Raw genomic sequence first — 72089 nt, forward strand, 5'->3', positions numbered from 1 at the left:
CTTTAACTTTATGTTGCTTAATGATTTTCTTGTTTCATTCAGTTCCTGTAAAACAGCCAAACGGTCTTTTACTTCAAACTGCTTTGTTTCTTTTTGTACCACTGACATCTGACTATCGAGGTCCTGAACGTTCATTCTAATTCCGAACAATAGTTCGTATGGGCTGAAACCTTTCAGAGAATTTCTTGGCATGTTGTTAAGACTAGTCTGGACACTTATTAAATGTTTGACCCACCCAGCGCCTGAACCTAATACCTTCGCTGTTATAGATTGCTTTATGTCCCGGTTTTTTCTTTCTATCACACTTGTGCGACGGACAAGAATACCGCAACCCAATTCCCATGCTAGCCATTGCCTCCTTATAGGCTCGAGAGCTGAAAGCAGGACCCTGGTCAGAATGGAACGTGGTAATTGCATATGTGCCGATATGGACTCGCTAATCTTTTTATAACAGTTCTAGGCGTCAGCCGAGTGCTGGAGGCCTCATTTTTTAAGTGTATTTCGTCTTAAACGTTGTACACTGGGACGCGCTTCTCTTCTTTGATTGCGCAGATAGACCGCCTTATGCTGTCTAGAAGGGATCCTGAAACTACCCTGGCCTGTTCATTACTGCGATCTCTGTTGCAGTCTTCACAATTTTGAGCAAAACATTGAATATCTATACTCATTCCTGGCCACCAGTACTCTGATTGCAATTCTTTCAGAGAGGCTTTGATTGTTTGGTGTTTCAGACCCAACCCCATGTGTGCTTCCAGTAAGAGGAAGCCCCTCCTGCTCCTGTTTGGAATTACTCTATCCCCCACTCCAGGGATTCGAGCAAAAGGAACGGAGTTTGCATCGATTATGTATGCATAATTGAGTGGATAGTTTACGGGTAGTGCTGCACAGTCGCCTTTTACGGTCGTTTTTACTGCCAGCATGGTTTCCCCGTCTATGTACTTATCTGTACGCTTTTTTGTGGCTACGGAAGCCGGGTTAGTTTCTTCCGCGGTGGCTGTTTTAGCCAATGAATTCCCTGCAACGTGAACGCCATCACGTTGAAGACTCTGTGCGTGAATCACGTGAGTCTTTTGTAGTTCTTTGTGTAAAAGAGCTACTTCGTTCCAGAGCTTTTTATGCTTTATTGTGGCACCTGTGTCATCTTTGTAGTCGTTTTCGATCCAACTCTGCAGTTTGTTGTTGAAAGAATTGACGCAAAAATGAGAATCGCACACGATAAGTGTGGGGAATTCGCGTTCTGCATTTTCGAGCGCCATCTTTAAAGATCTGATCTCAGTTCTTTGAACAGAACAGTACTTTACTGATTCAGTTTTCGTTACTTTCGGTCTGAATTTACCGCACAGCCAACGACCTTTAACGATCGCACATGCTGCATTGTAGGATTTACTCTCTACATTAAAATGCTGTACAAAGCTATCTGTATAGATTATACAGGCGTATTGTGGGAGAGGCATAATTTCGATTGGCAGAGGATATTCTTCTTCATACTCTAAATCATTCAGTTCTTCGTATTGTGGGGCGAAGTAGTATTTCACATCTTCCGCTCCTAGAGAATCTATGCACTGTATCCATTTTGGATTCAGTGACACTGTAGGCAGGTTTACTGGGCTGAATAGTGCTTCGAAGGCGGATTCCGCTGTAAGGATATTAATCCGTTTGCCGTGTGCCAGTTCTCTTTCATTTGCTAATGCGATTTGCACTGCGTTCACAGTTCTTTCTGTGCGACTGAATGTTTTTTCTGCTTGTGTGTACAAGTGAGATTTTATTGAAATTGGTACCTTTTCTCCCTCATTAGAGGTTAGGTACGTGAATCCGCATCTTCCTGGGATGACTCGGATTACAAGATCACGTGTGTTGTCACGTGTATCTAATTTAGTTTTTGCTAACATGTCTGTTTGCAGTGATCTCAAAATTTCTGTGTGTTTTTGAGTCCAATTGATTTGTTTTAAATCAGGTTTAATTAGTTCGTAGAGAGGTTTAACCCTCTCTGCGTAATTTAGAATGTAAGTTCTTCCGAAATTCAGAAAACCTAGTATTGATTGTAAATTCTTCAGCGTTTTTGGAGCTTGGAGTACAGCGCACTTCTCTAAGAAGTTGTCCGCTAGGCTTTTCCCTTCACTTGATAATTCGTACCCTAAAAATAGTACTGTCAGATGGGCAATTCGGGACTTTTTAAAGTTGAATTTGTAACCCTCTGCTGCGAACCCAAGTATAATGGTGTTCACTCTTTTCAAGTGAGTATCCAAGTCGTCATCTGTGAGATAAATATCATCTACGTAAGATAATGCTTCATCATCATAGATTTGTAGTAACTCTGTTACCCTAGCTGAGAATAGTCCTGGGCTGTTCTTGAACCCCTGTGGGAGTCGACAGAATTTTTTCTGTGACCCAAATGCGGAGAAAGCGGTCAAGTATCTGCTTTCTGGTGCAATGTTTTGACAAAAGAAACCATTAGAAATGTCTAATGTCGTTTTATATTTTTTCCTAACTATATTATTCATTAGGGCTGCACTATGCGAGTTTTGTACTGCAAAAGTTTTGCAACATGTATTAAGGTGTCTGTAGTCCAAAACTAGACGATATGAATTGTCTGGCTTGGAGACGGGAAACAAAGGATTGTTCATTTGAGAGGTGCATGTTTCAATCACCCCCTGGTATTCAAGTTGATCTAAGATCTCCCTGACCTGTTTTTTAGCTTCTTGCTTTATGGGATACTGCCGTTGGGCAGTTGGTTCACTTTTTAGTTGGATTTTGTGAGGTGGTGAATCCTCATCCCATCCTACATGATTTTTATACAATGCAGGTGCCTGGGCTACTGCCCATTTCCTTGCATATGTATATTTTTTATGAATCGGAATGTGATTCTAGAAGGACAGGCATAATCACCTCTTCGCCACGAGGGCACTCCCTGACAAACTCCGGGGGCCAATCTTTTTCAGCTAACAGAATATCATAGCCTTTTGAGAGCTTATCCCAAAATAGACCCTTAATTTTCCTAGTCTTATCACCCTCCATACGCAATGTTATTTCGTATATTTTATGGGGCTCGCTAAGTCTGGCGTCGGCAGTTTCAACCTGAATGTATTCATTCGTGTCCACTGTCTCCAGATGACTCATCAAGTTCTTGCGCGCTATACTGATCTCTGCTGCACTGTCCAACATTGTCAATGCCCACTCCCTGTTTTTCAACTGTGTCCTCAGTATTCTCGGCATGGTTGATTATTCTAATACTGGCTACCTTCTTTTTCTGAAATTGAGATTTCTTATTTTGAGCAGGTTCCTTGTCTTTGGACTTGGTGTGCTCTCCTGGGTCTGACCGTCCTCTTCTTTCCGAATTCTGTGGAGAAGATCGAGAGGGACGTGTATCAATGCTTTGATATCTATCAGGTCTTTTTATATTATCCCTATTTCTAAGGTTATATCTTTTCTCAGAGGGCTCCCTCTGGGGAGACTGGCGTTCTCGAGTCGGAGTTCTTTCCCTCCGTCGAGGAGACCTTCCTCTGGGCTGGAAAACTTTTTCCTTGGGAGTGGATTGTTTATTCCCATCCCAGCTCTTTTTAGGAGTGTTTAAATTATTTTTAATAAATAATTTTTCAGGATTTTCGAGCAGTTGGGGCTTAACTGGTTTTCCACCCAAGCTGTCTCTACCTAATTCTTCATAGCATTTTTCTATGATTTTTGCAAGCTCAACAGGATCTTTTATATCTGTTTCCCTCAACTTCTGGCGAATCGCCACAGATGCTGCTTCTCCCTTTACATTGGCTAATAATATAGCCGTGACCTGCTTGAAGTCTTTCAGTAATTTCATACCTAGATTTAAAGCTGGCTCTGGACCGAATTCATTTTGAATCTGTTTTAGCACGTCTGGTATTACCGCCATAGACGGAACACCGTGTGTTTTTGTGTAAATGGAAGCAAAGACTGTACCCCAAGTGTCGCAGTCCTCTATGTGTGGTGCGATTCCCATAGGAAGGCAGATGGTCAAGATTCTGTGTTTCTCAATAGGGGTAGTATCAGGAAATACTGCCTCTATTTGAGTGATTTTCTGGGCTAACCAGAAAGGAATTTGTTCCCGTTTTACGGGTGTTTTACCAAGACATGACTGTATGTTCTGTGGTGTAATTTTATTTGTGTTCCCCTGATGAGGGGTCAGCTGTGGTGTATTAACAGCTGGCTGGACTGTTGCAGTCCGTATTACATATTGGACTAATTGCCTATGTATTTTTATTAATGTGTTTAGCTGTGCTAACAGCTCTTCCTTAGACATTTTTGCAATGTCAGGATGTGGTGTGTAGCTGGCTAGAACCGGCCACGTGGCTCCTGGTCTACCTAGTGGACCGAGCCTAGTTATGTGATCATTGTGTTTTAGGGCGCCATTAAACCAGAGCAGGTGCTCTTGAAATTTAAGTGGGATTTCAATCTCCTCGAAAGGAGCGTACTCTCCCGGAGGTTCCTCTATTTTGTAATAGTGAAACTCTTGTGTTATAGCGTTTACCGCTGGAAAGTTTATCCATGAATAGAATACCTCTGTCTGCCGATACTCGTGAGCCTCTATCACGAAAATTACTGTACCACCTTGAGGTGGCAGTCCGTTATCTATAAGTTTTAAAGTTATAGATCTTCTTAACTGGACCGGGATGATGATAGCATCCGGGTCTGCTTGTTCGGGACCTTGCTGAGTCGCATCTACTGCGGCCCCAGAGGTTCCGTTTTCTACTGACATTTCAAAAAATGCAGGTTTTTGCAGAGTAGGTCTCCAAGGAGACAAAGATTAGATGCACAATATTTTGGAACACTGTATCCTTCAACGTTGAATAAACCGGAGCTTTACATAGGAATCTCTTCCTACTAAGGTCGGGCGGATTTTAACCTTTCACCCACTCCAGACGTCTATTGGAGTATTTACGGGTGAAAGGGGTGTGAAATATGCACGACTGAGTTACTCTACAAGTCTTACGTTAGTTTATCGCCTTACCAAACGTTGGGCGCCATGTAGTGTAGTTCCTAGTTTCCCACTAGGCCCTGCGCATTGGAATAACATAAACAGTAGTATCGACGTGGAACTGGCTATATTCCAGGCCTCCACTGACTATGCTAAACTTAATTGGGTTGTGTTACCAACTAGCTCAGAGGTCACTGGAAACTTTCTTCTCTGCATAGGAAGTGATCAGCTTCCTTGGCACAGACAAGAAGGGATTCAGTTTTCCAACAACCGTGCAACATGACAACTTTGCTCCTCAGATCAAGAGTCGATCTCTAGGGTCGTGTGAAACAATAGACATAGATTTCACTCAGTCAGTCTGGTGCAGTTTACTTTCACAATATGTAGAGAATAGAGAGACGGGCGTGTATCAATAAAGGGTAACATTTATTGAACAGTCTTTCTTCTCGTACAAGAGAAATGTATTGCCACAATTGCAATAACTATTATTATAAGAAGTACGTACAGTAAGATAAGAATTGCGAAATAGAACTGTAAAAGCTTTGATATGGTTTCTTAGCCATACAATGGTTTAAAAGTAATAAAACATATATACAGTCATATATACATTAGGCTAACATACTCAACTGGTGCTTCTAACTAAGCCTACCCCGGTGTGCCTGACCTAAGCCTAACACGTGGAAAGGGGAGTAAGTAAGTAGCTTAAGTTAAGTTGGTTTTGCCAAGGTTTGTTTCAAGAATTCTCTTCTAAGGGTTTAGTCAACACCATACCTCTGAATAGAATGATGGAGGATTGGTATCTCCTTCAGGGTTCTCTCTCGATATCCCAGTCACCCGCGAGGGTAAACCGGAAGCGCCGGGACTGGATTTCTCTGCACGAGAAAGGCAGCGGCTTCTCTCAGCGCGTCGGGAGGAAGGAGGGGTGACAGCGTCCGCGGGCAGCTGGGCTGGATGTCTTCGCAGAGGACGGCTGCACGGCTCCTCAAGCGTACTGAACCACAGTTCGCGCTGTAGCGGCGATAATGGTAATCAGTAGCTTCACCACCACAGGATAGCAGGCTGCAGCGACAGAGTGCTAGTTTTTACCAACACTGGTCATGCAGGCAGCTGGCATCAGCAACAGTAGCTCTCGCTCTCTGTTCACAACAGCTCACATTGCTTAAGGCAACGTTGGTAATATTTATACCTGACAGGTGCCGGGTTTGACGCAAGTTTGCTGGACATAAGACGTCAATAAAAGATGTCACTAGGAAGTGGCAGCTATCAGTTGCTCATTAGAGTTCTATTACTAATCAAAACATAGCAAGCGGGGATTTCCAGGTTTGCTAAGTTTTTATCTTGTTGAAGAACTCGGAGTGTTATCTAGGAATATCAGATAGTGACTGCTGCTCTGTCATTGCACTAATTGGTCGCAAAGGAAGTAGCAGAGAGTCATGCTGGAATGTGGCTCTGTGGCTCTGCTCGTGTGAGGCCAGAGATGACTTTTCAGAAAATCGCACTTGAACGGTTATGCCAATATAGGGAATAAAGGGCTTTATAGCCGAATAGGGGCATAAGGTCACAGTATCGATCAGGAACCTAGATAAGCACATGACAACCAAAACTGTGTGCAACACCGAAAGCGTACTGACTATCTGTGTACACATTCACTCTCTTTCCCTTTGACAACACACACGCTCTAGTCAAGGCTATCAATTCAGCTGCTTGGGCTGAATTATGTCCAATACGTGCAGTCTCAACAATTGTGCATAAGGTGGTAACAACATAGGCAGAAGTAGTTTCTCCATTTGGAAGCTTGAAACAAGAACCGTCCACCCATAGGATACAGTCATCAATCCTACCCTTTGTTTCTTCTTCGGTTAGAAGAAAACAATCATGCTTTTCCTGATCATCTTTCTCGTCTGGGAGCGGCAACAATGTAGCTCAATTTAACGTATTTCATCTTTTGATATGTACATGGCTCGTTAAAAGTGTCAGCTCGTAACCAGACAAACGAGCACTCGTGAGATGCTGCGTCTTGGTTCTATTCAGCAAGGTATCCACTGCATATGGAACCATAACAATGAGTGTGTTATCCAACACTAATCCGACAGACTGTCTAATAGAAATTGCGGCAGCTGCCGTAGCTCTGAGACAACTTGGCAAAGCTTTAGCTACTGGGTCTAATGTAGAGGAGAAATAAGCACATGGCCTCTGCTCATCTCCAAATTGTTGTGTCAAAAATGACAACACGCCACCTTATTTCTCGTGAACATACAAGGTAATAGACTTACTATATTCTGGGGTACCCAACAATGGAGCAGAACACAGGGCAGTACGTAAGTCAACAAAACTTTTCTGACAATCATTCGTCCAAGGGAGCGGATGGGGCGTTTCTTTCAACGTTAGTGCCATTAATGGTTTCGCCAAAAGTGAAAAATTGGGAATCCATTATCTACAGTAGGAAGTGATACCCAAAAAGGCACGCACTTCTCTCTGTGTCGTAGGTACAGACATCTGTGAAATAGCATGAATACGTTCTGGAGTCAATCGCCTTCCCTCCTTCGACAAGAGATGACCTAAATAGGTCACTTCTTGGCAGGCATATTGCAGCTTAGAGGGTGACACCTTATGATTCAAAGCAGACAAATGATGCAACAACGCAATAGTCACACTCTTACACACATCTTCCGTATCAGCAGCCACCAGCAGATCATCCACATACTGAATAAGCGTAGCACCAGGAGGCAAAGAGAAAGCTTCAAGTTGAGACTTAAGAGCTTTGCTATAGATGGAGGGACTCTCACAATAGCCTTGAGGAGCTCTTTTAAATCTGAAACTTCGGCCACCTAGAGAGAAACCAAAGATATCCCTACTTTCTTCAGCAATGGGAATACTAAAGAAAGCTTTCTTGAGGTCTATCACTGAAAACCAAGTCGCCGAAGCAGGGATCATCGTCAATAAGGCTGTAATGTCCGGGACAACAGGGAACTGCGCCACCACTATTTTATTGACTTCTCTCAGGTCAATAACAAATCAATAGACAGGAGGCTGTGAAGGATCCGTTCTCTTAAGGAGCGGAAGAACAGGACTGCTACAAACATTGCCTCTGGTCTCTTCGACCACACCTTTTTGAATAAAATCATCAACAATAGCCAACAGTGCTCTCTCTCCATCACTAGAAATACGATATTGAGGAAGGCGTGGCATTCTGACATTCTCTTTTACTGTGACAACATACGGTGGGCTCACAAGACGACCCACGTCATTCGGGCCCGTGGCCCAAAGACTTTCAGGGAGAGAAAGCAACTCGGGTTGAAACTGGTCTCGGGACAAATACATGGAAGACGTCAATTTCTTTCCCAATGTAAGATGCACACCAGAAGGAGAAAAATACAATGTTGCATGCAGTCTTTTCAACAGATCTAGACCCAGCAAATTCTCACCACAACCAGTTGTCAGGATAAGTGAAGCATCCAAATCATAAGGACAAATCGAGACAGGCAAAGGGCAAGAAACCGGATTACGGACTCAGGCGCCAGAAAATCCCACAGAGGTATTCATTAAGCCAGACAAAGGAGCCCCAGGGAGTTTAGAATGAATGATAGAACTTCTCATCGCACCAGTATCCAAAAGAAATGGTTCTGAAACACCCATAGTATTGACAGTAACATACGGCCCATTTTGATCTACTGGAATCAACACTACTCCCTTACTTCGTCCATGGCTGTCCTATTCAATCTAAAAATCGTCAGCCCTATCTTCAACGTGATAATCATCCTTGTAATACTGTGTGGACGGAACTGTCTGTTGGTCAAAGTGATTCGAGGTGGATGGAGGAAAAAAACGCTTCTCTTGAGAGGACGCACCTCGTCCTCTACCTCTAGTTCCTGTCCGAAAATTACCACGACCTCGGGAAGCGGACAGACCATTATTACGCTGTAATAAAACCGGACAACTATTCTTGAAATGTCCTACTTCCTTACAATATGCACATTGATTAGGACCTAACGAAGGTCGGGGCGTAAAATACTCGGGCTTCTGCAACAATCTCTGAAACTGCGGAGGCTGCTGAAACTGGGAAGGTTGCTGATGCTGATTCGAGCGAGGCGGATACGCCTGCTGCAAAAGAACCTTTGTTTTTAAATCTCTGTTCTTTTTCTCTTGTTTCTCCTTCTCCTCCTTATCCCTATTCTCATAATACTGTGCAGTGGCCAATATTTTAGCAGGGGAAGAGACAGCCCATGCGCTTTCAGAACTCTTTAATTTATTGCGCGGACGAACTCGCCCCACTGAGGACCCCGCCCAGCAGACCCGGCAGCAAGAAGGCCCCATGGTTCACCGACGAACTCAAGAGCACCAAGAAGAACTGCCGAGCCCTCGAGAAAGCCTGGAGAAGGGAACCAACACCGTACAACATGACCACCCTCAAGCTTGCCACCCGGAAACACCACCAACTGATCCGGGCCACCAAGAAAACTGCATTCAAGGACCGGCTGGACATCAACGCACGCAATTGCAAGGAACTCTTCAACATCGTGAAAGAGCTCTCCAACCCCAACGCCGGAAACAACGACATCACCCCATCGCAAGACCTCTGCAATTCCCTCGCCTCCTACTTCCACAACAAGATCGCGGACATACACAACAGCTTCAGCACTCAACCGACGCACGCCATGACCGAACCACCGCCCCCCACCACCACCATCCGCGCCTGGACTCAGATCAGCACCGAAGACACCGTCCGCATGATGAACTCCATCCACTCCGGATCTCCGACCGACCCCTGCCCTCACCACGTCTTCAACAAAGCCGATGCTGTCATCGCACCCTACCTGCGGGACATCATCAACACCTCCTTCGACACCGCCACCTTCCCGGAGAGTTGGAAGCACGGCGAACTCAGCGCCCTACTAAAGAAACCTACAGCGGACCCCACCGAACTCAAGAATTACCGCCCCATCTCCCTCCTCCCGTTCCCAGCCAAAGTCATCGAGAAGACCGTCAACAAACACCTGGCCACCTTCCTCGAGACGAACGGATCCCTCGACCCCTCACAGTCTGGCTTCTGAGCCAACCACAGCACCGAGACCGCCCTCATCGCTGCCACCGATGACATCCGAGCCCTGATGGACAACGAAGAAACAGTGGCCCTCATCCTCCTAGACCTCTCCGCGGCATTCGACACTGTCTGCCACCGCACCCTAGTGAAGCGCCTCAGCAACGTCGGAATCCAGGAGAAGGCTCTGGAATGGATCATCTCCTTCCTCGACGGAAGAACACAGAGAGTCCGTCTACCACCGTACAAGTCAGAGGCCACCGAAGTCATCTGCGGCGTCCCTCAAGGATCCTCGCTGAGCCCCACCCTCTTCAACGTCTACCTGAGCCCCCTCGCGGCCATCGCACGCCAACACAACCTCAACATCATCTCCTACACTGACGACACCCAGCTGATCCTCTCCCTGACCAACGACCCCGCCGCCGCCAGAGCCAACCTTCACGAAGGGATGAAAGACGTAGCCGAGTGGATGACGACCAGCCGCCTGAAACTGAACTCAGACAAGACAGAAGTCCTCATCCTGGGTTCCTCGCCTTCCGCCTGGGATGACTCCTGGTGGCCCCCCACCCTGGGCACCGCACCCAAACCGACAGACCACACACGCAACCTGGGCTTCATCTTGGACTCCTCCCTCACCATGACCAGACAAGTCAACGCCGTCTCCTCGTCATGCTTCAACATCCTGCGCATGCTACGGAAGATCTTCCGGTGGATCCCCACCGAGACCAGGAAGACGGTCACCCAGGCCCTCGTCACCAGCCGACTGGACTACGGCAACGCCCTCTACGCCGGAACCACCGCCAAGCTCCAGAAGAGACTCCAGCGGATCCAGAACGCCTCAGCCAGACTCATCCTCGACATCCCACGACACAGCCACATCTCCGGACATCTGAGAGACCTGCACTGGCTCCCCGTCAACAAAAGAATCACCTTCCGTCTCCTCACCCACGCACACAAAGCCCTACACGATCAAGGCCCGAGCTACCTCAACAACCGCATCAACTTCTACGCTCCCAAACGCCATCTCCGATCAGCCAGTCACGCCCTCGCCGCCGTCCCCCGCATCCAAAGAACGACAACAGGAGGAAGGTCCTTCTCCTACCTGGCCGCCAGGACCTGGAACTCCCTCCCGACCGACCTGCGCCTGACCCAAGACCACCTCTCTTTCAGGAAGAAGCTCAAGACCTGGCTGTTCGAGCAGTAGCAGCACCCCCCCCCCCCCCCCCCCCAAGAGCCTTGAGACCCTCCGGGTAAGTAGTGCGCTCTATAAATGTCTTTGATTGATTGATTGATTGATTGATTCATCAAGTCAATTATTCTACCTGGAAGAGCCGTAATCAAATACTCGGGTTTCGCACTACCCACCTGATCAGCATCCGCAGCTCTGATAGCAGCCCAATCGCCACCTAATTCAGCCACATGATTTTCCTTACAAATCCGTGCCCATATACCTTGCGGAACAACATTTCCAAATAGCATATCAATGTCGGCCAAAGTCATAATACAGGCGTCAACTGTTTGGGACAATTCTTTGTACTATCCAGCAGGATTTTTACGAGGGTCTGGAAGAGTTTGCTTAAGCGCCAATACTTCAGACCTTTTCCAGGGTTCGTGGACCCATATACACTGGAAATGAGCAGGGACTTGAGGTGGACCAATCACCTATTCTCTCCATACGGGAGGAACTTCACGCAATGGATAATTCTTACTACCTTGTTCATTGGCGGGTTTAGTCTCGGAAAAGGACAGGGACAAAAACATTGTTCGAAACGCAATGAGTCTATTCACTGCCTCGTGAACTCGATGTCCTACAATAAAACCTTTATCAAAATCAGCTTGTAATTTCAGTAGTTCCGAAGGAACTGTATCTGACTCCATATCTTCCCAACCTCTAATAAGAGTTTGACACCTAACATTGAAAACATATCTCTGCGTGGGCACTACCCATTGATCGAAGCAACTCATGATATCTTCGGTACTATATTCTAGTCCATGCTCAATCCATTTACGAGCGAGAGAACCCAAAACTACTTTCTCGTCCGTAAGAGGAAGTTGATAACGAGATTGTCATTTAGAGAAAGCTGGAGACAGATTTAAAGACCCAAGAAGAGGAAAAAAGAAACTTGAAACAGCATCTGCTATCCTCCTCTGTGAAGTAGGAGAATCCCTCAAGAGGATGGGAGGCATTACAATTGTAGAAGACAACGGAGACTGAAACATAGCAGGCTGAAGAGTAAGAGCGGGAGAAGGTGGGGGCTGAATCACCGACTGTGAGGATGGAACAGAAGCAGGCAAAGAAGCATTAATAGGCTGAGCCGGTTGCTGGACAATCGGCAGTTGAGCAGCCACTTGTTGAGCAACGGGAGGGGGTAACGGAGGTGCGTTAGCATTTTGGACATAAGGCGGAGGGGAATTCAATAAACAAGACATTAGGGCATCTTCTTCTAATTCCTTATTTTTATCTGAAGAGGAAGTAGGCAGCATCGGATAGCATCTATCTATCGCCATACGATGTTGTCTCTCTAGTACCTCATTCGCACTATCTACTTTGTTATCTTTAAACTGCTGGGCAGCCTGTAAAATCGACATGTCTTGTGCTTTCTTATCCTTTTTTGCTTGTTTGGTTTCTTTCTGTTTGGCTTCTTTACGCCAAAGGCGAAAGGAGTCAAACATGGCCGACCGGGCTTTTCTTTTAAACAAAATCGTTTCCACATTGTCTAGTATAGCGGGGTCAAAGCTACCATTCTGGGGCCATCTCAAAACTCCACTATTTTTGGTATATCGGACCCATGTCTCGTTAAAGGTGATGGGACCAATACCGTGTTTCGAAAAGAGCTCATAAGTGGGAGTTCCAACTGGAGGGATCAGACATGATTCCTCCAACTGGGAATCCCTCGTGCAACCTAAACAACAAAATCTCTTAAACTTACTTAGCCCAGGCATCGTCACTTCTCTAGACTGATCTCAAACAACAAGGGGTATAGATCAGTGAAACAGTACAATCGTACTTACCCCTTGGCTTCAGCTATTGCAATACCTGAAAAAAACCCAAAAACAAAACAAAACAAAGGTCTGTGGGAGCGACCCACCAAATACTTAACTAAGGATCGTTCTACACCAGCGAAGGTCCGTCTATCGTCTCGCTTTCCCGAACATCATCAGAAGGGTCCAAGGCAGGGCGACAGTCAGGGCAGCAGTTGTCAGCAGCCGTCGGAGAGGAGTAGCCGAGCTGTCAAAGACCTTCGGTCCACTTCCGACATACAGGGGTCGATCACGTGGGGCGCTTCCTCCGGAATTTTCTTGCGGGGCTCCTCACGACCCTCAGGCTCAACCGCTATGTTATGTTAAGTTATGTTATGTTAAGGGAATTTTGTATAGCGCACTGTCACCGGAGGTATCATGGCGCTGAAAGGGTGCTGAGGAAACAGAGGGATTTTAGCGGGATTGTGGGAAAAGCCAGGTTTTTAATGATTTGCGAAATTGAATCAGAGTACCGGAAATCCTAACTGAGAGGGGGAGAGAGTTCCAAAGTTTGGGGCCGAGAAAGGCAAATCTTCGACCCCCAGATCTACAGAGTTTGAAGGGAGGGACCACCAGAAGATGTAAGTGAAGTGATCTAAGGTTACGTGAGGGACAGTAGGGGCAGATCAGGGATTTCAGAAAGGCGGGACAGGAACCAGAGAGAGATTTGAAAATAAGACAGCCAACCTTGAAGGCAGCCCTTAGGCTAACCGGGAGCCAGTGTAGCTTGATAAGGAGGGGTTTGGCGGACTGCCACTTCGGAATCCCGAGGGCCAGTCTCGCCGCCTGGTTTTGGATGACTTGCAACCTATTGATGGAGCATTTGGGCAAGCCGTAATAGATGGAATTTGAAAAATCCAGGCGGGAGAGAACAAGGGCCATGATGACTTGAAGCAAGGCATCGGGAGTAAGAAGGTAGGCCACCTTCCTGATCCTACGCAGTTGGAACATGCAGGAGGAAACCACTGTCCCCACCTGCGGCCCCAGAGAGAGCCCAGCGTCAATAGTGACCCCGAGGCTTTTCACCGAGGTTACCGGGGTGGGAGGAGAGCCAAGCTCTGTCGGCCAGAAATATGGACCCCAGTGGACGGCGCTCCTACCCGGCAGGAGGAGCTCCGTCTTACCGGGGTTCAATTTCAGCTGGTTCTGACACATCCACTGAAAGATATGGGACATGACTGCCTGAAAAGTAGGAATAGAAGAAGGAGAGTTTAGAGAGAAAATGAGTTGTAGGTCGTCCGCGTAATTGAAGACGCGGACGTCCCACTGCCTCAGAGAAGAGAGAAGAGGGCGAAGATAGAGATTGAAAAGAAGAGGGGATAGAGAGGAGCCCTGAGGGACCCCACAAGACAGATGTTCCCTAGGGGCCCTAAATGTACCTAGGCTGAGGGACTGGGATCTCTCCATAAGGAAAGATTTCACCCAGGCCAGCGCCAGGCCCTGGATGCCGGCCTGTTCGACACGGTGGAGGAGGATGTTATGGTCCACCGTGTCGAAAGCGGCCGACAGATCTAGTAAAACCAGGGCCTGGGAGGTACCCTTGTCAGCTCCGTCTCTCAAGGTATCTAGGACAGCCAGGATCACAGCCTCCGTAGAATGACCAGGGCGGAAGCCGGCCTGGTTGGCCTCGAGAAAGATGGAACTCTCGATGAACCCCGAGAGACAGGCAGTGACATGGGCCTCCAAGATTTTTGAGAAAAAAGGTAAGAGAGAGATAGGACGATAGTTTGCCGGGACGGCAGGGTCGGCTCCAGGCTTCTTCAACAGAGGCACTAGAACGGCCTCCTTGAAGGAGCTGGGTACCGTCCCGGAAAGAAGAGAAGAATTTAGCAGAGGAAGGATACAGTCGGGTAGAGAATGGCAGATGTCGCAAAGTATGGAAGGTGGACAGTGGTCGTCAGGGGAGCCAGACTTGATCCGGGCCGCCAGGTTGGCTAAAGATATAGCGTCTAGTGGGGGAAGCTGGGTGATAGAGAAAGCATTATGAGGGAACAGCATCCAATGAGGTGACCGGGATAGTGCCCTTAATCAAAACAATCTTCTGTAAGAAAAAGGTGCTAAGTGCATTGCAAGATTCCTGGGTAGGGGCCTGGGACAAAAGCGTTCTGGCGTCAGACGTGAACTCGTCCAGAACTCTAAAAATCTCCTTCGACTTACAGGGAGCTGACAGGATACGCTCGGAGACATAGGTTTTCTTGGCTGCAGAGATAGCAGATTTGTACCTATTACGAGCTGCCACATAGATATCTCTACTTGACGGGCAGTAGTCTCTTCTCCATCTGCGTTCGAATTGACGAAGTTCTAACTGTACAGTTTTGAGGAGTGGAGTAAACCATTTATGAGAATGGTTATAACGAGAGCGAGGGAACTTGATTAGTGGGGCAAAGATATCGCTGGCTGATATGAGCCAGTTAGAGACTTGCCCATCTAGCTCATTAATGTCAGAGTCATTGGGGGGAGGCGGACGTGTGTGAGACAGATGAGTTAGCAGTTTGGAAGAGTCGACGGCCTTCCACTTACGAGCCATGCCACCCTCCCGCGAAGGGATCCTGACCTGACCAGCCATCGAGATGGTGGTATCGATAAGGCGGTGGTCCGACCACACGCAAGGTGTAATAAGCGGGTGGGAGGGCTTCACCCCATAGACCCAGATATGATCAAGTATATGGCCACCACTATGGGTGGGGGAGGTGACTAACTGGCTGAAGTTCAGGCTCGAGAGACCTTCAAACAATTCGAGGGCGTGGGGGCCAGCGTCCCTGTGCTGAAACCAATAATTAAAGTCCCCAGCAATAACTATGCGAGGAGAAGAGGTAGCAATGCTAGCAAGCTGCTCAATAAACAGTGCGGGGAAAGAGGGCATGGATTGTGGGGGATGGTAAAGTACCATAAAGGTAACAGCGCCCACCTCAGTTCCAACCGCTACCACTGAAGTCGCCCCACGTTGGGCGCCACTTGGAGAACCGCAGCCTTAAGACCCGGCGGCGCAGGGTACGCCTGAAATCCCCGGTATTCACCTACCTTGTCAAAAACAGAGACACGGACTCCTCGTCTGGCGTAGAAGATGGTATTCATTAGCTGCAGCTATTACAGTGGTCTTAGAAGTCATCAGTACAACGAGGTTCGAAAGAGACTGCCACTTAACTCCGTGGTGCACAGGTTTATATACAATACAATACAATGAAAAATGCAATCACACAAGAGCATGAGCTATAGGCAATGTTTTAAGACTAAGGCAACTCAAGTTCCAGGTTCCGTTTCTCACTCGACCCCTTAGGTAAATTACAAATGAATCCACACAATTCGATTTACAAGTAGAGAAAGCACAGCTGTGTGTTGTAGAAGGACAGTCAAGAAACAGGAGAAGGCATGAGACATGTAGCGAAGGACAGCAGATAAGATAACTTAAAGGAAACAATGGTGTGAACCAACATGTAGTCCAGACGGGGATTAATCAGCTCAGACAGGAATTAGTGTACTCGGCCAGACCCTGACACTCGTTAGTAAACATAAGCAAAGAAGCCACCTGACACGCAAAGGCAGAAACGACAAAGACATTGCGTTCGCCGAGCTGCCTGAGTGAGGGCAACATAAAATGGCAGCGATCACAAAATGGAGGCTGAGCACGAACAAATTCGTAATTTACAGAACCTCAGAAGTGGGCCGCGTGGCTCCCCTCCCGTGGCAAACTTCAGCCCCAAGACCCCATCCCCTGGGGCCTTACTTTTTTTTGAGGGAGGGGTGCTGCGTGGCCCCCCTCCTGGGCCACTTCTGGCCCCAGGGACCCCATCCCCCGGGGCCTGGCCCTCCTTGTTGGGGGCCGTGGGGGGTCCCCAAGCCCCCCATGGTCCCTGCCGGCTCCCGGCATCCTGCCGGAGCCGGCATTGCTTTTCTGTATGGGGAGCAGCTAACATGCTGCTCCCCGTACAGAAAAGCAATCAGCTTTGATTTTTGAAAGAGAAAGCAGGTTTCCTGCTCTCTCTTTTAAAAATCAAAGCAGTTTGCTGTGGTAGGGCGGGCTCCAGCCCTACCACAGCAAACAGCAGTGTCCCGGGGATAGGCACCCCGGGCCACTGCAGGAGCCGGCCCTGGGGGGTGGGAGTCCCCAGGGACATCAAGGGATCCAGGAGGGGGGCCGCACGGATGCCCCCCATCATTACTGTCTTTTCCCTGGGCGGTGGTGGTCCCCGGGGCTGCGTGGGGTCCGTGTGCCCCCGCTACAATAATAACTTTGCCCCGGGGGTGACGTTACCCGGGGCAGTGTGGGTGGGGATTGGGCCCCCCCACACTTTTTTTAAATATGCCCCCAGGATTTGGTCCCCCCAGGGGCTAATTTAAAAAAAATAACACTGGGTTTTTATTTATTGAAAAAAATAATTTTTTTTGGCCTTGGGACAAGATGGCTGCCAATACTTCCTGGTTTGGAGTATTGACAGACAGTTGACATTCAATCAGCATGCAGCTCATGCTGGGGAAGGTACAGTGTACAGTAAGCTTACAGTAAGCTTACCGTAACACCTCCAATATATACTTTTGATTTTACTTATGATTTTCTCAGGAACTACTGAACGGATTTACACCATTTAACAAAAAGGCCCATCTGCGAACAGAACTCTACCTTTTTGCCAAGTTTGGTGTAATTCCGTTCAGCCGTTCGAGCTGTAGCCCCGACTAAAGATCCTACGGAAAATTGCATGGGGAAAACACGTTTTGGGACCCCCTTTTTTCTCAGCCCCCGCTTCATGATTCACCCCCAAACTTTCAGGGAAGGAGCGGAGTGGAGCAGGCCATTTTCTTGGAGAAATTCGCTAAGATTCGTCCACTGGCGCTAAAGTTATCCCAAACAGAATGTTGCGGATTTCCTATGGTAACTAGGTTTTAAGTATAACTACCTACTGGCAACCAATATCATCAGAAACTTTAAGCATTTTGAGACATGCATGTTGATATTGTTATGCATTGTTAATTTTCCATGTGATATACTGCCATTATCTCGTGCATTGCAACTCACTATCCTCATGAGTCTTTTTACCATTACCATTTTCACTGTTGTCATGTGACTATATTTAAAGCACTAAGTTACTCTCACTCACGCTCGTGACCAAGAGGATCACTTCCTCGAAACGCGTTGAGTAGGAGCTAAGTATTAAAGCTCGTTGAAACTGCATGAAGCTGGCCTGGACATTCCTTCTTGATTGTGTTGGATGTTAGTTTTGGATTACTGGGGAGTCGCTACCCCGTCCAGGCCCTCCGCTGCAAGGGGCAGGGGTTTAGAGCGAAAACTGCAGTTCTGGATATATATATATATATATATATATATATATATATATATATATATATATATATATATATATATATATATATATATATATATATATATATATATCCAAGAAAACTCGTCCCAATCCACAAGACTGCCAAATCTGCACAGCTCTGGAAAAACGAAGAGAGGAACCCAGGAATGGTGCCAAACAAGTGCGTTTTATTTTAGCTCAATCTCGCTCAGCATGCCCGCCATTACGCGTTTCGACAGTATCCACTGTCTTGATCACATGATGTGATCGCAAAGTTACATGGGATTTTATCCATCTAATCATTGACACAAAAGGTGGACTAAATAATAACCACCACATTCAAAACATAACATTCCTTCAAAAGGGTACATGGAAACAACAGAAGGGCTAAAAATATTTTGTATAGTCCAGTTCTATCTTGAATACAACCCATAGTGGGTAAGTAAACTGAAGTATATACATGTGCAAATACGCAAATAAATAGCATGTACAAAAGAACTTCATAAATATATACATATAAATATATAAATATATAATGCATTAAAACCATTGTTAAATTTCATGATTTACAAGAGGACTGTGTTCACAAACCCTTTTAGAAAAAACGTTTGAAGAGTGTATCCCAAATGGGAATTCCCAGTAAAGTGTCGTGTGCTGTATGTAAACAAAGACCACATATGAACACACATAATTCAAAATATCAAATTCCCATACTGTAACCAAGAGCAGCCATCATCGCAAAAGTGCAAATAAAGAATATTGAAAGTGATTGAGTGCAGATATCTCAATTTTTTAAAAAGGGAAGAGACCCTCCCTATTCGATATTCATCAATCTGACAGATGTTAATACACAGCAGCGACCGAAAATGCAAAACAATTCTATTGACTGTAGATTTTATAATTAATGTTTTCAGAACAGTTTTCTATAATAACTAGACAGTATAGTTGATTCCAGCCCTGGTATAGGTACAAAATACTTCCTGTTTGGAACTATAGACAAGTGTATAGGTCCTCACTGGCGTTGAGACCTCCAGGGGCACGACTGTTAAGTTCCAAGATGTACCTAGTTTCAAGTACCCTGAGCAGCCCATCCCTATTTCCCCCTCTCTTCAGGGGTGGCACACAGTCTATAACAAAATAGGTAAGGTGTTTGGGATCACTCCCATGTACCGCCTGAAAATGGCGTGCCACAGGGTAGGCTTGTTCATTATTGGTGATTGCCCTCAAGTGCTGCAGTATTCTCCTGTGAACCGGCAGCCGGGTGCTCCCTACATACCTAAGTTCACAGGGGCACTGCAGCACGTAAACGGCAAACTCCGTTTTGCAAGATAACTGTTTAGTTATCAGAACAGGATCCTCTCTGAAAGGAATGTGGTAGCGTGTTTTGTTGCATCCGTTTTTACAGGCTTTACAGCTGGAATATTTCAAAAAACGTTTCTTCAAATTCATAAAGGTCTTAGATGTCGGGAGTTCCAAATGATTCTTCACTAGCCTGTCTGACATTGAGGTAGATTTCCTGAAGGAAAACTCTGGCCTTCTGTCCACCGAACCCCCAATGACGGGATCCCCCGTTACCAGGTTCCAGTTACGGCTGAAAATCCGCCTGATTTCCCTATGCTGTTGGTTGTTACATCTGACTTAGTATCACTCTTAGATTTAGGCACTAGTATCTCTGCCCTAGTCAAATTGTTAGCTCGCTCCATGGCCCTGGTGACCGTTCTAGCTGAATATCCACGTGCCAAAAAGCGCAAACGACTTTCATTTATAGCTCTAGTACACTCCCTCTCATCACTGCAAATTCTTTTGATGCGAAGCATCTCCCTGAAGGGGATGCTTTGTATCAAGTGATGCGAGTGCTGACTTGCCGCGTGCAGGATGGTGTTGCCTGCAGTTGGCTTTCTGTATAATCGTGTGGCTAGTTTACCTTCATGTGCATAAACCTCTATATCAAGGAAGCATAGTTGGGTTTTGCTCATAGTTGATGTAAATTCCAAATTTAGATCATTACAGTTTAATTTATCTACAAATTCCTGGGCCTCCAGCACGTTGCCCTGCCAAATGAGAAAGAGGTTGTCTATATACCTCAGATAGACCGGTACATTCCTCTTCATAGTGGCCTGGTGCTGCACCATGAGGACCTGCTCCTCCCACCAGCCCATGTGCAAGCACGCTAGGCTGGGAGAAAAACAGGCCCCCATAGCTACCCCTCTAACCTGCTGATATACCTGGCTGTTGAACAAAAAATAATTTTGCTCCAGACAAATTTTAATCATCGCAGTGAGCATGGAATTATGAGCAGAGAAATTAATAGATCTCCTATTTAGATAGTAATTCACAGCCCTGATACCGTCCAAATGACGTATAGACGTGTACAGGGATGTAACATCCAAACCTATGAGTACACAATTATCATTCCAAACAAAATTGTCCAACTTTCTGACAAAATCTGAGGAGTCCTGTACATATGAGTCCAAGCCCCTAACACTGTCCTGTAAAAAATAATCAATGTAAGTTGACATTTTTTCCGTGGAACTATTAATTGCAGAAATTATAGGCCTGCCAGGAGGGATTTGTGTGTTCTTGTGAACCTTTGGAAGCAAATAAAAAGAGGGTATGACAGGGAATTCTTTCTTCAAAAACCCCAGCTCCTCTTTAGTTATTAAATTCCCACATTTCCAAGCAACTAATTTGGCATTTTGATCTTCCCATGCCAACCTTACTGCTCCCAAATTACTCCTCCTGTAACAAGAATGGTCCTGTAATTGCTTTTCCGCTTCTTCTATATACATCTGGCGAGGCCACAATACAACGTTTCCACCCTTGTCTGCTTGGCGGACCAGGATAGTGTTGTCCGACTCCAGTTTTTTCACAAGGGTGTTATAGCTCTGATTTAATTTGTTTATCACTCCGCGTTTCTTGTTAGTGGTGATGTAGAGCTGTTTCAAGTCTTTGGTTATCAAATCTTGATATACATCTATATTGTTGTGAGGCAATATGGGGAGGAATACTGATTTAGGTTTGAAAGGAGTAGTCCCCGCTATTTGATCAACCCTTGATCTTACCAAAGGCAACATTGTCGAGGGGTTCGTTTCCTCCTGCAATCCCCATATTTCATCAAAATCCTCTCTGTCCCCTGCTTGCAAGGTGATAGAGTCCATTTCCACTGCCCCAGATTTCTTTTTCCTCGCCGGTTGCAATTCAAAATATTTTTTCAGTTTTAATTTCCTCACAAAGCGGAAGGCATCCATCCTCGTATCCGCATAGTTAAAGTTGCACGGGGGACAATAGGACAAACCCAGACTTAAAATATTGGCCTCCTTTTCCGTTAGTTTCAATGTGGACAAATTCATTATTGAGTTGGGGCTGCCGCCTGTGTTTTTGTCACTTTTTTGCTGTTCCAGCGGTTTTTCTTTTGACTGTTGTTTGCTTTTGGTTTTGTTGCACCATCTCCTTTCGCCTCGTTTCCTGTTGGCCCTTTGGCGTTTTGACCGCCAGTCTGCCCTCTGGATTTCAATGTGTCCCGGCGATCTTGACACATACAGCTCATTTCCTGGGCCTTGGAGAGTGCTGTAAACCCCAACGGCATGCTTCTTGCCCCCTCATTTTCTGACTCACTGCCCACAGAACTCGCATCTGAAGAGGATGGAACATTTGGAACATTGTCAGGCGCGACTACACGAGTTTTTATGGCCCTCGCCTTGATGTTTTCATAGCGCTTGGCATACGTGAAGATTTGCCCATGTAAATAATCCAAGCGATCCCGCTCGAATTTGTAGGCTTTGCGTTTCTTTATTATATCTTCTTCCTTACTTAGTCTAGTTTGCATTTCCACTCGCATTTTATCCGTCGCTTCACTTGTTCCTATACCTTCTATTTCCTCTTCTAATGCTTCAATTTGCGTTTGCAATTTACAGCGATCCGATTCCGCATATTTCACCAATATTTTCATCAGTTTTGCCGATGACTCTAGGTTTGCTTCCGCCCACTCAGTGAGCATGTCCGGATCGGGTGTCTCATAACTAGGGGCTAAGCTGATTCGTAACCCTCTTGGAACCCGTCCTTCCTGTAGGTACATGGTTAAAGACTTGTTCTCCCACCATTTAGACTGTTCTTTAATCTTCAATTTCTCCAATTTTCTGTAACGGTCCCGAATTGTCGGGTTTGCATTTATAACGGTTGCTGACCGCGTAGAGTCAGTTCCCCCAGCCGGGGGTTGTACAAACACGAGGCCAGCGGCCTCCTCTCTGCTCCGCATACAATATATATATATTACCTACTGGCGGTTGCCAGTAGGTAGTTATAGTTAGGACCTAGCTACCATAGGAAATCTGCAACATTCTATTGGAAATAACTTTGACGCCGGTTGAGGAATTTGCGTGTAATTTTCACAAATTTTGGCCAGCTCCGCTCCGCTCCTTCCCTAAACGTTTCGAGGGGATTCGTGAAGTGGGGGGCTGAGAAAAAAGGGGGTTCCCAAAACATGTTTTCCCCATGCAATTTTCCATAGGACGATCTGACACGGCTACAGCTCGAACCGCTGAACCGATTTAGGCTAAAGTTTGCAAAATTGTAGGGACTGGTACGCAGATGTGCCTTTGCTATATTTGGTGAAATTTGCTCTAGTGGTTTTTATGAAAATTAACTTCAAAAACACATATATATCTATAGGCGCTCTCCGAGCGCTCATTGGTACGCGTACCGGGTAGCGCACCCGGCGCTACGGGAGTGCGTGAGCGGAAAGGTGATTGGCTGTCGGATGTCTGTCAACATTCTAAACAGTCCGGAGAGTCCACCATCTTGTGTCTCAGTAAAATTGAGACACCTGAGTTGAAAATAAAAAGTGGGAAATGATTAAAAGGGGGCAGGGTAGACACCCCCTGACCCCCTAGGTTTTCTGAGGGGGGCCTAGAAGGACCCTGAAGGGCAAAAAAATGTACGATCACCGGTACGCGCACCCTGAGCTCATCACTTCACTCACTCCTTTACAATATATAAAGAATATAGCTCTTTTTGGAGATTTGGAGGTAGTTCTAAAAAAGAACTGTTGTTTTCTTCTTTTTTAGTTTCATTTTATTTTTTAACTTTTTCCGAACGTTTTAAATTTTTTTTTTTTCAGAACAAAAAAAAAACTAGGGAATGCCAAACTGCTCAACAGGAGCAAAAAAAAGGTGAAAAATTAGGGCTGGGGACGGCAGCGGTGGTTTTCCCTTGTGCGTACAATGTTCATTATACTCTGTTCTCCGTTGCAAAGCAGTTTATCACACTGCTTACACTTGATAGTGATATCATTGAAAACAGGCAGAATATTGGGGATCCGCTGTTCAGGTCTTCCCCTCACGGATGATGCTGTTGCTCCTCCAGTGGATGTTGAGGCGCCATCTCTTGGGGGATTACGTGCCAGGTCTCTGACACTCTCCCGGGCATAGTTCTGGGGGTGCCTCCATTGGACATGGCGAATCATTGTGGAGTTTCCAAAACTGTACTTTCTTCTAGGGTCACCCCGTGAAAGAACTGTTTGGCAAATTTTACACTCCACCTTTGGAGCATTAACCTTTTTTTCAGCTGGTGGTATGGTAAAAATTTTCCAAATAAAGTGCTCCTTCACCTTGGGCTGAGGAGGCTGCTCTTCAATGAAGTCATCTGAGTCCTCACTGCTGCTGGGTGGTCTGGCAGCCTTTCTTTTCACTAAATAGAAGAACAGAAAGGAACAGGTCTTGCTGTCTCCAAAGTGAAAGAAGAAGTGAAGGAAATGGGTGGGGTTTTCATTAGTTGTAAAGAAACTGTTAACAACCAATGAAAAGAGTTATTTTAAGGTCACATGACTTGACGCGCTTACGCTGCGCGCACCGGAGCGCTTCCGGGGGCGCTTACGCGGCACGAACATAGGCGCTTCCGGGGGCGCTTATGCGGCGCGAACGTAGGCGCTACCGGTTGTGCTTACGCGGTGCACCTGAATGACGTTTTGCTAGCTTTTTGGAAATGCATTTAATGTTAAATTACGGTTATGTAAAATCAAAAATACAAATTTTATAAGTATGCCACTGAATATCTTGCATTATAAATACATACTTTTTTTTTTCCACAAACGGAAATATCGCTCTCGCTGCGCTCTCGGGTGAGCTTACCGGTGCGCGCACCCTGAGCGCTACAAGACAAATTGATTAAAAAAAAGTATATGAAAAATACACTGAAAAAATAATTTTGGAGAAAAAAATAATAATATTAATTAATAGTTAAAAAAAAACAGCTAATAAAAAACAATCAATTTAAAAATCGTAGGTTACCAACTCGATATACAAAGGAATTAGCTTTTGAAAAACCTTTGAAATTCACTAAAAAAAACATAGGTTTCATAATAGTTATAGTTAGGAATTAGCATTTAAAAAACCTTTGAAATTCACTAAAAAAACCAAAGGTTTCACATTTGTTATAGTTAGGAATTAGCATTTAAAAAACCTTTGAAATTCACTGAAAAAACCATAGGTTTCACACCAGTTATAGTTAGCTGAACATTTTACTCATACAAAAAGGAGGGTTCAGTACTTTCAAACTGACATCAGGATTTATACCACCCTCAAGTATTAATGCTATCGACACTTTTGTGGACGCAGTGATCAAAGATCTCTTAAGATTAAAACACGATACACAATACAAAAGTAAACCAAAAAACTTTTCCATGACTCAACAACTAGCCTTAAAGAAATTATGCAATGATTCCTCCCTGGTGTGCAAACCCTCAGATAAGGGGGGGGAACATTGTGTTAATGACTAAAGAATATTATGAGTTGGAAGCCTCACGCCAACTAAGTGATGCTTCTTGTTATGCCAAGGTCACTAATCAAGAGTACCAACAAAGCATCATGGATTTTCATGAAATGATAAATAAATGGTACAAAATTGACATGTTAAGTGCGGATGAATTCTTGTATTTAAAATGTCTAAATCCATTAACACCTACGTTTTACCACCTGCCTGAGGTGCATAAAGAGAAAAACTTTCCAACGGGGAGACCCACTGTGGCGTCCCAAGGGAGTCTCACAGAACATCTTTCTGTTTATATTGATTCCTTTTTGTCTCCTTTTGTTATTGCTCTGAAATGCTGCGCTGTCCATTAGAACTAGTGCTGAATGGACGTTCAATGGTCGTGCGCAGCACTGGGGAGGTAGCGCTGCTGACGACCATTGGCCGTCAGCAGCACTTAAGGGGTTAAGAACACCACACATTTTCTGAACTGTTTGCATAACATCAAATGGCAGGACAGCTTTTGTATGATGGTATTAGACATCACGAGTCTATATACTAGTATAGCCCATGACATTGGTTTAAAATCTGTGCAAGGTTTTCTGGAAACTAGATCGGTCAGGTTCTATGAACACAACAAAATGCTAATGGAGTTCCTGATGTTCAGTCTCCAGAATAACATTTTTACATTTAATGGCCAATTATACAGACAACTGTCAGGGGTGGCCATGGGTGCTTGCTCCACCCCCAGTTTCGCGAATTTATTGGTGGGCTGGTGGGAGGAGCAGGTGGCCTGGGAGGACGCCAATGACAGTTGGTTCAGGAGGGTCATAACATGGCATCGTTACATAGATGATCTTTTTATTATTTTTAATGGATCAATTGAAGAAGCTGAAATCTATGTGGAAATGCTAAATGACAATGAGGTGCATTTGAGGTTCAGTGGAGAAATTAGCGAATCGAGTGTGAACTGTTTGGATTTAACTGTTTATATCCAAGAGGGACAATTACAAACTAAATTGTTTTGAAAAACAACAGAAGGTAACTCTACTCTATTTGCCACTAGCAACCACCCCAAAAAACTCATCGATAACATTCCATATGGTGAGCTATTAAGACTAAAAAGAAAAAACTCAGATATTAAAGAATTCCAGAAGTCAGCCATATACATTATGGAACGCTTCAGGGCTCGAGGATATAGTGAAGGGGCTTTGCAACAAGCCTTAAATAGAGTTAACAACTTAAAACGTGATGAGCTCTTAAAAACTAAACCAAGAATAATCGCAGAGAATAAGAGTTTTAGACTAATAACCACGTTCTCCGGTCATGCAGGCGATTTGAAAAGGATCTTGAAAAAAAACTGGAGTATCTTATTAACTGATACCAGTAATAAAGAGGATCTGCCTGCCAATCCGCAAATCACTTTTCGTAAAGCGAGATCTTTAAAAGATCATTTGGTGCACAGCCACCAAGCCACAGAAATCATTACACCCAAGAAATTACAATCATTGAAGGGTTTTTATCCTTGTGGCAGGTGCAAAGCCTGCAAAATGAGCAAACGAACTTTGAGTTACAAAATTCCAGGCATTCGCAAACCCAGAAAAATAAATACATTTATAACCTGCTCGACCCCATATGTAATCTACTGTTTAATATGCCCTTGTGGGCTGCAATATATTGTCAGTACAATAAATCCAGAAAAACTCCGCATATTAGAACATATGCGTGCGATCAATAATGTTGATGAAGCGTATCCTGTCGCCAGACATTTTATCAACGTTCATGGGCACAATAGGGACCTATTGTCTTATTATTGTCTGGACCATATACCCGTACATCCAAGGGGGAAAGATTGCTTCCAAAAGTTAAGACGTTTAGAATCTCGTTACATTATTGATCTTCAAACTAAGAGTCCACTGGGTTTAAAAAATCATGAAGAATTAGCTTCACACTTGGGCTAAAATCTATTGTTCTTTCAACTTCTGAAATTTGAAATTTGTAAATAATGAATTTGCTAAATGTATTAACTCCAATTATTTGATAGGTTGTATCTGTTTCTGATGAATTTATGAAATTGTTAATTTCAAACTTTTTTACACGTTGGCATGCACTTTTAGCCCGAACGGCTGAATGGATTTCCACCAAACTTGGCAAAATTGTAGGGACTGGTAGCCCGATGTGCCTTTGCTATGTCTCAAGATATGTGCTCCAGTGGATTTTGAGTAATTTAGGTTCAAAAAAATATATATATCTTTGGCCGCGCTCCGGTACGGGCACCAGGGAGCGCTCTGGGCGCGCTACGCGACTTGCGCGCGGAAAGCTGATTGGCTCTTGGGTGTCTGTAAACATTCGAAACAGTCCGGAGCGGCCGCCATCCTCTGTCTCGGTAAGATCGAGACACAAGAGGAGGCAAAAACAAAGGGGGAAATGACCATAAGGGGGCAGAGTAGACCCCCCTGATCTCCTTGGTTTGATGTGGGGGCCATAAAAGGGCGCCGCGGGTAAAAAAAAAATTTACCTTTTTTTTTTGATTTGTGCAGGGGGAGACCCTGGTACGCACCTCGGGGAGCGTACCTGGGAGCGTACCATGGGGAAAAAAGAATGACAGAGTTTTTAAAAAATGTAGCCTTTTTTTATAAATTGGAGGTAGTTCTAAAAAGAACTGTTTTTTTTCTTCTTTTTGTTGTTTTATATTCTTTTAATGTTTTTTGAACATTTTGTACTTTTTTGGCTTTTATGAACTATTTTATATGTTTTTTGTTATTTTTATGTTGAGAAACAAAAAACTGGGAATTGAAAATGGCTCAACTGGAGCAAAAAAAAAAAAGGAAAAAATTAGGGTTTTTTGGGGCAATTGTGGTTGTCACCAGCAAGGAGGATGAGCTTTATGCTCTGTTCACCATAGGAGATGGTCTTACCACAAAAAATACATGTAATTCTGAATTCCCCAAACCGTGGTTGTATGCAAGGGATCGTCTCCCTTGTCTCTGCTCCCGATGGAGTGGGTTGCTTTCTTTTGGAGGTGGTGGTTGAAGATTGGGGAGGGTTACTGGCCAGTTCTCTCATCTCTGTAGCAGAATAGTTTTTCGGATGCTTGCGCTGCATGTGTCTAATCATGGTATTATTACCAAAAGAATATTTTTTGTTCGGGTTCCCCCTTGAAAGTTCCATGCCACAGATAAAGCAAGTCACCTTGGGCGCATTGACTTTCTTCTTGCCCTCTGGGATAGAAAAAAACTCCCATACAATATGCATCCTTGGCTTGTATGGGTATTGTCTTCTTGCAGCCACCTTCTCACCTCCTCCGCCTCCTCTTCCTCCTCCTCCTCCTCTTCTTGACCACCAATGTAATGTTGTGGTGGTCCTCTTGGTGGTGGTGGTGGTGGTGCAGATGCTCCATCTGCTGCTGCTACTGTAGCCAATTTAAAGTACAAAATATTTCTCAAAGATGTTGAAACAGGTGTTCCTCAGTCAAAGGACAAAGTCAGAATAAGGAAAAAAGGTGGGGTATTTCATCATTTGGAAAAAAAACTGTCCTGAACCAATGATAAGTGTTATTTTCAGGTCACATGACCTGACACGCTTACGCGATGCGCCCCCGGGCGTGCCCGGTAGCGCGCCCCGGGTCGCGTTGCGTAAGCGCGTCGGATGTTTACGTTGCATGATCATATTCGCTCGAGTGCTTGCGGGTGTGCTTACGCCATGCGTATCACGCGGGCGCTGCTACGCGATACGTCACAATGATGTTTTCGTTCGCGGCAATAGCGCTAACGGGACGCTAACCGGTGCGCGCCGCGGGGCGCGCCGAAAAACTGCGCTTTCCGGTGCGCACACCGGGGCGCGCACCGGAGCGCTCCAGGGCAAAAAAAAAAAAAATCGTATTTTATAAATATACAATATAGGATTCATTATAAAAATATTACACTTCAGAGGTTTGAGGCCCTATATATAGTTAGGAATTAGCATTTAAAAAACCTATGAAATTCACTGAAAAAACCATAGGTTTCACACCAGTTATAGTTAGGAATTAGCATTTAAAAAACCTATGAAATTCACTGAAAAAAACAGAGGTTTCACACCAGTTATAGTTAGGAATTAGCATTTAAAAAAAAACTATTAAATTCACTGAAAAAACCATAGGTTTCACACCAGTTATAGTTAGCTGGAAATTTTACTGACATAAAAACATTGAAATTCCCACGTTATAGTTGGTTGTACTTATTATAACTTGCGCGCCTGCAATGCACTGCTGATGATGTCACATATTACATCACTCGTGACATGGTCAGTGACATCACTCATGACATCACTGATGACACCATCCTTGTGACAGACTGACAGACCTCCTTTCAGTGTAATGTAACCTGTGAAACACATATTCAAAAATAGAAACTAACATTTTCAAAAAAATGGAGATACCCATACCAGATACAACAACCAATTCAGTAATTCCACCATCTATATACACATCCACTCATTCAGCAACAGTTCTATATAGTCACTCATACATATACTCACTCATCATATGTAGTGATACACATATACATCCTGTTACACACCGACAGTCATCCAAAAGTTACTCGCACACATACTGACACATGCAAATAAACTATTGAACATCCATTTATTTGCATATACAAGTATACACACACTAGCACATTACTTCTAAGGAAACTTACACATACTTACTCTCATAAACAATCACTTAAAGAAACACATACTTATTTAAACAGGAACTCTTACAATCTCTCACTCTCACATATACTTACTTATATACATCAATACTCACATATACTAGATGAAAACATATGTTGTTACTAATAAAGACACTAGTGAGACAGTCATACACTCACTAACACACACATATACACACTCATCCACCCTTACAATCCTACACATATGGTGTCTTCAAAACACATACAAACAGTGAGTCAGTCACCAACCCATGCAGCCACTTATACACAAAGTGAAACACTGATACATATATTTCAAGATTTAAAAGTTACTCGCTAATATATGTATTCACTAAGATACACTTAATAAGCCAGTTAACCAATCAATTTTTTTTTAAAAACATCCATTAAGACACTTATTTAAACATTTATTCTTCCATCGATCTTTACATATACATATATAAAACATATTTATTTTTCAGAAAGACACACATTCACTGGATGGTGTCATTAGTGATGTCATGAGTGATGTCACTGACCATGTCATGAGTGATGTAATATGTGACGTCATCAGCAGTGCATTGCAGTCGCGCAAGTTATAGTGAGTCCAACTAACTATAACGTGGGAATTTCAATGGTTTTATGTCAGTAAAATTTCCAGCTAACTATAACTGGTGTGAAACCTATGGTTTTTTAAGTGAATATATATATATATACCATACCATAGACCATACTGACGTATCTGTAAGTACTTGCGACATAATACATCATATATTTAATATGACGCATGAGTAGAAGACTGAAGGCCTCATTTATAAGGCCATGCGTCACTTTTACGCCACCGGTACGTCACTTTTTGTGACGCACCAGTGCTGTAAAAAATGCACCTTTTTGAGTCATATTTACAAAGTGACGCATCTAGGTAGATGTGTCACTTTGTAAACCCCTGCGCCACATTATACCTACGTCAGGTGTAATGTATGCAAAAGGGGCGTATTCACGCAAGAAAGGGTCGTAGAGATGACGCAGTGAATAAACTGGGTTTTCCCCATGCTACACTCCCCGGTCCGCTCCCCGGTGCGCGTACCGGGCACTCCCCCTGCGCAAATCGAAAAAATATATAATTTTTTTTTCCAGCGGGCCCTTTTATAGCCCCCACATCAAACCTAGGGGGTCTACTCTGCTCCCTTATGGTCATTTCCCCCTTTGTTTTTGCCACCTCTTGTGTCTCGATCTTACCAAGACACAAGATGGCGGCCGCTCCGGACTGTTTCGAATGTTTACAGACACCCGAGAGCCAATCAGCTTTCCAAGCGCAAGTCGCGTAGCGCACCCGGTGCGCTCCCCGGTGCGCGTACCGGGGCGCGCCTATAGATATATATTTTTTTTTTAACCTAAATTACTCAAAATCCTCTAGAGCACATTTCTTGAGACCTAGCAAAGGCATATCGGGCTACCAGTCCCTACAATTTTGCCAAGTTTGGTGGAAATCCATTCAGCCGTTCGTGCTAAAAGTGAGTTTGACCGCCCTATGGAAATTAACATGGGGAAAACACGTTTTGGGACCCCCCTTTTATCTCGGCCCCCTCTTGATAAATCCCCACCAATCTTTCAGGGACGGACCGGAGCGCCGCTAGACAAATCTGAGGAAATTTTCAGGCAGATTCCTCAACCGGCGCCAAAGTTATTCACAATAGAATGTTGAGATTTTGCATTGAAAAAAATCCTAACTATAACTACCTACTGGCGACTGCCAGTAGGTGATATATATATATATATATATATATATATATATATATATATATTCACAGAAAAAACCATAGGTTATAGTGGATATATAGTTAGGAATTTGCATTTACAAAACCTTGAAAATTCAATGAAAAAACCATTGGTTTTAGGCCATATATAGTTAGGGATTTGCATTTACAAAACCTTATTTTACTCGCATAAAACCATTGAAATTCCATATATAGTTATAAGCGCTAACTATATATCGCGCACCCGCAATCCACTGCTGATGATGTCACATATTACATCATTCATGACATGGTTAGTGACATCACTGATGACATCACTGATGACATCTCAAATGACATCACTGATGACATCACTGATGACAACATCCAGTGACTGTATGTTTCTGTAAAGTTAAAATATGTTTTACATATTGAAGAATGAGTGGATATATAAGTGTCTGGATGAAGGATTTACTAGGTGCATGACTGACTGATTGAGTGAGTGATTAAATGTGTCTCACTGAGTGCATGGGTTAGTGACTAAACTGTTTTAATTTGTGCATCATTATATCTGTTGTTCTACAAACTGCTGCATATGTTGATCAGTAGCTATATGAGTAACGGTATGGGTTATTGATTGGTTGTCCAAGTATTTGTATGGGAAACTGAGTGTGTGTGTATGGGTGGCTGGGAGGTGTGTGACTCTGTACATAGATGTGTGAGTAGTTGATTCACTATATGTATAGATTCAAAAGTGCATGTGCAAACTGCTGTTTTTGGCGGTTGACTGTGCATGAGTGTATTAGTGAGTGAATGGATATCTCAGTGCTACATGTCAAATTAAGTACATATGTAAAACACAGTACATGTGAGAGTTGACATCTATAAATAACTGTGCATAAGAGCCAGTAAATGTGTGAGTGGCTGTATGGATCATTGTGAACATGTATCAGAGATTGTATAAGAGAGTAAAGTAAATATGTGTTAGTATATGTTTGAATAAGTAAGGTGTGTATAACTGTATAGTTGAGAAAATGGAGGTGTGATTGATTTTTGGCATAACTGACTAGGTGTGTGAGTAACTCCATGGATGAGTGACAGTCTGTGACTGTCTGTTTACACTGATTGTATCTAAGGTTATATTAGAGTCTGAAGAGGTTCATGGTATTATCACATGAATGATATCATCAGTGATGTTATCAGTCATGTCAAATGAGATGTTTTCAGTGATGTCATCAGTGATGTCATTTGAGATGTCATCAGTGATGTCATCAGTGATGTCACTAACCATGTCATGAATGATGTAATATGTGACATCATCAGCAGTGGATTGCGGGTGCGCGATATATAGTTAGCGCTTATAACTATATATGGAATTTCAATGGTTTTATGCGAGTAAAATAAGGTTTTGTAAATGCAAATCCCTAACTATATATGGCCTAAAACCAATGGTTTTTTCATTGAATTTTCAAGGTTTTGTAAATGCAAATTCCTAACTATATATCCACTATAACCTATGGTTTTTTCTGTGAATTTCATTGGTTTTTTAATAGCAAATATGAAAAGCTTTAAAATGTCAAGTACGTGATAGATAAAAACATTTTCGTATTTATGCACGCTGATGTGCTTTGAACGCTGCCCCCCCCTCCCCTCTTTTCTCTTAGTAGTACTCTCTCTTTGCAGATAGTGAACGGTAGTTAACGCAGGCCTTTGCCCCCGTTGTAATCCGTCGTGCCTGCTTGTCTCTCCATTTGATTGATTATTATCCAAGCATTTACTGTTTTACAATTGATTCTCTTTGGTTCATTCTCTATTTACAAACAAGCACAAAGTCGCAATACTCTGTTTAGTCTTTGCAGATCGGGAAAAATCGTGTAAAAAAATAAAAGTAATCGAGCAAAATCAGTACGCCACTAATTGGATCTTTTTTTGACCTCGCTAAAATAGAAATATTATAAACAACCCTTCATGAGAAATACGAAAATAGTGAGATGAACTGAGCTCCACACCATGAGGGCTGCAAGACAGCTCGGCTCCATCACCCATCCCGCACAAAATAACGACAAACCCTATGCAAATATTAAAAATATAGACAACACACCAGCAAAGAAACAGGGTAAAACATTTTATTAAAAAACTATTTACATAACGTTGGTTTATAGGATGATGTCAGTAGTGGACCGATGTGTGAATAGGTCGAAAGCAGCACAAGGCTCCAAGATCCGGATGGCAAGCTCCTGGATGTTGGGTGCCATAGTTCAGAGTTCTGAGTTTGAGCCTTTTTCAATGCCTGTGCTTTGTTGTTTCCCCTCCATCAAAAACAAAAAAAAATATATAAAACTGTGCAAAAATACAAAAAAAACAAAAAATGTTTACAAAAGCAGTGCTTGTAAGACTGTCTGAAGCTTATTTCCACCTACTGCAGCTTCACTATTCTCAAAGTAAGTGAGGGTCGTTTGTGGACCTGACTGCATTTGAAAACAATGTTATATGGTACCTCCCTAAACCGCTTGACGGAGGCCCCCGAGGGACGGTGTGATGGCACGGACTCGGAGAAGACGCTTGGCTCCGACACCCTCCCCAAGTCTTATAGCACTGGTATAGCCTGAGATCGCCCCCGACATAGGCGGCCGGCTCCCGGGGTCCGGCGGAACTTTTTGCCTTTTGATGACTTTTCAATTCTGGACCTTGTCCCACAATCCGTTTGACCTGAAGACAAGCTGTAGTGGGGCGCCCCTTTACCGTTTCAGTTGCCATTCCGCCCGCTTTTGCTACACTGTGCCTCTTCCGCCATTCAGCTGTTTACCGCCCGCTCTTGCGACTACAGCGTCTCGCTCATCATGTAGTTGAGTTGCTCCCACTCTTGGGGTGCAGCGATAGGCGGCTGCCACAGGACTCTCAAAATGGCGGCCGGCTCTTCGGTTTTGGGCCTGGTCCACTGAAATGGCCCTGGGACACCTTTGAACTCGGACGCTTGTCTGCTAGGGCTTGGGTCCCATTCTCGAAAGCGTCCCCTCAGCCGTGAAGATTCTACAAAAGTCTTGGGGGCCTCCGACTCCCGCAGGCTTCTGGTGGGGAGCGGCTGCCATGTCTGCTCGTGGAATGGCCACGACGGAGCTACGAGATGGAAGTGCTCTCATGCTGACGCCAGCTTTAGTCTGAAACATCCAGAAACACTGTAGACTACCAATTCGATCAGTTCCGTTAGCGCCCCAACATGACCCGGAAGAAAAGAACTTGCCCTCCCCTCTTTGACTGATGGTTCTTGTTGCCTGTCCCCTCTGTTGTCATTTAACAGAACTTTTTGGACTACTGAAAGGGGTTGTGTTCCGAACGCTGGTTGGTGGAGACATTTTGACTATATTCTTGACCTACGTTGTCGCGTAATGCGTTTTATGACACGCCGCGTTAGCGCACCCGGAAGTGATCCGAGGCGCGGCGCGCAGCGCGTAACGTAAGCATAACAGGTCATGTGACTTGTTAATAAAACTTTTCATTGGTTCATTTTACTTTTGTTATTTTAATGATGAAAAGCTTGGTCATATGACCTAAAAATTACGCTTTTTATTGTTTTCGAACATTATTTTTTTTAAAACATATGTTATAATATTCCAGGCTAATGTACTTTCCCGGAAAATGTACAACTGTCCTGCAAGTAAAATATATTCCTTTTTCGAGAAAAAGGGCGTTTCTTCGTTCCATGACGGAGCCGTTGAGTAAAAGATACTCGGCCTGCTGTCTTAGTCGCCGATACGCCTGATTATCAAATTCTTATCGATCACTTTATGTTGCAGGAGTGGAAAACACAACTGCCCTTGACCATTTATCTTTACTGCGTTCCTACATATTATACCTTTTATCCGTCATGTAATTGGACTGCTTTATTTCACTTGCCTTTTACTGATTCGAAAACAGTGACTAAAAGTAAAAACTTTACCAATGTAAATACTACTACCGTGTTTTGTTTTAAAAACCTTTATTGTGAAAATGTCAGTATACAAATACGGGCCTATAACCACGTGGGCCGGCCACGGAGCAAACTGAAATCGTATATGATGAGGAGACATTTACACTGTAGAGGAACGTAACGAGCGGGCCATTAGGTTGCAAGAACTAAGGTGTCTAACAGTTGCGGAATCGGTGGATGTACATTTTGTAATTAAAATAAGACAGGGCCACTTACAATAACATTTTCTAGATATACATTTGCGGGCAAGGAGTTATGAGTCCCATTTATACCGGCGCCATTTTGGGCGAGTCCGGGCAGGTCCAAGATATAGTCAAAATGTCTCCACCAACCATCGGCCAGACCAGAACCCCTTTTGGCCCTTTATGCTACAAGATGGTGTCTTCCATTCAGAAAATATTGTTGGCAGCATTTTGAAAGGAAACAGAAACAGCCGTTCTCCTAGTGAGTTTCACATTGTTACATTTAGGAAGAATGTTGAAGAGTAGTATGTGGAAAATCTGAAGCCATTTTTCTACAAACTCTCAATCAGACTTGGATGGAAAAAAAATCCTGAAGAATGTACAAACTGAAAACCAATTTTTGTCTGTATAGCATCAACAGCAACACTTGAGTCAGCTTTGTGTCAAGCCGCCATTTTCATTCAATCAATAGCGTCCCCCTGCACACATTCAGGGACCTGGTCGTGTCTTCAGATGAAACGGATTGTAGGAAAAGAAGCAGAAAGGAAAAGGCAAAAAGTTCCGCCGGACCTCGGGAGCCGGCCGCCTATGTCATGTGCGACCTTTGGCCACACCAGGGCAATAGTGAAGCTGCAGCAGGTGCAAATGAGCTTCAGACAGTCTTACAAGCACTGCTCAGAACTCTCAACTATGGCACTCAACATCCAGGACTTGCCATTCGGATCTTGGAGCCTTGTGCTGGTTCCGACCTATTCACACATCGGTCCACTACTGACATCACCTCATAAGCCAACGGGGCACCCCACGCCGACTTTCGGCGCAGCATTGTAGGATGGCCACACCAGTGCGGCAACTTGCTGGACACCACCTCGGTGCCATCCGGATCTCGGCGCGTTCGAGTCACTGTACCGCAAGAGTGACCGCAACTCAGCTGGACACGCCGTCTTTCGGCGCAGCATTGTAGGATGGCCACACCAGTGCGGCAATTTGCTGGACACCACCTCGGTGCCATCCGGATCTCGGCGCGTTCGAGTCACTGTACCGCAAGAGTGACCGCAACTCAGCTGGACACGCCGTCTTTCGGCGCAGCATTGTAGGATGGCCACACCAGTGCGGCAATTTGCTGGACACCACCTCGGTGCCATCCGGATCTCGACGCGTTGTGCTGCCTTCGGCCTATTCGCACATCGGTCCGCTACTGACGCCGCCTCACGTGCCAACGGATTTTCTACGCTTTTTGTAGCCCTATGCCGCAGAACAGGTCATGTGACTTGTTTATAAAACTTTTCATTGGTTCATTTTACTTTTGGTTTCCTAAAGATGGAAGGCTTGGTCATATGACCTAAAAATAACACTTTTCATTGGTTTAGAACATTTTTTTTTCCCAAACGATGAAAGCCCCACCTTGTTTCTGGATCATTCAGACTGAAGCTGGCGTCAGCATGAGAGCACCACCATCTCGTGGCTCCGTCGTGGTCATTCCACGAGCAATCATGGCAGCCGCTCCCCACCGGAAGCCTGCGGGAGTCGGGGGCCCCCAAGACTTTTGTAGAATCTTCACGGCTGAGGGGACGCTTTTCGAGAATGGAGCCCAAGCCCTAGCAGGCAAGCGTCCGAGTTCCAAGGTGTCCCAGGGCCATTTCAGTGGACCAGGCCCAAAACCGAAGAGCCGTCCACCATTTTAAGAGTCATGTGGCAGCCGCCTATCGCTGCACTGCAAGAGTGGGAGCAACTCAACAACATGGTGAGCGAGACGCTGTAGCCGCAAGAGCGGGCGCAACTCAGCTGAATGGCCGCCACCTGGGGAGGCCCGTTCACGCCGCCTCCCCCACGCCCCCCCCCCCCGGGCCGCCGCACGCCAATTTTCGGAGCAGCATTGTAGGATACCAAAACCAGTGCGGCAGTTTACTGGACATCACCTGGGTGCCATCAACATCTCAGCGCGTTCTGCTGCCTTGGGACTATTCGCACAACAGACCGCTACTGACGAGGCCTCCACCCGCACCACCCGGGACGCCCCACGCCAATTTTCGGAGCAGCATTGTAGGATCCCAAAACCAGTGCGGCACCCAGGCGACATCACCTGGGTGCCGTCCAGAACTCTGCACGTTGTGCTGCCTTGGGACTATTCGCACAAAAGACAGCTTCTGACCATTGTTGCTTTTTTGGGTGAAAAATGTTTAAATGTTTTTACAGTTTTTGTTCCGTTCATTATAGTTAAATGTTAATAAAGTTTTAAAATCTAACTTTGTTGGAGTGCTATATATGTTTAAAAAATCGGGTGAATGGGGCCTTGAATCGGGTTATTGTCATGTGTGGGCTTTGCAAGTGTACTGCTACAAGATCGGACATTTCAAACTCAAATGCACGTTCTTTTTCTTACCTTTCCGAAGCATGGAGCGCAATAGCAGGCAGAGAAAGGGTGATGCACGTGTTGAACACTGCCTGGCCTGGCAAGTTGCTGGCAGTGCCTCCCCCGCCCGCTCCTGAAAGAGGGCACACACACACCGCCGCCCGAGTACTTCACAAATCTTTAAAAGACCATGCGCTTGTTCATGAGGCTTAAATGGTTTATCACCCCTTCTAGAACCCCTGCATCGACCCTCTGACGTTTCCTGGAAAAATTAGCACGTAACACAATACCAAGCCCTGTCAGCTGAAACCCCCGAGAAATCATGGGGCATATTATCAAGGGGGTTTATTTCCGCTTTTTGGGCTTTAAAAGCCAAAAAAAAAAGAGATAAAATGATCTCCCTATTACCAAGCTGTCGCTAACACCAGTTAGTGACAGCTAAAAGGAGATAGCGACCATCTTGGGCCCCGCTTTGCATATCAGTGATATTTATCACTAATGACATGCAAAGTGGGCGTGCCAAGATTTTAGCGACTGGAAACAGTCCCTAACCATCGCTATCTCCTATTACCAACTTTTGGAGATATTCGCGCTAAGCGCGAATATCTCCAAAACCTAACACCTGCCCTAAGCAGTTTTAGCCATGTTATCCAATGGGAAGTGGATAACATGGCTAAGAGCATTTGCTGGATAATGCATGAATATCGCTGACTTTTCAACGATATTCATGCATTGCGGCCGTTTTTTATCGCATTTGCGATAAACCTTGCTAATAGCAAGGTTTATGTGCGATAAAATTCGCCGATGTGCGGCGATAATTTTTGTCTCTAAACAAGTTAGAGACAAAAATTATCGCTAGTTGTTGGTAATATGCCCCCGGGTTTTTGCTTGCAGGAATCGGGAGGCGGGAGACTAGCACTGAAATCAGTAGTCTCACGCCTGAATCGGGAGGGTTGTCATGTCTGGATACTCTACAGCTGGGGCCATAAACTACATCCGCAGGGCTAGGTGATAGCCTAGGTCCGGCCTGGACAATCGGACACAGAGGAAGAGGAGTGTCAGAGGGTGCGGTAGTGAATAGGGTGAAAGGGAGGTGTCGGGCGGGCACAGGGTGTGATTCTCAGAGAAGAGCAGCGCAGATGGGGGGAAGTATATGGCCCATGCATGAGAGAAAGAGCGGGGGTGACCAGTGCGTGGGGGAGATGCTTGCGAGGGTGGGGAGCCATGCTGAGGATCGGCGGCATGCAGAGAGTGGCCCTGGTCAAGGCATCTAAAATGGCTGCCGTGCACGACAAAATTGTGGCATTGGACAAAAACGCAAGATGGTGCAGACAATGTTTATCAATAAGGATTCATTTATAACAAAATATTTACTTGCAGTGACAAAATGGTGGTCAACACTTCCTGATTTCCATCGAATCGAACGTTAACACACGTCACGCAGCAAAAAAAAAAAAAAAAAGCTCACGCACAGAGCAGTTTTTAGCCATGTTATCCAATGGAAGGTGGATAACATGGCTAAGAGCATTTGCTGGATAATGCATGAATATCGCTGACTTTTCAGCGATATTCATGCATTGTGGCCGATGTGCGCCGATAATTTTTGTCTCTAAACAATTAAAACGAAGCACAAAATGGCGAATTCTTGTTTCGCTACCAGTTTGCGACCCAGTTCGCGGCCCGTGAAGCGCTTCTACCGTGAAAAATCTTTTTTTTTTTATTTTCCCCACGGGACCCTTTAATAACCCCAACAACATTCCTAGGGGGTCAAGAGGGGTATACCTTGCCCCCTTTCAATAAATTCCCCCTTCGTTTTTCACCTTCTTCTCTCTCGATCCTACCGAGAGATAAGATGGCGGCCGCTCCGGACTGTTTAGAATGTTGACAGACACCGGAGAGCCAATCAGCTTTCTGCGCGCAAAGTTCCGTTTCGCGAAAAGTAAGCGGACCGGATCGCTGCCCGGAGCGCTGTTACAGATATATATCTTGTTTTGAACGTTAATTTCTCAAAAACTACTGGAGCACATATATTGAGACCTAGCAAAGGCACATCGGGCTAACAGTCCCTACAATTTTGCCAAGTTTCGTGCAAATCCATTCAGCCGTTCGAGCTAAAAGTGAGTCCAACCGCCCTATGGAAAAATGAATGGGAAAAACGCGTTTTGGGACCCCCCTTTTTTCTCGGCCCCCCCTTGACAAAACACCACCAAATTTTCAGGGGCTGCTCAGGAACAAAATGTGCCATTTTCCTGAAAATTTCAGCCGATTCCGTCCACAAACGCCAAAGTTATTAGACATAGAATTTTCAAAAATCCCATAGGGAAAAAATCCTAACTATATATACCTACTGGCGAACGCCAGTAGGTAATATATATATATATATATATATTACCTACTGGCGGTCGCCAGTAGGTATATATAGTTAGGATTTTTTCCCTATGGGATTTCTGAAAATTCTATGTCTAATAACTTTGGCGTTTGTGGACGGAATCGGCTGAAATTTTCAGGAAAATGGCACATTTTGTTTCTGAGCAGCTCCTGGAAATTTGGGGGGGGTTCGTCAAGGGGGGGCCGAGAAAAAAGGGGGGTCCCAAAACGCATTTTTCTCATGTTAATTTCCATAGGGCGGTTGGACTCACTTTTAGCCCGAACGGCTGAATGGATTTCCACGAAACTTGGCAAAATTGTAGGGACTGTTAGCCCGATGTGCCTTTGCTAGGTCTCAATATATGTGCTTCAGTGGATTTTGAGAAATTAACGTTTAAATCAAGATATATATCTGTAACAGCGCTCCGGGCAGCGATCCGGTTCGCGTACTTTTCGCGTTTCGGAACTTTGCGCACGGAAAGCTGATTGGCTTTTCGGTGTCTGTCAACATTCTAAACAGTCCGGTGCGGCCGCCATCTTGTCTCTCGGTAGGATCGAGAGACAAGAGGAGGCCAAAACAAAGGGGGAAATTTCGATAAGGGGGCATAGTAGATCCTCCCTGACCCCCTAGGTTTTATGTGGAGGTTGTAAAAGGTCCCTGCAGGGCAAAAAAAAAAAAAATATATATATATTTTTGCGTGGTGATCGCCTAGTACGCGAAGCGGGAAGCGTTCTGGGCAGCGTACTATAAGGATAAAAGAATGATAGACTTTTCTAATACTGTATGTTAATTATTTGTTGTTTTTGTTGGTTTTTTTTTGTTTTCTTTATTTTTAATTTTTTTTTTATTATGATTGTGTTTCATACTTTATTAAACTTTCTAATATTTCATTGTCAGAAATGTCAAAATTGAATATAGGGTGTAACTTTTTTTCATTTTGAAGCAGGTTGTCCACTGCTTCAACACATTGTAGAAGTTCGTAGTCTCTACTTTCATCCATAAAGTCATCAATTTTGTCTTGGCTGCTCTCCTTCAGTTCAATTGAAAATGTAACTTGTTGTTCGCCTTCCATTTTGCCTGAAATTTTGAATAAAAAAATATATATTAGTAGAGATTGGGTACTGTTGGGATTAATTTTAGATAGGCAGTTTTTATCAGTGAATTTTTCTTTTGGCAGTGTATAGTATCAGAGTGGAAATATGACTATAAAAAAGTGTATGTAATTTAACGAAGAGAAGCCTAATTCCATTCATAACTATAACAGAGAAGTCTATCTAAATCCATAACTACTACAGAGGGATAGTGTATATCTATCAGAAAAAGTCTACCATATCAAGTTATAGTGCACAATATACTTCAGTTTTAAAAATAACAACTTACCTTCAGAAACAAGTTGAAGTCTTAGGTAAGTATTGAAATGTGATGTACAACAAGAAGTAGTAGTCAAAATGGCTGTGTTTTCTTCTCTTCCTTTATATATATTCAGGTATATAACCAATCAAATATCAGGTAATAAAAGTAGAAAATGAAAGTAACATTTTCATTGGTTGTCAATTCCAACACTTCAGATGTGTTTTGTGAAGTAATTTACCTCAAGGTATTTAGAGAGGTCTACAGGCTTAATGGCTAAATGGAATTTCAATCAAATTTGTGAAAATGAAAGGGATTGTTATGTAGTATAAGCTAATCTATATTTGGTGAGAGTGTCTCCAGTCCTTTTTCTGTGAATTACTTTCCCACCTTTTTTTTGGACCGCTTCCCGGGAAGCGGTTTAGTCCGCGAACTAGAAGCGTAACGGGAGTCCACCATTTTGTGTTTTGGTCGAATTAAGATATAAAATGGAGGTTAAATAATGTTCAGAAAGGGTAGAAGGGGACACGGTACAAGTATTTTGACCCCCCAGGTTTTCTGAGGGTGGCTGAGGAGGACCATATGTGCGGAGAAAAAACATTTTTTAAATAATTTTGGGCGGTTAGCTTCCAGTTCGCGTACCGGGTAGCGCTCTTTGAGCGTAGTTTGTTGAAAATTACAGAAATAAGTTAGAGAAAAGTATTAATTGTGAGTGATCAGATGAAGGGTAGCTCTGAGAAGAGCTTTTGGGTTTATGGTACATTTAGGTACTTATAAGTAGGTACCAATGCACAGTCTTAAATTCAGAATGAAAATTCTGTTGCCCTCATCTGAGAAGTGAACTCCATCTCCTCTGTAGATATCTTGCATGTAGTAACGCAAGTTATTATTGTACAGGGAGCCCATTCCATGGTCTCTCATGAAAGCTGAAACAGATTTGTTTACATGCTTCCTCGCTTTCTCAATTTGTGGACAAAATTGGTTGGACCACCTCCATTTCTGTCTTTGGCATATATTGGAATATACCAAGGCAGTTTGAGGAAAAAGTGCAATTAATTGCTCAAAGGTGTCCTTTAAAAGCATTTCCAGACCTACTCCTGTTAAAGTGCCCAAATCATTACCTCCACAATGCACTATTAACAGGTCAGGTTTTGGCAAATGCATAAAGGTTTTCACCAATGGTATCAATTGGTGACATTTTAATCCTCTTTGGCCCAACCATTTAATTTCCACATCTTGTAAATTGAGGTTGTGTAAATTTCTGTTGTCAGCATACCTTTGAGCCCAGTGGATGTAACTATGTCCAACAATCCAGACCTTAAACATGGTGGGAGAAGGTTGGGCTGCAGTCAGATGAAGTGTGGTAATGAAAGGGCAGTTAAAACAGTAGGAGTTTGTAAAGAAAAAAAACTGTGGATTTCCAATGCTAATGATTAATTAGCAGTGATTGGTGCATTTCCATTTCTGAAAACAGAAAGTTAGGGTGCATGGATGTGTTCTTTGAAAGATGTAATTTGAATGGTCAAGGAAGAAACTTTTAATGAAAGATTGCACTGGATACGCAGGTGCACTGAGAGTTCAGAGTTCAATTGAAACATTGTTGTGTGAATTTGCAAACATGAGAGGTCTTCCAGGAGGTCGTTGCTATGGAAAAAAGGCAGAGAGGGCAGAGGGGGGAAGGGTTTTGATTTGAAAAAAGTGAGGGAAGAGTTATGATTGGCTAATATGAGAGATATGTGAAATGAATATCTGTATTTCTGTGCTTTCAATAGCTGCAGCCTCTGGAGTGAATCCTTTTTCTTCTGCTGAAGACAATTTGGTGTATTTCTGAGACTGTTTTGAAAACTCAAAAAGTATTTGCTAAGGTGAGAAAAGATTTATTTATTTTAGATAGAGAATAGTATGATTTAAGGAGAAAATGATGAAGAAAGCTGTGTTTTAAAACTGTGGCTTTGTCTGTAGTGATATAGAAATAGATTTTGTTACTTTGAGAAATTGTAATTGCATATTCGGTGTAGCATTCTGGTATGCAGTAACTCAAGTTATTGTTGTATATGAAGCCCATTCCATGGTCTCTTATGTAAGCTGAAACAGATATGTTGTTTTTAAAAACCATTTTTGAAATCAATTACATTTCTGGATATGTACTGCTAGAGCTTCATAGGTTGTTTTGGGTCATATTTATAAGGCATTTGAGTGTCTTTGATGTTATTTTTTCCTTTTTAAATGGAAAGCATTCCTCATGGGGCAAGTGTCTTGTAAATACGCTCCCACCTGCGCTTGGCAAATTTAAATTTTGATTATGGGAGTTACATAGCCATGTTAATAATGTCGAAAAAATGGTGCTAGGGCATTCCAGAAAACGCTTTCATGTCTCTCAAGGACATTTTCAGTCATTTCCTCTTGAATGCAGGTATACAATTGATTTATATGCTGTGTTTAAAATCGATTCTTTTCTATGATGTTATTTTTTCCTTTTTAAATGGAAAGCGTTCCTCATGGGGCCCTGAGCAGTTCTTAGTCATATTATTTAATGGGAGGTGGATAACATGGCTAAGAGCATTTGCTGCATAATGCATGAATATCGTTGACTTTTCAGCGATATTCATGCATTGCGGCCGGTTTTTTTCGCATTTGCGAGCAGTTCTTAGCTATGTTATCCAATGGGAGGTGGATAACATGGCTAAGAGCATTTGCTGGATAATGCATGAATATCGCTGACTTTTCAGCGTGATATTCATCCATTGCGGCCGTTTTTTATCGCATTTGCGATAAACCTTGCTAAGGAGAAAATGATGAAAAAAGCTGTGTTTTTAAACTGTGGCTTTGTCTGTAGTGATATAGAAATAGATTTTGTTACTTTGCGAAATTGTAATTGCATATTCGGTGTAGCATTCTGGCATGCAGTAACACAAGTGTGCTTGGCAAATTTAGATTTTGATTATGGGAGTTACATAGCCATGTTAATAATGTCCAAAAAATGGTGCTGAGGAGTTCTTAGCCATGTTATCCAATGGGAGGAGGATAACATGGTTAAGAGCATTTGCTGGATAATGCATGAATATCGCTGACTTTTCAGAGATATTCATGCATTGTGGCCGTTTTTTATCGCATTTGCGATAAACCTTGCTAATAGCAATGTTTATCTACGATAAAAATCGCAGATGTGCGGCGATAAATTTTGTCTCTAAACAAGTTATCGCTAGTTGTTGGTAATATGCCCCCGGGTTTTTGTTTGCAGGAATCGGGATGCGGGAGAGTAGCACTGAAATCAGTAGTCTGATGCCTGAATCGGGAGGGTTGGCATGTCTTGATTCTCTACAGCTAGGGCCATAAACTACGGGGCATATTATCAAGCCTGTGCACTAAAATTATCGTCGCTTTATCGGCCGAAAACGGCTGATAAAGCGGCGATAATGGGCTTCATAATATGCTCTGTGGAATTCCAATTGAAGCCCATGTTAGATGTGAAGACATCTAACATGGGCTTCGATTGGAATTCCACAGAGCATATTATGAAGCCCATTATCGCCGCTTTATCAGCCGTTTTCGGCCGATAAAGGGACGATAATTTTAGTGCACAGGCTTGATAATATTTCCCTACATTCGCAGGGCTAGGTGATAGGCTGGGACCAGCCTGGCATGTAAAATGGCTGCCGTGCACGACAAAATTGTGGCATTGTAAAAAAGGCAAGTTGGCGCAGACATTGTTTATCAATAAGGATTCATTTATAACAATGGGGCATATTATCAAGCCTGTGCGCTAAAATTATCGCCGCTTTATCGGCCGAAAACGGCCGATAAAGCGGCGATAATGGGCTTGATAATATGCTCTATGGATTTCCAATCGAAGCACATGCTAGATGTGAAGACATCTAAAATGGGCTTCGATTGGAATTCCACAGAGCATATTATCAAGCCCATTATCGCCGCTTTATCGGCCGTTTTCGGCCGATAAAGCGGCGATAATTTTAGCGCACAGGCTTGATAATATGCCCCAAAATATTTTATCGCACTGAGAAATTGGTGGTCAACACTTCCTGATTTCCTTAGAATCGAACGTTAACAGACGTCACGCAGCAAAAAAAAAAAAAAAGCTCACGCACAGCCGCTGGAACACATGTATCAACATATATGAGACTCCTCAGCCACCCTCAGAAAATATAAGGGATTAGGATACGTCTCCCGCACCTCCTTATACCTAGTAATTTAATTAAAACGAAGCACAAAATGGCGTATTCCCGTGCAGTTTGCGGCCCAGTTCGGTGTTTGGGAAGCGCTTCTACCGTGAAAAATATATTTTTTTTATTTTCCCCAGGGGACCCTTTAAAAATCCCAACAACATTCCTAGGGGGTCAACAGGGGTATACCTTGCCCCCTTTCATTAAATTCCCCCTTCGTTTTTCACCTCTTCTTCTCTCTCGATCCTACCGAGAGATAAGATGGCGGCCGCTCCGGACTGTTCAGAATGTTGACAGACACCGGGGACCCAATCAGCTTCGCGTTGCAAAGTTCCGTTTCGCAGGTGGGAGCGTATTTACAAGAAACTTGCACCATGAAGAACGCTTTCCATTTAAAAAAGAAAAATAACATCATACACACTCATATGCCTTATAAATATGACCAAAAACAACCTAAGAAGCTTTAGCAGTACATATCCAGAAATGTAATTGATTTCAAATAATGACTTACTTCATTGGTAGGCCTTCACATGTATTATTTCCTTTGTTTTCTTAAGTGAAAATCTTATCTGCAACCATGTGTTGGCCTTACCTCAAATAAACAAAACAGGCGATGGACTGAATGAGGATCAATGATACACTTTCACCCCAGTCAAAAGATCTGGGCCTAAATAAACCTGTAGATAGGCCACACCTTATCGTTATTCTGAATTAATCATTTAAAATATTAGGGAGAGATTTATGACTGTTGTATGCCTGTTTTGTAGCACTGTGTGTCATTTTTGTGATGCAGTGCTGGTGCAAAAGATTTGCTATGTTAAATAATAAGTAGGGCATTAAGTTTTTGATGACTGTTATTCATTTACTGTTTGGTAATAGTGGTTATTAACATTTTTTATTATATTTTTCAACAGATTCAACTGCAGATTCTTTCATAGTTTGGAAAATGCCTACAAAAAATAGAATTAGAAAGGCTAGAAAACGTCAAAGACAGCACGGTGATGTTTTATTGCAGCAGTCCTCTTCCCTAAATACTTATCAAAACACCAAGAAAGCTCCGGGTAAGAGCACAAAATCTTTCTTAAAAAATATTTGTAGTAAAAAAAGTATTTATCGCCAAAATGTTTCAGTTCAGAAAAAGAAGAGTAATTTAAATGCAAAGGAAAGACCCATGAAAAATGTTACTGGTAGAGGAAGAGATAACTCTGTGCATGATAGTAGAAGGAAAGAACAGTTTAGGGAGATTCGAAAACGAATGTTCCGTAATAGGATAATAGTTAATTTAATAAAAAATATTAAGAAATGCAAACAGAAAGCGGCATTTTATAAGAAGAAAAAAATTTAGAGAAAATTATTGATCATGCTTTTGAAATTAAGCGAAAGTTGTTTATTTTGGTAATCAATAGAATTAGGAAACTAAGCAAGGTAATTTCTGATTTCAAAACAAACAGTAGATGGAAGAGAGTAGTAAATCGTAGCAACTTTTGTGAAGTTTTTTCCGGAGAATGGATGCATAGTTCAAGTTCTGAGGCATTTTTTAATGAGGAGAGTTATTTTCAGGATAATGATTTGGTGCATGCAGTTGACACCAGTGGTCGAGCTTATGAAGTGAAGGATGGTTGTGCAGTTGAAAAAGAAAAACTTGTGACAACAGAGACAGAAGAGGCGCTAAGTGATGAGGTTTTAGGAAGACGTCCTAAGGGTCCTGTGTACATTTGGAAGTGTAGTTCTATTTGCAGTGTGCGACAGGTTTCCATCAATTTGCTTTGTGATTTTATACGGACATTTAATAAGAAAAGTTTGAAGCAGAAAATGAAGTTGTTGCAAGATTTAGATCCTTGCAGAGTGAGACAAATGACAGGTTTGCGTGGTCATTCACTGGCTTGTCTTTCCAGGAGAGTATGCCAGAGTGTTTTTCATCATTTCAGGATGCTAGCAGTGCATCATAATAAAGTGAGAAAATTAGTGAGAATGTTGTATTATGCAAAGAGTCCAGCAATTATGCTTAAACAATTATGTGCTGCTCTTTTGCATGGTTCTGAAATAGATGTGAAGAATATTTGTGAAGAAATTGAGTTTTGTTACTTTAGTAGTAAAGATGAGAATGTTCAAATTGACCCTGAAGTAGAGAGTAATGTTGAAGATAATGTACAGGTTTACAGTACAGATAATTTTCAGAAAGAAATTGCCACGTTTCAGATGAAATCAAGTGAGAGGCCTAATTTCACTTGTGTATGTTGTCGACGCACTTACTATAAGAATCAGACTAAGGTAGTGGATTTATATGCAAAAAGTGAAAGGGAAAATAATAGTGAATGGAAGGATTTTGCCACATACTTGATGGTAGAAAATTATTTTGATTTGGGATCGGATCAACGTGTGTGTACTTATTGTTGTAATAAATTAAACCAAAACCAGATGCCTGCTAGGGCAGTTCATAATAATCTGGAATTGGTTGAGATTCCTTCTGAATTGAAGGATTTAAATACTTATGAATCTATTTTGATTCAAAGTATCCATCCCTTTCAGGCTATTGTAAGAATGGAGCCAAAGACAGGGAAGTTGCCTCCAGCAGATTTACAGAGAGGATTAAAGGGAAGAGTTGTTTATTTGCCTCTAGATTTGAATAAAAACATTAACACAATTGGAGTAGAAGAAGTGGAAGAGGAACCTCTGGTTATCTTGGTTAATGGGGTTCCGACAAAGAATAAGAAAATATGGCAAGATTTAGTGGATATTAGGAAAGTGAAAAAGGCAACAGTGTATTTGAAGAAAAATAATAAGTATTATAAGAATGTGTATGTTGCAGAAGAGGAAGTAAGTGATGAAGAGGATAGCGATTTGTGTGCTGGCCAAATTGAGAAAGTAGAGGCCTCTAAAAGTGAAGAAATATATGAACATTATAGTGTTCATCCTTTGCATTCCAAGGAAGTCATGGGGAATGCTATTGAGTTGTTTCAAATGAAACAAGCCAAAGGGAGTCCCATTAGTGTTTGGGAGGAAAGTTTGGAAGCTCGGTGTTTCCCACAGCTATTTCCCACAGGTCGAGGAGGAAGATATGATGAGCGATCTCATCAAATTCCTGCGTCTGAATACCGGACTTTACGATTGTATGCAGAAGATCCTAGGTTTCGTCAATGCATTCCCTATTTGTTTCATCTCCTGTTTGAAAGCGATCTGTCTGGACTGTCATATGCAGTGAACCACATCTTAAAAAGTGGTATACAGATGCGAAATATCTCGGCAAGGGACTTTATGCATAAAGTCAATGTCCAAGATAGTATTTTGGATTCTCACGTAATTAATCTCATGGCGTGTCAGCGTGGTACTAATGAGTACTGGTACCGTCGTCATGGTGATTTAAAATGTATGCTGAGGAACTTAGGAACTCCGACATGGTTCCTCACTCTGAGCTGTGCCGAGTATGGCTGGGAAGACTTACTTGAATTTCTACGAGAAGCAAATGGAAATATTGAAAACATTGAATTCAAGACACCTGGAGAACTGTGTTCTTTGGATCCTGTGAATGTATGCAGGTACTTCAATCATAAATTTGAAGCTATGATGTCTTTCATCACAAATAAGAAGAATCCACCTCTTGGAGAGGTGTTGGATTTCTTCTGGAGAAAGGAGTACCAAGCAAGAGGTGCTCCTTATATACATATGTTGTTGTGGATCAAGGATGCACCTAAATTTGGAACAGATCCGGATCACTTAGTGATGAATTTCATAGAACAGTATTCTACGTGTGCTGTTCCAAACGCAACGGAGAAGAAAAGCCTAAGAGAACAAGTTCTACGTTTCCAAAGCCATCGTTGTGGAAAGTACTGTCGTCGTAAATTCAGAAACAAGGACAAGTTCTACACCAAATGTCGTTTCAACTTTCCACGACCTGTGATTTCTAAAGGAAAAGTGAACAGTTTGATGTCTTCACTACGACATAATGTGACGAGGAAATCACCCAAAAATACATACAATTTGAAAAGGAACGAAGAGTCCAAGTACATCAACGACTACAACCCAGTGATTTTGTCCATGTGGAATGCTAACATGGATATACAGTTTGTGGGTGACAACTGTATGGCTGTGGCTCGGTATGTGACATCTTACATCACCAAAAAAAGAAAAGACAGAACTGAAGGATATGTGGGAGGACATTTCCCATGAAAAGAGCCTCAGCAAGAAGTTGTACAGTTTCAGTCTGAAGATGTTGTCGCATCGAGAAATCGGAGCTTACGAATGTACAGATCGATTGTCTTCAGCAAGTCTCTATGCCAAATCCAGGAGTATTGTTTGGGCGAGTCTTGGTCTTGCTGCAACGCGAAATCGGGTTCTAAAACCTGTCCGGGAAATTGAATATTTGGCAGAAAAGGAACCAAACAGTACCGACATTTTGAAGACCAACATGTTGGATACATATTATCCAAATCGAAGCAGTCACCTTGAGAATGTTTGTCTATATGAGGTTCTACAAAATTATATATTCAAGAGGAACATCAAAGAAGATATTGAGAAAGGAGTGTATGCTGTAATTGGAAGTGAGGGATGCCTGGTCAAGCAAAGAAAATGCCAATTAGTAAACCATCGAAAATTGAGTGGCGAATCTCCAGAAAAAAAGGAGTTTTTCTATTTAGCACTTTTGCAACTTTTCAAGCCTTGGCGTGCAGAAGAGGAACTGCTTGGAGATTTCCTCTGTTACGAAGACTCTTTCACTGCTGCTAAGGAGACCATAGAATGTCCTGCTTTTCACAAATATCAAGAAATGCTAACTTTGGAAATTGAGCAGGAAGCAACGATTGCAGCCGAGATTGCCAGAGACAGTTCTCAGGACAGTCAGAGTTCTGTTTCATTGAGTCAAGATCCACTTGGAGGACCTATTATCGAAAATGAAGCTGCCACTGCTATGAATGAAGTGAAAGAGCCATGGCACATGCTCAGGAGGATTCAGTTAAGTTAGAAGACTTGGAAAAATAACTCAACGTTGAGCAGAGGAAAATATATGATGAAGTTACCAAGCAAATTGAGCATGGATTAAGTCATGAGAAGAAAGAGTGCTCATGTACATCGTTGAAGCCTGTCCGACTGTATGTGAGTGGAGAAGCGGGAACTGGAAAAAGTTTCCTCATTAAAGCAATTTCATGCTATCTGCAGGAAAGGACTGAGTCATCGCTGTCTTGTGTTGTCACCGCTCCTACTGGACTTGCAGCACATAACATTAAAGGTATTACTTTGCATCGTCTACTGATGCTGCCGGTGGAGCATGACAACAAATTACAATACAACAAGTTATCTGGGGATGCTTGCTGTGAAGTTTCAAGAGTCTTGAGGAAAATGAAGCTACTTATCATTGACGAAGTAAGCATGGTTTCCAATGTCATGCTTGCCTTTGTGCATTTGAGAATGCAAGAAGTACTTAAAACTGAATATGATGTGTTATTTGGTGGCAAACACATCATTGTTTTCGGAGATCTGCTGCATCTGACACCAGTAAAAGGACAACCTGTGTTCAAAATACTCACGCATGAAGATACCAGGAAGTGCTTAGGGAGCATTGGCAACGTCAATATATGGTTAAACTTCAATTATGCTGAACTGCATGAAAATATGCGTCAGGCAAAAGATGAAGATGACAAGAATATTCTACAAGATATTAGAATTGGAAAAGTGACCGAGCATGGAAAAGAAGCTTTAAATGCACGATTACTTTCAAATTTATATCCCGGACAAGAGATTGTGGCAGAGAATATTTTTCAGAAAATTACTGAGAAGAAATCCGGAATATGTTTGATGCCAACTCTTGCAGAATGTGCCATCTTCAACAACAAAATGTTGAATTTAGAAAAGCAAGAGATTGTGAAACTTGAAGCTATTGACAAAATAGAGCATATGGGATCAACAATTATTTTGTCAGAGAATTTGAAATCAAAATTGGATTCATTAGAGAAGACTATATCTAAAACAGCGGGTTTTGAAAAGACTCTGAATGTGTGTTTAAATTGCCGTATCATTTTGAGAAGGAATTTACATGTTGAAAGAGGTCTGGTAAATGGATCAATGGGTAATGTTGTTGATTTTGAGAAATACAAAAGTAGAGATGGAATTGAATTTTTAAAAATTAAATTTGATGGCATTGAGGAAGTACAGGTAATTGGTCGTTGTTCTGCTAGGTTTTTGCTTGTTAAAGACTTATATGTTCGCCGTAAACAGTTTCCTGTTTGCTTGGCATATGCGGTAACAATCCATAAATCGCAAGGTTTAAGTGTAGACAGTGCATTGGTGAATATTGGCAGTTCTGTGTTCAAGGAGGGTATGGCATATGTGGCATTGTCACGAGTTAGAACTTTATCGGGATTGTACTTGATTGACTGTGATGTCACAAACATTTGTGCGGATCTAGATTGTGTTAAGGAATACAATAGGTTAAGAAGAGAGTATGCGCCACATTTGCCTCAATATCCTTTGTTTGAGAAACGTGTGGTAGGCCGGAAACGTAGAAATATCAGTAATAGTAGGGAGGTTGTAGCAAAAAGACCAAAAGTCGATGAACCGGAAATTGTTAGCAGAAAGAAAGTGGATTCTGTTGAAGATGTTGTCGGTTTTCAATTTGAAAACAGTTCTGGTGTCAACTGCTATGCAAATGTAGTGGTTAATGTTCTGTTTTCACTAGAGAGTTTAAAAGAACAGATTCTGTTGAATTCAGAACAAATTTTATGCTGTTTGTTGAATTCTGTTTTCGAGAAATGTAGCACTGATCGTACAAAAGTAGAAAGTGTGTCTGAAGTTCGTTATCTGTTAGATGAATGTTCAGGTCAAACAGACTTCTCTGAAAATAATCAGCAAGATTGTCAGGAGTTTTTAATGTATATGCTTGATGTATTGCAAGATGAGGGTGTGGATGTAGATCACCTGTTTGGGGTTTCTTATCAATGGCAGCATGACTGCGAGAACTGTATGGTATCAAGTACTACTAGTGTAGACTCAGAAAGATTTATATATTTAACTTTGCCAGACAGTAAATCAGTCTCCTTTAATAAGCTAGTAAATGCAGCGGATCACAACATGGAGTGTAGCCAATGTAAATCTGAAATGATGTCAACATTATTTATACGTAGATATGGACAGTATGTCATTTTAATGATCCAACGATGTAGGCCTGATGGGTCAAAATTGTCAACTTTAATAAAAACATTTGTGGCTTCTCAGCTTTCAATATCAGGAAGGACTTTCGTAACTCTAGCAATTATCTATCACAATGGTCCTTCAACAACATCAGGACATTATACAGCTTATTTAAAGGCTCGAAACAGCTGGTCATTCTGCAATGATTCCGTTGTAACTTTCAAAAAAAAATTGCCGTTTGACCTTAAAAATTCTTACCTGTTGTTTTTAAAACCAAAATTTTAATGAAAGAATCTCGGGATTTCCTGTGAAGAATTGCAAAAGATTCATGAAGTAGAGGGAATGTAAGTCTGCAATGCTGTCTAGATTATTGGTACAAAAGTTTTAATTATAATGTCAATTTAAAAATCCAACTATATAAACCTGATGCAAGTAAGTCTGCTTCATAGTAAGCAGTATCAGTGTCATAGGAAAAGGAGAACATGAGTGACAAAGAAGGGTAAGATATTATTAGTCCTGGATTGAGAAAATAATCTTAAATGTTTTCTTTTTGAAAGTTGCGAAAACAGAAAATGTCGGGATTTGATTGGAAGAATTACAAGACTTGCGAATCGCGGCAACATGATTTGGCCTAGTGGAAACATGTGATAGAATGAGAGAAGTCTTTTCTTGTATGTAGCATATTTTTCGAATCGATCGAGGTTTTCTCTCAGAAAGTGGCGGGCTGAAAATATTTATAGCACAACAGAGTGGAAGCTGTTCATAGGAGATCCTTCGACGTCATTGAAAGTAAGTTAATTTTAAGGAGTTTTGAATTCAGATTTCTTAGGTTGTATGGGTATTTTAAACATAATCATTTTGATTGTGTTTTTTTTTCCCCGCTGTTACATGATGAATACCTTCAAGTCACTGATTTAAGTGAAATTTGATACATTCTGAGAACAGCAAAAATAAACCATTTAACATGTATAATTAATATTCTGCTTTTTGTACTTATGAAATACATTTAGAAATGTGAGGTAGATATGGAGAAACTGAGTCTTCTGTAAGTGTCAATTTTAATGCTTACAGTGCTGTACTTTTGTGTACTGTTTTTTTTTTAAAACTGAATAGGCCTCACCTTAAAGAAACCTCTTGAAAGGACACATCTTATTTGCATCCTGAAACAATCATTTAAAATGTTAGACACAATTTTATGATAGCTTTACATCTCTTTTGTGCTGCTATTGCATCACTATTGTGAGACATTAGCAATGCAAAAGAAGCACCATGTTCCAAAATAGGCCTCATTTCTTCAGCATGAAGATACTGTTACTTTAAAATATATATCTTTAGGATTGTGTACGGGGCGTAGAGAAGCAGAGGCTTCTGTCAGTGTCAAAGTTGTTTAAAAACTGTTTCTTCTTGATCCTTTTCCCTTCTTTTTTCTAATTTTTAAATACATGTTCTAATATTTTTGGAAATGTTTGTTCTCTCTTTTACAGATTGAAAGTATGACAAATTTTCTTTTACAGTTAACAAGAATTATAAGGTAAATGTTTTGTACTTTTTTAACCTGCATTCCACTGCTGATGATGTCACTGACTATGTTATGAATGATGTAAGAAGTGGGCATGTTTTACTACAATGGTAGGTCTTGACAGCTATTATCTCCTCTGTATTCTTCAACAAGCATTAATTTTGATATGCAACCCTGAGTACGGTTCACTTTAAACAAACTTTTAGAGAGGACACACCTTATTGTGACCCTCAATCAATCATTTAGTCTATCACATTTAACATCTATCAGTTCTCCTGCTTCATTTCTTTAATCTTTACTTTCCTGTGTTTGCTACTTCTCTCATTCCTTTCTCTATTACTTAATTATTCTACTCTTTCCAGTATTTTTTTCACTCCCTCTCTTCTCATACTTCTTCATTATTATTCACTAATTCTGTCTCTATTAATGTTACTGTTTCTGAATGATCTCCAAAAATTTTTAAAACAAGAACAGTAAGTATAAGGATAGGAAACAGACATTTATGTTACAAGAAAGACAGCTATAGGAAGTAAACAAAAGATACTGTTACTCGCAATCCACTCCTGATGATGTCACTGACTATGTCAAAAATTATGTAATATATTACATGATCAGAAGTGAATTGCGGGTAACAGTATGTTTTCTTTACTCCCTATAGCTGTCTTTTTTGTAACATAACTGTCTGTTTCCTTTCCTTATACTTACTGTTCTTTTTTTTAAAAAAATTTTTTGGTTCGCTTATAGTTCGCGTACCGGAGTGCGAACTAGGAGCGAACTAAAAGAAATAGAGCTTGGCAGAGTTCAAAGACTTCTACCAATTTTTTTTTATAATGGGAAGGTAGTTCTGAAAAGAACTTTTTTTGGCTTTTTGTTATTTTAATTTTTTTTTATTATTTTTCTGAACATTTATTATATTTTTTTGATTTTTTCAGAACATTTTGTTTTTTTTTATTTTTTGGGGGGAGGGGGGAAACAAAAATGATTCATCGAAGAGGGCTCAACAGGAGCAACAAAAAAAAGAAGAATTTATTTTTGGGGGCGTTTTGGACATACATGATTTTTGATTGCTCTCATTATAAGAGTTATGCTACTTTCTCGGTAGCATAATATTTGATTGCACCACACGCACATTTGTTTCACTTCCCCCATGTCCATTTGAATATTCGGGATCAACTCCCTTGCTTCTGGTCCCGAAACTTCTGGCACGACCGATCTTCTGGCTATTGCTGGGGAATTTTGTTGTTCGTCCCGAAGCTGAGCAGCACTATAATTATTTGGGTGCCACCTACTCATGTGCCTGTGCATTGTAAAATTCCCAAAACTATATTTTTTGTCCGTCCCCCTTGAAAGGCGATCATCACAGATATGGCAGAAGACATATCTGGCGTTCACTTTCTTTTGCCCTGGTGGAATTTTAAAAAATTGCCAGATGAAATTTTCCTTCCTATTGTATCTCCTGGGCTCCTCTGGCAAATATTCAGGCTCTTCCTCCTCTTCCTGATCTTCCTCTTCTTGAAAGATTGGTTGAGTAGGTGGTCCTTTTTTTCCATGAGGAGGCGGAGGTGGTGGTGGGGGAACACTACCAGAAGCAACAACTGAAGCCATTTCTCTGGAATGTACAAGGGTCTTTCTCTCACCAAGATGAAAGTCAGAGTGAGGAAAGAAGGAGGGGTTTTCATCATTTGGGAAAAGCCAAAGTTCTAAACCAATGAAAAGTGTTAATTTTAGATCACATGACCTAGTATTACATCATTAGGAAACCAAAAGTGAAATGAACTAATGAAAAGTGTTATTACCGAGTCACATGACCTGCTGTCTTTACGTTTCGCGCTTTGCGCCGCTATCCAATCCGCTTCCGGGTCCGCTAACTTGGCGCGTCGGATAACGTATTACGCGACAACGCAAAACGTCATGATAACGTAACAGTTACGCTTAAGGAACGATTACCGGCTCGCGCACCAAGTCGCGGCTTTGAATTGAGCTAACGGGAAGCTGACCGGTTCGCGGACTAGGAGCGGAACAATATATATTTTTTTTTTTAAATGTATAAAAGACATGTACAATATATTTTATGATGTAAAGAAGAATACATTTTACAGATACAAATATTAGCTTTCAAAAAACCATTGAAATTCAATGAAAAAACCATAGGTTATAGTCCATATATAGTTAGGAATTTGCATTTACAAAACCTTATTTTACTCGCATAAAACCATTGAAATTCCATATATAGTTAGATGCGCTAACTATATATCGCGCACCCGCAATCCACTGCTGATGATGTCACATATTACATCATTCATGACATGGTCAGTGACATCACTGATGACATCACTGATGACATCTCAAATGACATCACTGATGACATCTCAAATGACATCACTGATGACATCACTGATGACATCTCAAATGACATCACTGATGACATCACTGATGACATCTCAAATGAAATCACTGGTGACATCACTCATGATATCATTCATGTGCTAATACAATGAACCTCTTCAGACTCTAATATAACCTTAGATACAATCAGTGTAAACAGACACTCACAGACTGTCACTCATCCATGGAGTTACTCACACAACTAGTCAGTCATGCAAACAATCAATCACACCTCCATTTCCTCAACTATACAGTTATACAAACTTTACTTATTCAAACATATGCTAACACATATTTTCTCTCTTCTACAATCCCTGATACAAGTTCACAATGATCCATACAGCCACTCACACATTCACTAGCTCTTATGCACAGTTATTTATATATGTCAACTCTCACATGTACTGTGTTTTACATATGTACTTACTTTGACATGTAGCACTGAGATAACCATTCACTCACCAATACACTCATGCACACAGTTAACCTCCCATAGAGCTGTTTCCACATGCACTTTTGAAACCATACATCTAGTGAATCCACTGCTCACACATCTATGCAGAGAGTCATACACCTCCCAGCCACCCACACACACACTCAGTGTCCCATACAAATACTTGGGCAACCAATGAATAACCCATATAGTTACTCATATAGCTACTGATCAACACATGCAGCAGTTTATAGAACAACAGACATAATGATGCACAAATTAAGACAGTTTAGTCACTAACCCATGCACTCAGTGAGACACATTTAATCACTCACTCATACAGTCAGTCATGCACCTACTAAATCCTTCATCCAGACATTTATACATCCACTCATTCTTCAATATGTAAGACATATTTTAACTTTACAGAAACATACAGTCACTGGATGTTGTGATCAGTGATGTCATCAGTGATGTCACTGACCATGTCATGAATGATGTAATATGTGACATCATCAGCAGTGGATTGCGGGTGCGCGATATATAGTTAGCGCATCTAACTATATATGGAATTTCAATGGTTTTATGCGAGTAAAATAAGGTTTTGTAAATGCAAATTCCTAACTATATATGGACTATAACCTATGGTTTTTTCATTGAATATATATATATATGTGTATATATATAACCTTCTGGAAGTCGCCAGTGGGTAAGTATAGTTAGGAACTATTATCCACATGAAAACCGTAACATTCTATTAGCAATGCCTTTGGCGTCGAGTGATGAATCTTCTTGAAATTATCCAAACTTTTGGCCAGCTCATTTTCATTCTATCCCTGAAAGTTTGGGGTTGATTGGTCAAGCGGGGATTGAAAAAAAAAATTGTTTTCCCCATGCAATTTCCCATAGTATATTTAGACATGGCTACCGCACGAACGCCTGAACAGAATTACACCAAATTTGGAAGAGACTTAGTCCTCAGTTTCGTCTTGTGCCTTTTGCTTATTTGGTGTCAATCTGTTCAATAGTTTCTGAGAAAATTATGGTTAAAGTCATTTATATTTCAATGGACGCAGTGGATCCACGGATTGTGCGAGGATTGGCATTGTACCATAAGTGCACCGTTCGGATCACGAGCTGAATTCAAATTGGCTGTCAAGCAGTTGTAAACATTCAAAACCAGGAGCTGTTGGCAGCCATTTTGTGTCTCGGTAGAAGCGAGTGTGAAGAAGTCTGTGAAATATGTTTGCAAAACATGAACAGGGGCAGGGTAGACACACCCTGACCCCGTAGGCCTGCTCAGGGGGTCCCATAAGGCCCCGTAGGGCAAAAAAAGTAAGAAAAAATATATTTTTCAAAGTCGCAGGATGCACGTAGGATTCGCGCATTTCGCCGCTGAAAAAAACAAAGGATATGTTTTTGAGATATACATCAAGCTTATGTGTTTAGATCTTGGGTGGCTCTAAAAAGAGCCCTTGTGTTTGTGAGAGATTTTAGTATCTGCAGGTAAGTACCGATGCAAAGTCTAAAGTTCATGAGGAAGACTCTGTTCCCTTAATCTGTAAAATGTACAGCATCTCTCCTATAGATGCCATGTATATTGAAACACAGATTGTTGTGGTAAATGGACCCCATTCTATAGTCTCTTTGGCTCAAGAAAATATAGTTGTGTCCCACAATTCACACTCCAAGCATCTTGAAAGGAGGTCTTGATGCACTCAGATGGTCCCTGTAAATGAAATGGCAGTTTGAAAAGTAAGATTTTTCTAACACGGTGGATAAGATGCAGTGCTAAAAAACAGAAAAGAAATGATTGGTTGTTTGACAACATTCTACACTGAAAACTAGGGTGCATGTTTCTATTTTTTAAAAGCATGATTCTTATTGGTTATCAGAACATGATTGAAAATAACATTACGTAGGATAAGTTGGTATATTGAGAAGTCAAGCACACTTGCTGTTTTATTTAGCAACATTGTGTGATGAACTTTTGCGTTCTTCGGGAGCCGGCATTGATTTTTTGCATGGGGAGATGCTAATTTGTATGCGGAAATGCAATGTGCTTTGAATTTGAATGTGAGAGCAGATTTCACTGCTCTGTCTTTCAAAATGCAAACTATGTTTGCTATGAGAGGGCGGGAGTAGTGAGAGTCCCACCCTGTCAAAGCAAACAGCAGTGTTCCAGGGTAGGCAACCCAGGACAATATAAACAGCAAAGCTCTTGCACACAACAAGCAAGGTATAGCAATAGTAGTTACGCAAAAGGAAGCATTGTAAATATATAGCCAAATAAATGACAGTTGCAATTCTCGTATATATTCTTGGAAGATGGGTAGTTTAATGATTCCACAACCAGCCGACACGTGTTTCGTCGTGTGGGAACAACTCACAAGGACTCTTCAGGGCTGGGAAAAAACATAAAGGGATGTGTATGGAATATTGAGTTACATTCAGCGCATATAAAAGACACATTGTGGAATCTGATTCATGCACTGGTGGACCGAGGTGAATTTGCATAGTGAACAGGGTGTCGTGGTCACAAATAAAGCAACCGATTTGCACGAACCATGAGTGGAAATGATTTAGCAAACGTGATCAGAGTGGTGGTTAGGAGAAAAGAAACTGATGGTGAAAAAATGATGTGTCCAAACATATTATTTCTCCTTACAAGACACGATGGTCAACATTATTATTGTGGGAATTGTGGAGTTGCCTTTTATCATAGAAGTCATGTTCTGATACACAAGCGAGACCCTTTGAAACTTCTCCAGTATATGTTCCCTCTTTTGCCATTAACATGTGTGCACGTCTATGACGGAGATTAAATTACAATCCCGCATGGTGAGAGTAATTTGACAGGTACACATGCCTATTTGATGCTAGCCATACATTCAGTCATACTGATGTATTTCATAAGCTATTACAGAGACGAAGATAAATAGTGCATATAAACTCTTGTACTCTCCAGACTTTTCCTTGGTGCTTCTTCTTCTCTCTGCCCTTCTGGCGCTCTCCGATTTAATCTTGCCCCCTTCTATGTTTCTTTTCCTATACTACAGAAATCAGATCCATTTGAATATTTTCCACCAGACCTACATGAGTGAGGGTTGTGTCTTAAGGTAGGCATTTTCCCCTAGGCACCAACAATCCCTTTCTAAATGTTCAGTCACCTGGGCTTGCATGTACTCACTCCACAAATGAGTTACTACTATTTTACACTGTACTAACCACGCTCTCGCATGAGACCTTTGTGTAATGGACTTGTCTCACTTGTGTATCAGAACATGACTTCTATGATAAAAAGCAACTCCACAATTCCCACAATAATAATGTTGACCACCGTGTCTTGTAAGGAGAAATAATATGTTTCGACACATATAATTTTTTCACCATCAGTTTCTTTTCTCCTTACCACAACTCTGATCACGTTTGCTAAATCATTTCCACTCATGGTTCATGGGAATCGGTTGCTTTATTTGTGACCACGACACCCTGTTCACTATGCAAATTCACCTCGGTCCACCAGTGCATGAATCAGATTTGACAATGTGTCTTTTATATGCGCTGAATGTAACTCAATATTCCATACACATCCCTTTATGTTTTTTTCCCAGACCTGAAGAGTCGTTGTGAGTTGTTCCCACACGACGAAACACGTGTCGGCTGGTTGTGGAATCATTAAACTACCCATCTTCCAAGAATATATACGAGAATTGTAACTGTCATTTATTTGGCTATTTATTTACAATGCTTCCTTTTGCGTAACTACTATTGTTATACCTTGCTTGTTGTGTGCGAGAGCTTTGCTGTTTATATTGTCTCGAAGGTCTGTCTTCAGACCTTTTGTTGAACGGTTAAGGGGTCTTTTCCGCTCGCTCTTCCGCACCACCCCATTACTTAGCCTAAGATACACACCAAACGTTTACACTAGGTAGCGCGCCTTTCCTCTCTGAGAACTCAAAAAACCCCACAACCTGTACCTTAGGCAACCCAGGACACTGCAGGAGCCAGCTGTCGGCGTGGCGGTACCCAGGGACCTCGAGGTCACCAGGTGGAGGGCCACGCAGTCTGCCTCCCGTAATACACAAATTCCAAGGGGTGGTGATTCCCAGGGCTTGAGGGGGGTCGTTGAGGCCCACACCCTTCTAATTTTGTAGGGGGGGTTGGACGCGAAAGTGGTGCAAGGGGGTTGTAAATCTGGTACACAGTGTCTCTTTTGCTTTCCTTTCTCTCATGTAGAGGATCCATAAGGGTTTCTGTACAGCCAGTACCTTTCAACCCTACCCCCAAACGGATTTCTGCCTGTAACAATAGTAACAGTTCATTGAGCACTTAAATTAGCTCAGATGTAAGAAGTTCACCACACTATGTTGCTAATGGTGTTATAGTTTTAAAACCTTTCCATAGGAACCGTTAGTTGTAGCAATAGACTGTGGTAAAGATCTGGTAAAGAGTAAGCCTCAGAATTATTCTTCAAATGATAAATATCATTTCTATTGGGGACTGCTACCCCAACAAAAAAAATACATATATACTTTTTTTTAATTAACTTTTATTAAAACAATAAATAACTGGAAACATAACTAAAAGGTAACAATACAATAAATAACTAGAACCTTAAATTTTACAAAACAATATAATAAACAACATGTGATATGGACTCCAATAGAAGTATGGTTGGTTAATCTGCTAAACAAAAAAGAAAATTAGTGTTTAAAATTAGATCGATATGACTATATGAGGTGAAACATTACAAGTCAAAGTAACACTTGCCAATATTTCCATTTCTTTACGTGTGCAGTGTGCCTGATACATTTCACTTGTCTTATAGGCTTGTGTTCAAGCGGTGCCTGTATAGAAGTGCCTACTGCATCATATTTACATTACAGATCAACAGGTCTTTAAAATGATCCAGAGATGAGACAGAATTAGGTGAGAGATCAAGTCATTATGCAGGACAATATTCTTTAGGGCTTATTTACAAAACTCTTGCGCCACTTTAGTGTAACTTTTCTCATGTTGAAAGTGACACAAAAGTGGCGTAAGTGGTTTGTAAATAAGCTCTTTTATTTCTAATGCATTTCATTGGAGGTATTGTATATCTAGGCCGCTCTGCTTACTTTGTGTAAACACTGTGACCAACAGAGTTCACAACTTCAACTCAGCTTTGGTTCTACACGTCAGAGTGGACAGCAGCGTCCATAACTTTAAAAGGGAAAGAGAAACGATGGGAGAGAGAGTGAGAGAGAGAAAGATAGAGAAAACAACATTAAAACTGTGAGAGAGAGAAAGTAATAGATAAAGCAGATTTACAAACCCAGCCTCCACCACCCATGGACCTTCCTCCCCGTTGTTGCCACCTCCTTTGCTATGCCTTATCAATCAAATCTCTTCACTTGACCTTGGGTATACCCGCTCTCAAACGCTTCCACTGGCCATTGTACATGCAGACTTTTTTCCATCTTTTTTATCCATTTTTGCACTTTGAGATATAACGTCCTACCTCTGTTCTTTATCTCCTACCTTCTCCTTTCAAATTCTCTTGGAAAGATCTTATCAAGCCTTCAAGAGAAAAAGTAAGAAGGCTGGGAAACCATTTTATATGTGAGTTTTCTATGCCATCCTAATACCCAATCATCTAATTTCATGCTTGCTTCCTTTCTGTAATGCACTTAAGTTGCAGTGTTAATTCTTGTCTGGCTGTGTGCGTTACGACGATATTGAATGTTTTCAAATGAATTTCAACAAGTCTTAAAAAAGGTGAATGCAAGAAAAGTTACTTCCCGCATATGCAAGACTGCTTTCAAGAGAAGACCCCAATACAAAGTGCTGGTGTGGAACTGCAAGTATGCGGAAGCACTTGCAGATCAAGCATTTGGTCAACTTTGCAAGGGAAGAGTTAAGGAGATAGATTGAGAGAGGCTCCTCCTGCTGAAGTAATTAGGGTTCCCAAGGCCTACATGCTCCGAAGATAACCCACTTACATTCAAGAACTGTTGGCACGGAAACTGTAAAAGTCAAAGAACAAGTTTATTAAGACCCCATGGGGTGGTGGTACACTCATACAGCACCCTTCGGTAATGCAAGAGGTATCACACCGAACATCGGTGTGACCCTTCTTTTATATGATTCTACAGGTAATAAAACGTACACGCGGCACAAAGTTACAGAACATTATGTACATATAAGGGCATATTTTGGAATACTGCCAGCTCATTGGAGGGTTTCAAACCCACTGGTCAGTTTGCGGCACATTCCTGAGGAACGACTGGTCAGTGTGAACTGCGCATGTGTGGCTTGACCAATACTAAAAATAGCCTGTTGCTGGGCAGACTGAAGTGGTCAGTGGAACGGACAACGTACTAAAGGGCACGCTGGCCACGAGGCCGTTCATGATCTAAGATGGCCGCCAACACATACAAAATGACGTTTCTGTGTATAGCTAATTTAAGCGGGAATCGTGTAGCAAAGCTAAGCGCTAACCCGGCCATCGCCAAAATACGACAGACGACCCTTTTAGCGTTTAGCTGAAGCTACCTCATAGTGGACATAGTCAGGGTGTTCATCTTCTATGTCAATTAGCATTATTTGTGTTACTTCTTTATGAGGCATCATTTTATCATGGGCAAGAGCTCGTCTCGAGGGTACACAAACTGACAAGCACATAGAGCAAAAAACTGGGCCACACTGAATACATAAACAAATAGAAAACAGAATTCCCACAATAATACATAGAATCGTTAACAGTTTCCATCCCCAGGTGGTGAGTATTGACCAGAACCATCCTGACAGAGTCCAAGTACTATTATCTGGATGTATTTCAGCCGCTATCTTATGTAGTTTAGTGATGGCATCATATACAGAAGGTGAATTATCAGGTATGTAAATGCAACAGCTACTTCCGATGATTCTACATGCCCCCCCACGATCAGCTAACACTACATCCAAAACCATCCTATTCTGAAGCGCAACAATTCTAGAAATCTGTACTTCTTCAGTGATATTTCCAAGTGCAATTGCGGTATCATTAGCCACAGCCTCAACAACACGAGTTAGTCGTCGGATCTTTCGACTGTTCAAAGCTGCCCCGACGAAAGAGAACAAACCCAAATTGAAGTCCACATATTGTTGCAAGGTAGTGTCCGTTTGGTCAACATCGTCCAAGACAAGGGAGCGTTTATCACGATTCAAGACAAAGTCGTGATAGAGGACGTAGTTGTTGTGATACATGGGTGGGGCAATGAATACAGGCGGCAATACAAAAGACACGTAGCAAGTGCCTGACCATCCCAAAGGAAGCTGATGATAACCTTTCGTTCCACAGATAAAGTAAGTATTTCGGGAAGTGACAAACGATATACCAGTAGGACTATCAAACGTAAGTGTAGTGTTACATTCACTTCTCCCAACAGAAATGACACCTTTATTACGTATACATAGGTCTGCTTTGGTAGCGATAACGTTGATAACATGTGCATTCGATACATTGACATTTCGCTGGTTGCTATACATTCGTGAAGCAGACTCATTGTCAGGGCGGTACTCCTCATATTCAAATCGAGTACCCTCAGCTTGTGGATACCCATCCCGATCATGATGGCACAATTTATTCAAACGAAAAAAGCACTCCCCCTTTTGTGGGCCATCTCAAAGTAAAAAGGAGAGTATAAAATGCATTACAAGACCCATTATGCGAAAACGGTAGAGGGATGAGTGGAGTACCCCCTTTCTTCTGATGCCCAGGCAACATCCCACACACCCAGCAATTTGAAGTGTTTGTCATATTGTGTGTGTGATGTAGGATCTGAATAAAACTATTGTTCAGATAAGTCTGTCGGTGCCGTTCTTCATGATAGGGCAGGGTGAAATGGAAATGTTCAGATGGAGCCGGGGTAGTTGGCAGCAAATGTTCACGTGCAGGTACCACAAGTTCGACTACCCAGGCTATTACCGCAATCACTACGATAGTCAGGACAAAGAGAATGGCACCCACGAGTCTCTTATCTCGGACTGCTGATAATGCCATAGTTCTGAAAACCTTCGCTGAGTCTCAATAATTCGATTTAGTCACAAAGTGTCTCATACACATACGTGTATACCTAAAAAAGAAAAATGTGGTGCTGAACTCCGAGGTAGCCGTTGTTTTCTTCTCCGGGCCAAGACGGGTGTCGCTACACTGGCAGAACTGATCCCCCCCCCTTGGAATTCCCGGTTTCTGTTTCACAAACCTGGAGCGGTAACCAACCAGTTAAAAAAAACAAAAATCTTCTTATCGAGGACGCAAGTTGTAGCGTTCTCGTCCAGTAACAGTGTGGTCCGGGAAGGCTCCCTCAACTTCGGCCGACGTCACAGCGGGGCTCTTTTCTTTCTCCAAAATCTCTTTGTAGTCAGTCAGCACAGCAGGAGTCACCAGGTCCGGAGAGACACGGCGACAATGTGTCGAATGCACCCACCGCTTCCTGTTGGTCACTCGTACAGCGGTACGGGTTGCAAGGAGGACCTGTTCGGGGCCCTTCCACCTGGGCTCCAGACTGCTTTCTCTCTCAAACGACCGAATCATCACATGGTCACCAGGACGGAGATCATGGCCCTCTCCAGTAGAGTTGTCAGGGAGCGCTTCTCGAACCTGTTGGTGAATAGAGAGCAAATCATTTGTTAATCGTGCCAGATAATCATTCATCATAACACAAGGCACATCATGTATTAATCGCGGCTTGGGCACCCCCCAGATATTCATAGGGCGCCCAAACACCACCTCATAGGGCGTAAGGCCAGTTCGTGAGTGGGGTACTGATCTAAGAGAGAGAAGTGCTAGCGGCAAAGCATCTGGCCACTTCAACGATGTAGACGCCACAATTTTGGCCAGCTTAAGCTTCAACGTTGCATTGTACCGCTCGACCAGACCTGCTGACTGAGGGTGGAATACAGCGTGGAACTTCTGCTGAATCCCTAACCCCTTCAGTACATATTCCACAATCTTTCCAACAAAATGAGGCCCATTATCGCTCCACAGAAATTTGCAAACTCCAAAGCGAGGAAAGAATTCCTTAAGCAACACCTTAGCTGTTGTCAAAGCCGTGTTGTCTTTCGTGGGGTAGGCCTCAACCCATTTGCTAAAAGCACATACCACCACTAGGACGTACTTCAGGTTATTGCAGCGCTCAAGTTGGATATAATCCATTTGGAGTACCTCAAATGGTGCAGAAGGTGGAACGAACCCTCCTTTTCGGAGTATGGACCCCTTTTCCAGGATTGTGTTGCAAACATACCAGGCAGGTCTGCACTACTCTCTTTACAGTATTAGCAATCTCGGGATGTTCCCAAACTCGTGTTAAAAGCTGAGTGATTGCAAGAGCTCTGACATGCGCCAGTCCATGTGTCATCTGGACCATCGCCTGCAAGTAAGCTGCAGGCAATTTCCACTTTTCCATGTCTTTGCTTCTCCAACAACCCTCGTCATCTAGTACCCCATCGGCTGCCCATGTCGCAAGTTCAGATTCAGTAGCTGAATTTTGAATATCCAATATTTCTGCTCTAGCATCACTCCATCGCTCAGCCTGCGATTGTACCACATACATGGGGGAGCTAGTTCGGGACATAGCCGTTTGTCTAGCTATGCTGTCTGCAAAGGCATTTCCTTGACCCACTTTATCCGTAATCTTTTTGTGGGCACTGCATTTTACTATCGCTACTTTCTTTGGGCCTAGCAGCGCATTTAGGAGATCACGCACTAGTTCTCCGTGCATAATGTGTTCTCCATGAGATGTCAAAAACCCACGTTCTCTCCAAAGTAGCCCAAAGTCATGTGCCACTCCAAAGGCGTACCGGCTGTCCGTGTATATGTTCACACATAAACCAGCGCTCAGTTCGCAGGCTCTTGTTAAGGCTATCAGCTCTGCTGCCTGAGCCGACTTTTGTGGTATCCTAGCTGTTTCTACCACTGTCTTAAGTGTCGTGATCGCATAGGCTGCGGAAGTCGTGCCATCTGGCAGCCTTAAACACGATCAATCGACCCACAGTTCCCCATCCACATCTGGAAGTGGGACATCCTGTAAGTCAACACGACCCTTTGTCTGTTCCTCGGTCAGGAAAACACAATCATGATGTTTTTCTTCCTGACCCTCCTCAGCCGGATAGGGCAATAAAGTGGCAGGGTTCAAAGTAGCGCATCTTTTCAGTGTAATGTGTGGCGCCAAAAGTGTCAGCTCATATCCTGTTAGCCGTGCACTCGTGAGGTATTGGGTCTTTGTTTGGTTTAACAGAGCATCTACTGCGTGAGGAACTAACACCAACAATTTATGTGATAACACTATTCCCTCACTCTGTCGTATGGCCACTGCTGTTGCTGCTACCGCTCGAAAACACCCAGGCAACCCTCGTGCTACAGGATCCAGAACGGCGGAGAAGTATGCACATGGTCTCTGCTTATCCCCGTGTAATTGCACTAATACTGACAACGCGCACCCATCATTCTCGTGCACGTACAATGTGAAAAGTTTCGTATAATCTGGTGTGCCTAACACGGGTGCGGAACAAAGGGCCTGCCTCAGCTGTTCAAAAGCCTTCTGACATTCATCTGTCCACTCAAGGGGCATTGGTGTAGCTTTGGACAGTAATGCTAGCAAAGGTTTTATGATATGTGAAAAACCCATGATCCATTGCCTACAGAAGGACGTCAACCCTATGAAGGCACGTACATCTCTTTGCGTGCGTGGGACTGGTGTGTCTAAAATTGCTTGAATTCGATCAGATGTTAATGCACGCCCCTCCTTAGACAACAGATGACCGAGGTAGGTCACCTGAGGTCTACAGTATTGAAGCTTCTTCTTCGAAACCTTATGATTATTCCGTGCCAAAAAGGAAAGCAACGCAAGTGTACTCTGTTCACATTGTGCATAAGAGTCAGCAGCCAGCAGAAGGTCATCCACGTACTGGATAAGAGCAACACCAGACTGAAATTTAAAGGAATCCAACTGCCTTTTCAAAGCCTGACTATAGATGCTAGGACTTTCAGTATATCCCTGGGGAACACGACAAAATCTATACGATTTATTATTTAGCGTAAAGCCAAACAGGTATCTGCTATCAGGATGAACAGGAATAGAAAAGAACGCATTCTTTAAATCAATTACACTAAACGTGGTGGCCGTTGGTGGAACCAAAGTAAGCAGGGTCGTAATGTCAGACACCACCGGATATTGAGGAATGACAATTTTGTTGATCTCTCGCAAGTCAATAATAAAGCGATAGATTTTGCCGTCAGTATCTCTCTTAAGGATCAGAAGAATAGGACTGTTGCAAACATTATAAGGGACCTCCTCCACAACCCCTGCAGAAATCAAATCCTGAACAATATGTGTCAATGCAATTTCACCTTCTCTCGAAATCTTATACTGTGGTACTCGTGGTAGAGGGGCCCCCTCCTTAACAGTAATATGTATCGGTGGAATACGCATCTCTCCCACATCCGTATCTGAGGTCGCCCATAACGTGTGCGGGAGAGAGGCCAATGCTGAAATATCTGAGATTGCGTAAAACCTGTCGGGGTCAGGATAATTATCATTCAGGATAACCCGCACTCCCTCCGGAGCGCAACGTATTGTCGCTCGAAAATATTTAAGCAAGTCAATACCCAGGATATTGTCTGGGGTATGGGGTGATAACAAAAATTGGCCAAAACTAAAGTATTTGTCAAGACATAGTGCAAGGGGCTTGGACAATGGGCTGGGGGAGGGTATGCCATCAAACCCTACACATGTAATCATTTCGCCAGACAGGGGAGCCCTCGGAACCAAGTTTTTCTAAAAAGCGCTACGTGTAGCTCCTGTGTCTACTAGAAATTGATCAGTAGAACCCAGAATACCCGCTGTTACATATGGACCCTGCTGATCTACCGGCACTTCAACTGATTCCTTACCCCATCCTACGCAGTCCTATGCATGCACATAATCCTGGTGTTCCACATTCTCTCCCTCCGAAATCTGATACTGATTCCGTCTATCAAACGTATTTTGTTCACCCTAGCCACGGCCCCTCTCCTCAGCCTTTCCACAATCACCTCCGCCATCTCTCACTCCCGTATAACCTCCTCTTGACCTCCTGCCTCCTCGACCACGCTGACTACGCTGCTCACGAAGTACCGGACAATCTTCGGCCCAATGCCCAAACTCCTTACAATAAGCACACTGATCCTCCGCTATGTCCGTACGACCATACAACGTATTTCCTCCACCCCGTCTACCTCTATCATTCCCTCTGCCCTGTGTTCCCCGAACCTGCGCCAACATCACCTTCGTTTTCAATTCCTTCGCCTTTTTCTCTACACTTTCTTTAGCCTCCAATTCCTGCCGCTCATAATACTGAGCCATAGTTAACAAGGACGCAGGGGTCGCCGTGGCCCAGGAACTTTCACTCAACTTCAATCGTTTTGCAATCTCCGGTAGGAGATTAGCCACATACTTATCTACAAACAAATGCCGACCCGTATCGTCTGTCAAAGATTGACCACTGTAATCATGAAATGCCTCCTCAAAACGTGTAAAGAAATCTGAGACCGTTTCATCGGGTTTCTGCTTGCACGACGTCAACATAGTCCAATCAATCTTTTTAGAGGGAACAAGCGTCTTTAATTTAGTCAGAATAGCTGCCGGGAGATCTAGAATTAACTGACAAAGCTTACATGCTGGTTCCCTGTCTAAATCTGCAGCATTAATTTCTTTCCATGTGCCCCCCAATATCGTTTCATCATTATTTTTACGAATTTGCCGCCACATATCAGGTGGCAGAATTAACCCAAAGAACAAATCTATATCCACAAGAGTCATCACACAAGACGAAATAGCCCCTTCCACCCCTTCATAAAATGCCACCGGGTTTTTCCGAAGATCAGGTAAAGAATTTTTCAATGCCATAACGTCTGCTCTATTCCACGGCGTATATACCCAATTATACACAAAATACCCTTTCGCATCCTTTGACAATTTATCATCATCTGTACCTTCCCCTTTTGGTGGAACATACAGAGGCGCAGCTTCACGCATAGGCATAACATGCAATGCAGAACTCTTATCTGAACCCCGGAGAGAACACTCCTTAGTCAACTCGCTACTCTTCGACTCGGACTCCTTTTGCCTCCTTTTTCGCTCCTCCCGCAAGTTGATTGTTTCATCCCGCAGCTGGATCAATCGCTTGAAAAGGTCATCGACATCTGAAAGAGCAAATAAACCTTTATCCAAATTCTCTCGATGTACTGAGACAGCTTTAGGTTCTAACACGTCTGAAAGGTCACGATACGCGACAACAACTTCATCCGCCAAAGAAGACAAGAAATACATTAACTCAAGATCCGACCACTTACTCCTCTCCGCAATCACCTCCTCCTGAGAAACACATTTCTTATTCACTTTACGAGCCCAACTACGTAAATGTGCGGACCTCTCCGTAGAAAACCTGAGAGCAGATACACCCTTCTTTTCCAACTTATCCTGCCCCTCATCACCTGAATCTTCAGCTGGGGCCATCGGCGAAACATACGGAGGTGGCGACCGATCTAGTAATGAAAAATCATCAATTTCATTATTAAGGACAGGATAAAGCGGTCGGCGGATAGGAAATTGACCAGTCGTCTGCAATTTACGTTCCCGTTCCTCCCTTTCTTTCTTCTCCTGAGCCTCTTTTTCCTCAAGCTGTAAAGCCTTATCCCGAGCAGCCTTGCGCTGCTCTTTGTCCGCCAAGGCAACTTCACGTTTCATTCGCTCACGCACCGCTTTCTCCCACATTCGCACACAATCAAACATGTTTTGTCTAGACCTACGTTGAAACAAACATTGCTCTACAAACTGTACTTTACGTAAATCGAACGACCCATGTAGAGGCCATTGCAATTCAGGATCGGCCTTTGTATACTTATGCCATAATTTGCTGTACATAATAGGGGGAAGGCCATGCTTAATGTACATTTCACGATTTGGTGTTCCCTCTGGGGGAGCCGGCTGTGCTTCCGCTAACCTAATTGAGGTACCCTCTCCAAGACAGCACATCCCTCGGAGTGTGCTGAAAACAGGCATGTTCAAAAAGTATCACGAAAGCGTGACACCGTATAAAAAGGCACTTACAGTACTTCACACAAATGTGCCGCTCAAAGGGAAAAAAACAAAGTTAGAGAAACATCTCTACATGCCTGCCTATGTGAAGTGCACTACACATATAAGTTCAAAGATCACAAATTCACAATGTTAGCTAACTCAAATCAAAACGTAGGACTTCGGCAAGCGTCCGAGGACTACCTTACCGATCACAAATCACAAAATTTCAGTAAGCGTCCGAAGACTACCTTACCGAACACAAATCATAGAACTTCAGTAAGCGTCCGAAGACTACCTTACCGAACACAAACCTTACCCAAAGTCTCAAATGTCCAGATTCCAACTGCCAAGGTCTTGTAAGCCAAATCAGCCAAACGGCACTTTCTCAGCGATGCAGACACTCGAAAACTCAGTCGGAGACCGGCGCCACCTGGAAGGTCAGATCGGAAGGAAAGGAAAAAACACCGTGGCAGCCAAGACTCGGGTCACTCGTGGCAGCGCGCGTCCATGGCGAGTTTCCAAGCCTTTGTCACGACCTCTCCTTCGGGCATCCGAGTCGCCGATGAGTCCCTTCGTGGTCGCCAATTTGAAGTAATTAGGGTTCCCAAGGCCTACATGCTCCGAAGATAACCCACTTACATTCAAGAACTGTTGGCACGGAAACTGTAAAAGTCAAAGAACAAGTTTATTAAGACCCCATGGG

The sequence above is a fragment of the Lissotriton vulgaris genome, chromosome 4_1, assembly GCF_964263255.1.
Source record: "Lissotriton vulgaris chromosome 4_1, aLisVul1.2, whole genome shotgun sequence".
Classification (NCBI taxonomy): Eukaryota; Metazoa; Chordata; class Amphibia; order Caudata; family Salamandridae; genus Lissotriton; species Lissotriton vulgaris.